We start from the raw sequence: 72,089 nt of genomic DNA, 5'->3' as shown, positions 1-72,089 counted from the left end.
GTATTTTCTTCAGTTGCATTTGTAGCTTCTTTAGTATTATTACATTTAGGTGTTTTACATCTTTTATTGAGTGGCCTCTGCCACCACAATTATAGCACCTTTGTTCATTTGTTCTTTCTTCCCTATATCTATCTTCCTAGTTTTAGAACTAGACTTGCTCCTGCTTCTGCTTCTACTCTTGCTCTTATTATGTCTTGTGAATTTATAGTCAGAATTTTTGTTTTTAGTTCTTCCCCTAACATAGTTAACTTCATTTTGATTTTGACTGGGTATATTAGTTTTTAGATCCATTTCCGTACTTTTAAGACCATTGACTACGGTATCAAAAGACTTATATTATCTCTACCATATTTTATTGCGGCTTTAACATCACCATAAGGCTTAGAAATAACATTTACAAAACTATAGGAGAATAATCATCTATATTTTTATCACCAGTTAATTTTATACCTTGAACTAATTTTGTAAAATCATCCAAGTTTTCTTCAATATTTTTAGATAAATCAAGTTTATATCTAAAAATTTTTCAAGTAAAAACAATTTGCTGGGTAAAGAGGCTTCAGTATAAAGTTCTTCCAGTTTATTCCAAAGATCTTTTGCAGAATTTTATTTTTCAACTTTTCTTAAAACTGTATCAGATAGATTTAGAATAATAGAAGAGTAGGTATATTCATCATTTTCAAGTTTTTTATCATTAGAGACATTATCAACATATTTACCATCATTAGCTTTGAAAACTTTATGTTGAATGAAAAAACCTTTCATCTTTTGTTGCCATATAAAAAAAAATCAGATTTACCATCAAAAGGTTGTAGATTATAACCAGACATGATAACAAAAATATTTGTGATGCAGAAAAAATATTAATTAAGGCAGGAAGAAACACAGAATATAGAATACCACTAAACACAGAGTATAGAATTTCTCGAATGGATTATTATCAAATTTTAATATCAACAGAGAACAAAAATATCAGATTAAGAGGGAACCTTGGCTTAACCTCAACCATATACCCGGCAGCCTCAAGGGCTCGGCCAGGTGAGAGATTAGCAAGGAGTTTTGGTCGTTGTTTGGAGAAATAATCAATAAACAGTGAATAAAATAGAAAAATTATAGCACTAAGTAATAATATTCCAGCAGATAAGGAAGTAGAAAGGTTTAGATCTTACCAGAGATGCCACTGGAAAAGAAAATCATTCTCTGATACCACTGTTAGGTGTAAAACCCTTTAGTAGTAAGCCCAAAACAACAAAATCCTAACTCAACTAATACAGAGAATTAATAGGTTTGAAAAAACATTATACAATTATCAAATAATATAAAGAATAAAGATAATTAAAGATCTATACAAATACAAACAGATGTATACTGTAAATAATATAGCAGTTAAAGGAATAAGAAAAGATAGAAGATCTTAGGCTCAAAAAACCATATTCGAAGACTGTAAACCCAAACACCACAAAGGCCTACAACCCAACTCACGGTTGCTTAAAATACAGAGCCACAAAGGCACAGATTAAACCAAAGCCACTTAGGCACAAATCCACTCAGTATCACTTAGCTATCACAAAGGTTAGTTCACTAAGAACTTTTAATTGGAAACACAGAGAGGGAAACGTTAGAGTATAAGATTTTAGGATCTATTTGAACCAGAATGGAACAAGATATTTATAGAGACAAGCCATTAATAGTCGGAGGGATGATCGAGAAAAGAGGCGGTGAAGAAGCAACAAGAAACGACAAAAGAGAAACCAAGACCACAGACAAAAGGAGAGAGAATATAGAGAATCCGGGCTTTGGGAATTAGGGTTAGGGTTGAGAGAGAGAGAGAAAGAGATCATATTTAAAGAGGTGGGAATCGAGTCGGACTGATGGACCGAGTAACGGAAGTGGGCTTGGATAGTTGATATGGGCTGAGAGGCTAACTGGATCGAGATGTTTTAGCCATCCTGTGCGATGGGCTTTGGGCTTTAGGCGAATTTGGGCTAGATAATTTTTATATTTTCGATAAAATGAATAATTATACACTTATCTAAATCATAATATAAAACAAATTATCAATAAATATCACACTAATATTTAGGATTCAGATAAACAATCATAAATTTATATGAAACTGAATTAACAAAATGATTGCTTATGTGTCAAAAGAAAATTGCACAGCGCCATCTAAATATGCACGTACATGATGCTTACTTGAATGTTGTTGATATATCTATCATATCATATATAGATAATACTATGTTTTATTTGCTAAAGTTTTTTTACTTTTTATCATTGGAAAATAAAAAATAATAAAAAAATGCTACTAACTTTATAGAAACGTCCTTTAGGTATATTGCACTTACACCACATCAAGACGTGTACTTATAATTTTATAAAGGATAATGAATATTTGTATAATTAAGACTAATTTCAAGAAATATCGATATAATTTACCCAAAACTTTAATATATTTTTAACATCAATACTATTAGAATTATACAAAATTTTGAATTTTTGGAAAAAGGTTAAGTATACTTGAGGTAACATTTACCTCCCTAAATTAATAAATATAACACTTACCCTTTCTTTAAACTAAATATTTGATAATATTGCCCTTATTGTATATATACTATTATATATGGTATGTGCATAATAATGTATATATTTTTAAAAAATATATAAAATTTTGAATAATATATATTAATTAATGGAATAAATAAATACTAAAAGAATATGCAAAATTATTGAAAAATATAAAGAAAAGAAAAAAGAATGTGGAAGTTTTTTTAATAAAAAAATTAGGAATTTGGAAGTTGAGAATAGTAAAAATGAGAAGTTGAGGAGAGAAAGAGGTTAGTAAAATAATTAAAATAAATTGATTGTTTAAATAATTGAAAATACAAAAAAAGTGCTCTTTATATATAAAAGTAGATATATATACATATACATATTTGTAGTTCAAAAGATATTTATTAAGAAAAATAGTTTAATATATTTTATTATATCTTTTAAAGAAGATATATTTAAAAATTGATATGTAATTACTCATTTTAATTTAAAGAACTAAATAATTAACAATTTAAATTTATTATAAAATTAATAAAAAAAATTTGCATGAAAGTTTTTGTGTAATTATTATACTCTTTCATTGCTTAATTTTGAGTCTTTAATACTATTTAACTTACTAAATGTATTTTACTTTGCTGTAATTAAAATATATTATTTTAATTGCATTTAGAATACAAAATGTTTAAAAAAAAATCCTTTGAACTACAAATATGTATATTTATAATATAAAGATAATATTATCAAATACTTTATTTTAGGATTAATTATTACATTTGTAAATTTAGAGAGGTAAATATTAGGGATAATTGCACTGTCCTCCCCTAAAGTTTGGTATAATTGCACATAGATCTCCTATAATTTGAAAAATTACATTTAGCACTCATGAGATTTGCTTATGTCTAACAAATAAATCCCTCCGTTAGTCAAAATTCACCGAATTTGTTGATGTTAATAATAACAAAAAAACAACTGAATGAAAATTGATATTTACCATACATTGAATGATTACTCACTTATTGGATGTCAAACAATTTTTTTCTGACTAAACTATCCTTATAACGACGAAAATATGCTTATTCACATGTATATCACATGTGAAGACGTATGAAGGTAACATAATCATAAAAAGATTTATTTGACCCACAATAAATCAGTAATAAGTCAATTGGGGGTTAATATAAATTTAATTTTTTTTAATTGATATCAACAAATTCGATGAATTCTAAAAAATAAACTAATTTATTAGACAGAAATAAATTTATAATTCAGCAAAGTAAAGTGTATTAACCATTTTTTTTAACCCTGAAATCAAAAGGGGGGTATTGGGAGGAGTGAGGGTATAAATATGCAACATGGCTGATTGGCTGACCCCTCAACGGTCATTTTCAGTTTTCAAAAGCAATCGTTTTCTCCCACTACCAGCATTGGATCACATCCCCCCCATTAAATAAACTCACAACAAATTAATCGTACGGCTCTGATTATTTGTGATTTCATCTCATTTTATTAAAAACAAATAAATTGATGGAATGAATTTGGACCGGACGAGATATAAACATAACCTAAAAGACATTTCTAACCTTCTTCGAAAGATATAAAGTGGTAAAAATACGATAAAAGAAGAGGAAAAGAACACCGATCGGATTTTCTATTTCAAATTTTATTAAATTTTTTTGGTTCTATTTAACATATACACGTCATGTGTACGCAGATAACATCATATATTTTATTCAAAAATTTTATACATGCATATATGAATAGTGTGAATATATTAAATAAATAAGTACAGTACACTTGTCATGCGATTGGCGTACAATTCAAAAAAAGTGACAAGTTATATAATAAGTATGTCGCACTTATTTTGTAATTGACTTGATTCGATCAAATTTGATATGAATAAAAATTTATAATTAAATAAAAAAATATAATAGTATTTAAAATAGAAAATTCAATCCGAAGCTACCAATGATGTGCCGCCATAAATAAAGGAACAAATTTCAATTTCTAGTGGCATTTTCGTAGTATATAACAAAGCATTCGCCTCAATTATTACCACTCTCTTTTTCTGTTTCTCTTTTCTTTTTTTTTTTCTTTCTTGTTGTTTTCCCACATATAAAATGCAGCAATCGGCCCCTTTTCTCCACTTGCTTTTGCTGTTTCTTTCTCTCCTCCCAACCCCAAAGACCAAGAATCTAGAGAGAGAAAACAAACCCAGTTGCTAAAAACTCCAATAACAAGAAGAATTTCACCGAAATCAGTGCGGACAAATTGATCGACACCTTTCGGGAATGGCAGGCGCCTGGAAAACGCTACTGACACTACTCTGCATAATCGGATCGCTTTTCCTCTCCCAGGTGTCGGCAGGAGGCGACCACGACGCCGCTTCCGTTGCCTGGCTGATGCCGTCGGTGAGATCCGGGTGCAGGGGCACCGTCGCCGAGTGCCTCGACAACGAAGACCAGGAGTTCGAGCTCGATTCGGAGTCTAACCGCCGCATCTTAGCCACCGCCCGCCGCTACATCAGCTACGGAGCCCTGCAGCGGAACAGCGTCCCCTGCTCCCGCCGCGGCGCATCGTACTACAACTGCCGCCCCGGTGCTCAGGCCAATCCCTACCGCCGCGGCTGCAGCGCCATCACCCGTTGCCGGAGCTGAACAACCGCAACCATCATTTCTCCAGTAATGCTTTTCTAAATTCTACTCCGAAATTATTATTATTATTATTATTAATTTTTTTTTTCTTTTTCTTGGGAGAGGAGGTGTTTGGTATACGCGAAATTAAGGAAGAAGATATTGGTGTTTGTGTTACTTATGTTTGTGCTGTATTATGTACACAACTTTTACTCTTTTTTTTTTTTTTAATTTTTTTTCCTTTTGTGAATAATAATTCACACTCATATTTCCTCTAATTGCTTCATAATTTTTATTTCATGTTTGGAATTTAATTCAATCTAATAATCGTAGATGGACAAATATGCGACTATAGAGCTTTTGGATTATGGTGCTTGTGGTATTGATTAGCGATTTTATCAATAATCCTCTTTTTTTTTTTTTTTCGTTTTCCTTTCTTTGGATGTGGTATGGAGAATTCGCATATTGTGGGATTTGTGGTAGATATGGACAAAATTTACTTGTGATGATGAGTTCTATGAAAGAAAAAAAATGTAAGTTATATTGTAAACGAGTAAATTATTTATTTATAAAAAAATATATAATAATTTATTTTTTTTATATTTTTTAAAATGTAGCAATTTATCCTCTGTATGTTTTAAAATAAAATAATTTATTGCTTCATATTAGAAAATATTGCGGGATAAAGTACTATTTTTTTTTTAGAAAATTTGTTTGTTTATAATATCACGTATTCTTGAAAAGATTTAAAGAATTTGGATGTTTTTGTTACAAATCTTGTTGCATTTTATGTTCCAATTAAGTAATGTAGAAATATTAGTGTCATTTATTTTACTTAAAAAAGATCGTACATACGAAATGTACATATGATAAATAAAATATACAATGCAATATATAGTATATAAAAATAAATAATAATTCAAATCTAAATGCAAATTACCTTTATTGTGAAAATACTAAAAATAGAATTAATAATATGACCAATGTTTTTTTTGTGAAGCGGCAATGCCACCGATCTATGGATAGGTTGCAATGAGCTTCTTTTTTAAAAATTTAGCAGATACGTCGGTCGTCATTCTTTTTCCTTAATAATGACGGGAAATTTTTGTATTATTAATATTCTTTGAGGGGTAAACATGCAATTAAATCGAACTAATAATAATGATTTATAATTCTTGAGGAGCTAAAAAAAAAGATGTAAAATTATATTTAGTTTTATTTGGATGAATATTAGAGTAAAAAATTGTCTTTTTTTGTGGGGTAGGAGTCTAGAAAAAGAATTATTGCATTTTATTTATAAATGAGTGGTATTGCAATTATTTTCCAACTTGTTTATATTCCGAATGAGAAGTAGACAAGAAGATTTGGAAGTGATGAGGAGACAGCCAGATACCACCTAAACAACAGCTGGAATTGGTGGGTGCTAAACTGCTAACTACTTGTCATCCATATGCCATTCCACACTACATATCCATATAAAAAAGACATACATACTTCCATTGTATTCTTTATTTATTCAGGGATAATTACACCGTTCTTTTTTAAGATTTGGTGCAATTGTATATAAAATTCCTATAATTTAAAAAATTATGTTTGGTGCTCGTCTGATAAATAAATTTCTTTATTTGTCAAAATTTATCGAATTTCATACTGCTCTAGATTGATGTATTGTACGTTAACTAAATCTTTTATGACCAAACTATTGTTACAAGTATGCAGATATATTTTTGTTTCCTCACATGCGCTAGCGTGTGAGTATGTATGCGGTAGTTTGGTCAGAAAAAGATATTGTTTAACATGAAATAAATCAATTGGGGGAAGTATGGATTTTTCATTCAAGTTTTTTGCTAATATCAATAAATTTTGGTGGATTTTGAATGACGAAAGGATCTATTTGTTAGACGGCAACAAACATTAGGGATACTAAATGTAATTTTTCAAACTCTAGGGGGTACATCTATATTATCCCTATTTTTATTTAGAATTCTTAGTTATACTTTAATTATTTTTAAACAGTTTAGAGTAAATTACAATGAGTTTTCCTGGGGTTTGACATAATTACATTCAGTACCCCTCGATATTTGATAAAATTATGTAATCATTGAATGAAAATTTAAAATTGTCGACTTTGCTCTTGCTATACTTTTCTTTTTTTAAAAAAAAAAAACAAAAATTATAAAAGAATCGGATGAAGTGGATGGAAAAGTTTGAATAGTTGTAGAAACAAATCATCACCTAGTCTACGAAAAAAAAAAAAAACTAATCATTTTTCTACAATAAGTAAATTACAATTCATAGTCCATAAGGGCATTTCAGTCAATTCATTATAAAAATTGACAAAAATTTAACAAAGACTAACGAATTGGCCTAATTTTTAAAATAAAAGAAAGGGATGAAAAAAGAATTATTTATACTTTTTTAAATAACGAGAAAGAGGATAATTATGTCAAATCTTAATGTAACTGATTGTTGCTTATCCAATATTTTTGACATATTAAATAATGTCTCTAATTCTGTCTCTAAAAGGGTAGAGGAATAGATTCTTTCCTTTGCTTGGGCTTTTGGTTTGTAAATTTGGTCCCACCATTTTTGCAAAGGAAAAGTTGTGGAAGGGAGAAAGAAACAAGAAAGGGATGGGAAACTTTGGGTAGATTTTATTTGGAGTTAAGTAAAGTTCTTGGAAGGATTTTATTTGATTCATTTTTATTTTATTTTATAGTGAGATGCCAAATTATATAATGAATATAAACTAATTAAGGGGTAAATAATCTTCAATATAAAGTAGCACGACACCGACCAAGTGTCCGCAAATGCCTTACCCAAAACTTGATTCAAAATGCGAGACTTTGATCTGTGGACCGACTACTTTCGATATATAAACAACATGGTTCAAGAATGACGACATCAATATTATACTTGTTACTAAATTTTCTTGTGCCATCTCTTGCATACTTGCTTTTTGTCCGCTAGTCATAATTGAACGTTTTGTCCTAAATTGATTATTTGAGTTTGAAATCTCTTCAAAATCATAAAAGCAATGACAAATGAGTTTTTGCAGGCCTAACCACATCCACTCTGGCAATAAAATTCCTCAACTTTCCCGAGACATATCCCTATTATTGATGTAGCCGTTAATCATCAGAACTCCTTAGTAGGTCTTCTTCAGTATGGAAGTCTAAAAATGTGTTCAAACATCAACACTATGTTTGTTTTCATTTTCAAGTTATTTTCGAGACAAGTCAAAACATACCTAATGTTTGCCATCATTCAGAAACACCTTATTTAGATGTTTTTAACTGTTTTAGTATAAATACACACATATACATAAATATAGATAAAAAACACATGATTTGACAATGAATAATAATTTTTGTCTTCCAAAATACAATATTAAATATATAATACTTATTTTAAATTATCTCCAAAAATAAATCCAAACATACATATTATTTCTAACACACACTTATTTATCTTTGTTTTTCTCTCTCTATCTCTACAAAATACTCAGAAAACGAATCCAAACATTATGCAAATTTTGTGCAGTGAGTTGGACAAGAAGACTAAACCAAGTGTGGATATTTTACCTTTAACAATTTGGCTGTTGTGTTTTTCCCCTATTTACGGAATCATTAGGATCATCTTTAGTCATTTCTAACACATAATTTGTCATATAGGTTCTTCTGATATATCTGTTTTTTTTTTTTTCAACAATGTTACTACGAGCATAAAAAAATATTCATTCACATATTTTATCAAGAACTACAAAATGATAATTCTGATCTTAAATACTATATATATAGGCTTAAATATATTTTTTGTCTGATAATGTTGACACTTCGACATTTTTTTTAATCTTTCTAAGATTGTAAAAGAGTCCTGTAACTTTTTTTTATTTCATAATTTTAGTCTTTTCGCTGCCAATTTCACAAAAGTCGTTTGAATAAATTATATGGACCACACGTGATTCATTTAAATTGGGGATTTTTTGTTATGATTGGTTCACTTTTGCCAAAATAGATAATTTTTTTTTGTAAAAAAAGTATCACATAATTTATTCTGCAATTTTTGCAAAAAACCAGCACAAGAATGACAAAAATCTTCAAATATAAAAAAGTTACAGGACTCTTTTGCAACTCCTAGAAAGATAAAGGATAAAAATACGAAAGTCGCGAGACACGCGATTTATTTTGACAACTTTTGCAAAATTCAATACTGAAATGATCAAAATTGCGAAATGTCAAAAAGTTGGAGGATTATTTAACAACGCTATAAAAATATAGGATAAAGGTATCTAAATTGCCAAAATTATATGAGTACAAATATATTATATGTGTACATGTATATATATATATATATATATATATGCACACAATAATTCGGTCACTCGGACATGCATCATAAACGTTAAAAACTAGTTCAATAATCATTATCACATTATTTTTTATTTTGAACATATGAATGAAAATTCATCACTCAGACATGAATTAAAAAAGTTGATCATACGCACTAATATCTGTAAACAAACAAAGAAAACCAACAAAAATACGTCTTATTTAAGTTATGTGAATTTTGCATTTACAAAAAAAAATTTCAATATTCGCAAAGGTTGTCTTAATAGTGTTGATGGCTAAACTATTACTAGTCAATTGTTACACACATAAATCCACAACTTTTACAATTAATCCCAAAGATCGTTGCAAAATTTATGATAACCAATTGGTACACACATAAATCTTGTAATAGAGTCCAAGTTCCACTACAAAAAAGGTCGCATTTGGGGCGGGTTTAGAAACAATTTTTTTTTTTTTCCCTTGAGAAAGTTTCAAATTAATTGAATTAATTTGAACCGAATTTTGAAACTGTTCACCTTCCATCCATATAAACAACGTTACAAATATTTAGAAATAGTTGGTGAAGGACAGTTCTAATTTGGAACTATCACTATAACACATTCTGGTGACCGATCCAAATATTGATTTTCTATAAAAAAAATATTATTTGGAATAGTTATATTATTTATTTTGAGTTATTTTTGGAATGGTCTTTGTAATACTCATGCCTGAAGGAATTATATTTATTCGTATTAGTGATATATTTAGGAACGATCATTAGAATGACTTGTTTGTCAATTTTTGCAAATTGTATTAAGCATGGTCAAATTTTTATTTGAAGCAGTCTCTTGTAACTATTTTAGGAACGGTCAATTTTATTTAGAAATATATTTTAAAATCTATATTAGTAACGGTATTAGAAATGATCAATCTTATTTAGGAACACGTGTTCAAAACTGTTTTAGCAATGGTATTAGGAACGGTCAATCTTATTTAGGACAACGTTTTTAGAGATATTTTAGCAATTATATTAGGAACGATTATTTGTTTAGATTTGTACCATTTTCTTTACAATTACTAAAATCGTTTCTAATTTTTTATTTAATCATGTTTTTTATATAAATTATTTTTTTTATATATTTAATAAAGTTTAATAAATAATTTAATTTATATATTTTTTAAAAATTATAATAAATAATTAAATTAATTAATGAAATTTTAATTAATTATATTTATGAATTTAATTGATTGAATAAATATGAAATAATAGAATGTAATAAACATTATCAAACATGAATATTAAAAAAAATATTATTATAATATAACTATTGTTCAACTATATAATTGAAAAAAAAATGAACACCTAATGTAAGTCTTCCTCATCAGACTCGTCCATATCGTTATCATTCGGCGATCGACTATGACGGCGGCGTAGTGGAGGAGCTGGCGCGCATTTCCTACATCATGGCCATCATCATCTCCAGCCTGTTCATGGGCACCTCCATGGCTGAATTTGGTTGTGGCGGTGTCCGTGGGGTGGCGATGGTGATGTGAAGGTCCGGCTGAAAACGTGGGCTTAGAACCAAGGCCGAATACTCGATCCTTGTTCTTGCCCCTGGCTACAGCTAACCATATCTAATGCTCGGTCATCGCCACCGAAATCACTGATTTGGCTGGCCAGATATCCTGATCTTTGGCTGTGGGTTGTGTCTGATGATCCTCCATCAATTTGTGGAACGTCTCCTGCAAAACAAACAAAATTATTAGAACTTAATTTACCCCAAATAATTTTTAAAAAAAAATAGCTAATTTAACTTACCGCCACCTTAGCTGCCCTATGCTCGATCCAACCGCCGTCCGCTTTCTTCTTGTAGCATCTGGCAAGAAGTTCCATCTGCTTGGGTAACCGACCAAGCTCTGCCTCCTGTAGAAAAATTAAACAATTAGCATAATATTTATAAAATAATAATAAAACTTAAAAAAAATAATTTACTTGCCATCTTTTTTATGTGCATACTGACAGAGGAGGATCCCCCGCGGTACACACTAGAGGACTACTCCTGGAAGTCCTCGCTGGCCTAGTACGCCTGGAGCTAGAGATAGATCTCGTTGGTCAACCAAAGTGGCTTGACCAGGCTCGCCTGGACGATGGCGAACTTCTTCCAGATGTATTTGCTGGCCCACATATGGAAGAACCAGAACATAGACTCATCGTCACGTCCCACCAGTAGATCATCTAGAGAAATAAAATGAAAGAAAACATTAGTCAAATTCATTAAACAATTTCGATTAACATATAATACCAAATTGAGATTAAGGTACATTACTTTCATAGACTCAAACCAGAAATGTTGGTCCTCTGCCGGCACCTGCCTGAAACATGCCCCTAGGTGGGGATAGTGTCCTTGCACCACCACATTGATACGTTTGTGGAAGCGGCTGTCAGACCTGAAAGAATATTTAATTAGTGATTTTCAAGATAAAATAATACTAAAAAATATTCATAAACAAATTTACCTTGTGTCATCGAGGCTGATATACTGGCGCACTGATGGTTGGGTGATTGTTGGTGGTGGAGTAGCGCATGGATGGCAGGATAAGTAGTTGGTGTGGCAGACGGCTGTCCGACCTCCTCAACTGCCAATGCCACATCAGATGGTCCAGCATCATCTAGCGTCTGGTGGTAGGGGCAGTCGAAAGACTGCTTCTCTAGTCCGGAAAGCAGCAGACTATACGCATGGAAGTGGCGGGCCACGACCGCGACCACATCGTACAGGAAGCATACCACTGCACATAATCTATACAAATTATTGGAAGTATTAATTTTTGTAATTTTTGAAAAATTACCCTAATTCAATAATTATTAAAAAGATATATACTAATTCTTACACATTAGAAATATTATCATGAAGTTATGATTACTGTACTCATTAAATATTTAAAAATGTATAGTTCTTTTGTGCACATATACAAACCGATCAAGCATTTCTTTAAACTTCTTTAGCCTATCACTTGAACCTTTTGTTATAGTACTACTTAAGTTTATCCATTTTTTTCTATCAATATTTTCTTTTGTTGAAGATGAAAATGGATAAACCTAACTAGTTCTATCGGCAAAAATTCAATTAATGGGCTAAAGAAACCTAAAGGCATGCGTGATCCTTTTCTACATGATTACAAAGAAAGTATACATTTTTAATAATTAATAATTATTGAAAATATTATCCCCATTTTGTGGTCATTGTAATGATTATGTAATTGTATTTTAATTTAAAATATTACATTGTTATTGTTGACATTATTGGCAATATTAGCATGTGATTATTGATATAGTTATGTAAGTAATATTATTATTGAAAATATTAATTAGCCTAAGGTTGTGATTATTGACATTATTATGTAGATAATAATATTATTGAAAATATTAATTAGTCTTAGAATATGATATTGTTATTTAAATAATATTATATTGGAAATTTAATTAGTCTAAGGTTCTTATTATTGATATTGTTATGTAAATAATATTATACGGAATCATTAACCTCGTTTGATGATTATTGACATTGTTACATAATAATATTATTATTTATAATATTTATCTAATTTTGTAATTATTGATATTATTATGTAAATAATATTATTATTGTTCTTATTAGCCTCATTTTTATGATTATTGTAATTGTTATGTTATTGATATCCATTATGTTCAAATGTGTACTAAATTCATTAATTTCCTAAATAATACAATAATTGCTAAAATAACACAATTACACAATAATTACAAACATTACACAATATTTTCAAAAATTACACAACTACGCAGTTATTACCAATAATTGCAGACATTAGACAATTATTACAATAATTAAACAAAAATTACACAATAATTGCTTAAAATTTATGAAAAATATATTTTAATTATTAAAAAATAACTTAATTTCATAAAAAAATATTTTAATATTAGGAAAGATCAAATTTTAATTTCTAAATTTTTTTAAATTTGTTAAAAATTACAGAAAAAAGATTTTGTAAGGATTTACTGAAAACAAATTACATAAAAAAAATTTTAATAATTTCATAACCTCTTTTTGAAAATATTTTTCAGAAAGAGTTTCAGAAATGGGGGGAAAAAAATAAAAAAAGACCACTAACCTTGAGAGAGGGCGGGACGGGAAGGCGAATAGGAGAGAGAGAGAGAGAGAGAGAGAGAGAGAGAGAGAGAGAGAGAGAGAGAGAGAGAGAGAGAGAGAGAGAGAGAGAGAGAGAGAGAGAGAGAGAGAGAGAGAGAGAGAGAGAGAGAGAGAGAGAGAGAGAGAGAGAGAGAGAGAGAGAGAGAGAGAGAGAGAGAGAGAGAGAGAGAATTTGTTAAGTGTTGTATATATATTGAAATTTTGGAACGAGCAACTTTTGAGAGAGAGAGAGAGAGAGAGAGAGAGAGAGAGAATTTGTTAAGTGTTGTATATATATTGAAATTTTGGAACGAGCAACTTTTGAAAAACACGTTCTAAATGCCGTTCTAAAAATCCAAAATGACGTCGTTTCAGTTGATGCGTATTGGTCAAGTGTTCGTGATTTATTTAGGCACGGTTGGTCTTGGTGTTCCTAAATCCATTCCTAACTACAAAAACGATGTCGTTTCATTAAAAAACGATGCCGTTTCATTAAAAACGACGTCGTATTCAAAGGATATTTAGATGACCGTTCCTATTTTTCAAAATTCATTCCTAATATCGTGCCAAAATTATTTTTCCTTTTAAATAAAAAAATAAAGAAAAACCGTCCCAAACATGTTAACAAAAGTAGACCATAAATTAGTTAAGGCCATTAAAAACATAGAATTTCTTGAATTAAATTGATACATATTCGGAGAATCAAGTATATTTGTATATATAAGATTGTTAGTCTTACATAGTTATAAGCAACAAGGACAAATCGTTAAAACTTTAATCAAACTGTTGGATATGATTAAATCGACAAACTACTACATTCATGAAGTTTTGGACATTTTTGTTATACAGATACTAAGATATCGTATCTGATACACAATCAACAAAGTTAAAAATGATGCAACTGTCCATCCGACCATGTGATTTTACATCATACCGCTAGATATGTTCACATATGTAAAGTATTGTTACACGTTCAGATTTGGAATTGATCAGGGTCACGGATGTTGAGATATCGTAATCGAGAAGTGAACTAGGAATCTTTTATTATATTTAGGAACGATTTTGGAACTCCTTTAGGAACGGACAATTTATACATTTAGGCACGATTTTCTTTAAATTCATCTTAGGAATGGTCAAATATTTAAAAACCATTTCTATATTTGATTTTTCCTCCACTTTTCATTTGGCGCGAAATTAAATTTATTTGGAATTGATTTAGGAACGGTCAATGTATCTTGACCAATCCTATATTTTAAATTTTTCTCATTTTTTCTGTAGGATATTGTAATGTATTTAGGCATGGTTGTTATGTTTTTATTACCGTTTCTATTTTAAATTTACTATTATTCATAAATAATAAGGAACGGTTGGATTTAGGCACGGTTTTAGTTAAGTCCCATAAACGGCCGCATATTTGTTTACCATTTGCCTGAGAGAAAATGAGTCGTTAAGAGATTACGTTCAAAGGTTTGTGGAGGCAGTGTACGAGGTGCCGCATGTCAATCACGAGTTGTTGGTCAACATAATTCAACAAAATTTGCTACCAGGAAGATTCAAATAATCTATATCTGGAATACCCCCTAGCTCTCTAGAAGACTTGCTCATGCAATCACAAAAATATATTAGAATCGAGGAGCTCAATGTTTCGGACACTTCCTTTGGAGTCAAGAGGAAAGGTCAAGAAGAGAAAAAAGAATCGAGAAAGAAGGAGGAGCACAAACATTTACCTCCGATGGGGTTCGCGCACTACACGCCCTTGAATGCATCTGAGGGGGGAGAGGCAACATCTGACGAAAATAAGTCATGAGAGAACAAAATGAGCATCAATAAGTCGACAAAATAAGTCATGGGACGCAACAATATGAGCATCCTCCCAGCACTTGAGGACTCGAGCCTTAGGCTCGAGTTGGACAGGAGCTGGGTGCGAGGGAGCCTTGAGCCCAGCACCGCCAGCTCGAGCTGGACTCGAGATACCAGCCTCGAGGGACATCTCCTCCAACCCAGCCTTGACCTGGGCACCTCAAGTCGAGCCTCGAGCTCAAGCCCACCAGGCGCGGACTTGAGCACCCCAACTGTCGCGGTTCACCACCACCCTTTCCCCACTGTCCGGCCCAACAGCTTGGGCTACCTTCAATAATAATATTAGGCTTGGGTCATAAATATTGGGTTTATTAACTAGTTAAATATTGAGACAAATAATTATTCAAACTAAGTGAAGGCTCTAAACATTTATTGCGTCTTCTTACTCTCGGACAAAATATTTAATGGGGGGCTATATGATGTATATATTGTATAATGCACATTCAGTTACAAGGGCGAAAAAGTAATTTTTATATATATAACTTATACAATAAATACATACACCCTACTATACTACATAAATTCCACCACTATAAATACCAAAATATAATTTTTTAGAGGCATCTACTATTCATTGATTTTGATATCCCACACAAATCAGAAATCCTCTATGTGTGTTTTCACCTGGTGCGCAATCGTGTCGTAGGTAAAACTTCCATTTCACCTTTTCGTTAAAATCACAACCACATCAGATTTGGACTATTTTAAAGTTGAAATCAAATATAGAAAACTAAATAAAAGATAATTACATTTTGTTATCCGAACTATGTTGATTTTTTTATTTTTTAATCCGAATTTTCCTTTTGTATGAACTTACTATTTCAACTTTATGAAATTTACATTTTGCCATATATACCTTTGATTTATTAGTTTATCAGAAAAAACATTTCATGCATTGCACATATGATATTTAAAGGCAATTAATGTATGGTTAAAATATCACATGTGCCACTTGGGATTTTTTTTCCCAGCAGAATAATTAACCAAAACATGAAATTATATATAGCAAAGTGCAAATTTTACAAAGTTGAAATGATAAGTTTATCAAAAATAAAAAAATAACAAAGTATTAATATAGACAGTTCGAATCGCAAAATATAATTTATCCTCTAATAAATTTTACCCTAGCTAGCAAAGATCAAATGAATTAACTTCCGATTGATAATCTATTACATGTAAATTGAGATTCTTAGAGAATCGCGTGGCACTCACCGCACACATCATGAGATTGATTGAAAGATTCCACAACTAATAGCTAATTATAACCAACATATGGGTTCAAAATCCTGAAATGTAGTTTCTAAGATAATTTAGATGAATTTATCTTTAAAAAATAAGATAATTTAGATAAATTTGATCAAGATCTTTGCATATATTTATCTTTCAAAAATAAAATCATAAAAAAAATCTTTCAACATTATTTTATATACAATTGATTATTATAAATAAAATTATACATTTCATTACAAATATTCATACGAAATGGAATCATATAAAAAACTTTCTGATTATAGAATTTAATACACAACAACAAAATATAATATTAACAACAAATCAAGTGATAATTTTGTAGTTGTCACTAAAAATATATTTAAGTTACAATAATTTTAATTTTGTCAAAACATAACTACTAGTGATCAAAAAAATTGTGTATAAAATTCTCGCTACAGATAATTAGTGATCCGTTTATATAGTGAAAATAAATAATTATTGTCACTAGGTTGTCGTCACTATATAAGTATCAGTGTCACTACTTGCTTTTACTAACTGTTTTATGCTCAATTTTTGTCGCTAATTCTTACTAATGGTAGTTTTCATAAAATAATTAAAATTATAAAAATTATAAAAAATTAATTATTATGACAAAATAATTTTTTTTTATCACTAAACATTTACAATTAGTGAAAATATTAAAATCGCCACTTTATTTATTATTATTATTATTTTTGACTAATCTTCTTTCATTTTGAAGTGATATGCTTCATTACCAACAACATATAAGATATATTGTTCTTGGAGGTAAGATGGCACTTTTCGTCCCACAATTTCAAGTCTTTTTTACTTTTGATTTTATTAATTATAAAATTTTCACTTTTGGTCCTGTAATTTTTAAAAAATAGTATTTTTTGGTCATACGGCACCTTTTCGTTAAATATGTTAATGAAAAACCATGTGTTTAGCACGTGACTATTAGGGTTTTTATCTTTTGGTCCTATTAGTTATATAATTTTATTACTTTTCTCCTACAATTTTCAAAAAATAGCACAATACAATTGAAGGTATAGTGAGAACAAAGTGTTACTTTTTGAAAGCTACAAAACTAAAAGCGAGAATCATGTAACCAAGAGGACCAAAATGCCATTTTTTGAAATTTATAGAACTAAAAATAAAAATTACATAACCAATAAAAGTGAAAAAATTCTAAGTTGCGGCCCAAAAAAAATGCTATTTTCCTATTCTTGGATGTAATAAATAGCTCATCTCAAAAATTTTATATATCCTCCCCCTCCCCCCCCCCCCCAAAAAAAAAACTTAATTTCTATAAGTTTTCTAATTATATTACCATTATATGTTGCATTTAATTTGCAATTATTATTTTACAACTTTAAAACCCACTACAACGAAATATAATTTTAGTAACAAAATATAAATGACAAGTTTAAAATTTGTCGCTAGAAAAGATAACAAGATTGATATTGTCATTACGTAATCATTAGTTAAAGAATTAAGCATGAAGTTATCACTATAGTTAATTAGTGATGCATCTATACTGACAACTAAATAATAATAAAATATAATATCATAAATTATTGGGATAAACAAAACTTTAGTCCTTTATCTTTGTCACAGATTAATTTAGGTCTTCTAACTTTGTCAATATTAGATTTAGTCCTTTATCTTTCAATTTGGCGTAAATTTGGTCCTTCAGCCGATTTTATGACCATTTTACCCTTTCAAAGGAAATAGCTTAATAATCCATATTTATGCTCTTAAAAAGGCCCAACATGCTTTCGAAATAAATTAAGACCCCATAAATTTATACCTTGCTTTGACCGCTCTGTTTCCGGGTATTTCAAGTCCTTGATTTTATGGACATCTTCCAACCACACTACCACAGCAGATGGTTCGCAGGAACTTGGCTCCTTCAGTAACAAAACAGCACAACCCTATTTCATTTCCTACCTTAGGGCGTAAAAGGGACTCCAATACAGGAACTTAATAGAATTTTGGATAAACAAGCTGAACAGAAGCCTACCTTTTATTGAAGAAATATCGAGAGTATTACATAGATATTATTCCTCCATTGGAGGAGACAACTGTTTACCCTCTCATGGTGTAGAGGACTTGACTTGTTGGGGAAACCCCCATAAACTGAAAATTTAAAATACTACAAAAGATTGAAAAATACTTATAATTCTAATGCTTTGAAGAGTAGGTGAAGTTTTCTGATGATCCCCTCATGCTTCAATTGCATCTTTATTTATAGGCGTCTGCGGACTTCAAACTTGGACTCCAACTTGATTTTTTGATGATGTAATTGCTTCCGTCATCATTTTGTCTTTTTCGAATGACGTCACTGCGTTCATCGTTGCCTCTTCCAGCTATTGGTCATTATGGTTTGTCGGCCATGTGACTTCTAGTTGTCTTTCCTGTTTTGCTGACTGTTGGCTTTTGTCATTTATTACCGACAGTCTTATCCTCTCGATTTTTTTACATCGTTTAATTTTTACTTCTTTTAGTAAAAATTTTTCTCTTTTTTTGTCTTGGTCCGGTTTGGGTTTGTTTCTCATGACCCGAATCTTTGTCCCGAACAGGGGCTTTTTTTATTTTTCGCAACAAGGGCACAAATGGTTGTGCCATTGCCCAACATGCAACATGTTGCACGTCTTCATTCTTGTGGCTTCGGTTGCTGGCAGCTTATTTTTCCAAATTAACATCCTCTTTTTTTCGAATAAGCTTTCAGCGAACTCAGTGTTTTTTCCTGTCATGAAATTTAACAGGAACGATCCATTCACTTTGTTTGAGAAAATCTTAAATGGATACTTGACTTTGTCCATCTTTATGAGACAGACCCATAATCTCCAAGCTCTTCCTGTGGAGATACTGTCTTCAGTAATGGCCGATACCAGGGGATCTTCGCTTTAGGTGGCTTTGATCTTGTTGAAAGCCACCATACCTGGCCTCTGCAATTTCATGAAATGAAATGCTGGATGAGACCCCTTTCCTGCCGTTTCTGGAGCAACTGATATGAACTTTATCTCCAAAACATCATCTCTCTTTAGGTGGGGATTATTTTGTCACGAATCAAAAACTGCCCCACTAATCCACTCTGGAAGTTTTTAGAGTTCCCAAAAATTTGGTGACATAGTATGAACTGAAACAAGAGCTCGAAAATCATAACATTCCGAACATCTTCTGGTTTGACCCTTCTAGCATCCAGACCTTATTATATTTTCTGGATGTTTCGATGATGGTCTTACTTGGGTTTACTCCTTTGCGGGAAATTAGTTTTCCCACATACACTGGTAGTCCTACCAAGTAGGAGAAGATATTAACTCGTTATTATTAACCTTAGAAGCGTCTGTCATTGGCCTAAGGCTAATCCCTCCCTCCTTAACCCCGGAGGTGCTGGGTTGATTTAAATCAACAGGAGTTTGCACTTCCTGTGACTTAATTGTTGTCGTTTCATCAGAGTCTGGTGATGGCCTTGTGCAATCTATACTTGAATCCGACGCTATAGGTCTAAAGCCTTGTACTCTAAAGGCATGTTTTGGGCCATGCTCCCTCAACTCGTGAGTCATCCCCGAAAGTGATGCCTTTCGAATTGATTCTCCTAAGTTGTTCCATAGCGAGGTGGATGCTAATAAGTAACTCCTTATTGCGATCTGGACAGTGTCCATATTGACTTTTTGAATTTGTCCGGCAACTTAGGCATTAACCGCTAGCTGTCCGAACATTCTGTCAAGCTCCTCGAGGTTTTCCTCGAGATGCCTGAGTCCAATATGATGGAGTTTGCTTCAGATGCCTCCATCTCTCATCAGGAAATCTGCAAGAATATTTTCGTGAGATTTTATAACGATAATATTATAACAATAATATTGGCATTCAGTTTGCCATCTAATAATACGAGCTTTCTCTATTTTTGATTCTAATATATTCTTTAAGAAAGCTTTGACATTAGTATTATCTACTTTTAAAGTAAATTCTTTAGCAAGTAAAAATAAAGGCCATTTTTTAAAAGCCTTCCAAACCGCAAAGAATTCTTTCTCGTTGATGTGTCAAACTTTGGCTTGTTGTTCAGAGAACAACCCTCCTGTATATTTACACGGTTCTTCCCCTATAGTTGTCTTCTTCATGAGCACTGCTGCCCATCTGTAATCATTGACATCTGTATAAACTACCAATTCATCCTCGTCTTGTGGTATAGCAAGCTTTGGCAGGCTATTGCAAACCTGTTTCAGCTCACGAACCCTTCTTGTGGGGGATTCTTCCCATTTTCACTTTGAACTCTCTGTTTCTTTCAAGAGTGGTCGGAAATCCTTTCTGTATTTTGCAAGATCCTTAATGAAGATACCTGTAAAATTAACAACTCCCAAGAAGCTCTGCAAATGCTTCTTGTCTTTGAGAATGTCTGAAAAATAGCGGATTTTCTCCACAATATGATCTGTAACTCAATCCCTCTTTCGCCAATAAGAATTCCTAGAAATTCAATTTTATTGACAGCTAGAGCGCTTTCTTTTCAGAAAGTACTAAACCTTCTTTCATGCATCGGAAAATATTTCAAGATGTTTCATATGTTCTTTCATATTTTTGGATGCAATAAGTATGTCGTCAATATAGACAAACATGAACTCAAAATAATCTTTAAAAAGATTATCCATTTTTTTTTAAATATTTGCGATGCATTAGCTAAAACCATTGGAAGCACATTTCAGATATATTGTCCCTGTGGTGTGGAGAATGTAGTAAATTTCTTTGATTACTCTCCATTTTAATCTGATAGAAATCAGATTTGCAATTGAATTCAGAAAACACTTTTGCTCCTTTAATACAATCAATTAAGTGTTCTCTACTAGGAATGTAATAACCATCAAATTCTAATATCTTATTAATGCCTTGATAGTTAATTACCAACCTGGGTTTACCTCTCTTAATCTCGCCATGGTTTCTTACCAGAAACCCAGGGCTGCTATAGGCAAAGATTCCAGGTTCGATAAGTCCAAGACCGATATGCTCTTTGATAATCATCTGCATATCTTTCTTATCTTTTATGTTCATCTGGATAGGTCTGTATCGAACGTACTACTACTTGCACCCTTCTTTGAGTTTTAGAGTAGCTTCGATCTTATTCCTATCTCACCATGCTAGAGGGTGTTCACTAAAGTTCCTCTACATGAGCCTCTTGACATTCTCAAGAGAAAGCCTGCTTTCCTCACTGGTTTCTAGCGACTTCATTTCCAATAGTGCTTCTTTAAGGTTCATAATTTCCTCTTCGGATTCCTTATAGAAGCTATCGCTGTTTATGAGTCTTTGTTGCCTGAAAGACAAAAGAACCTTACGAAATTTTCTCTTATCCTGCATTTTTGGATGAGTTCATCTGGCATCAAAATCACTACGTTTGCTGCGAAAATTTATTGGCATTATCTTATTAAATGCCTTTTCTCTTTGCAACACCTGTATATCACTACCACAGTTAGTAGTAAAGATTAACAAATTCCTCTGATTATCCTGCATATATCTTGCAAATGTTTGAATGAAATTATTACCTAGCAAGATATCAGCACATGTATCATGAAAGTAAATAGGAGGTATTTTTACCCTGAACCAGGGTGATCCAAATGCTCCTCCAATCATGATCTTGGCTTCTCGTATTCCCTTATTAAGTATCAGGATTTTTTTTGAAAAATCCCTTCCTGTAATAACGGATAAGGTTTCCCTTGCTTCCTTAGGGAAAACTCCAGGTTTTGCCATGCAAATCCCTGATCCTAAATCAATATAAGCTGCAAAATATTCTGTTTTATATTGATCATACAACATACCAACAGATATGTATATAGAAAAGGGACTCGTCATTTAATCCTTGTGGTAACACCATCAAGACTGAATTCCATTCCGTTACCTTTTCTTCCCCATGGTTTATGATCTTTGAGAAAACTTAACCCCAAAGTCATACTCCCGTTTTCTCGTCCTGCAACACCTGTGACTAAAATTTCATAGCCTGCTATTTCTAACATGCCTTCATATTTTCCAACAATAGGTTGTTGCAGATGGTATAAGTCATCACAAGGGAAAAAAATTCTTTCTTAGTGATGTCAAATATAACTTGTATTTCTTTCCATCCTTCAGGGCATCTAAGTCTTACATTATCTACCCTAATCTCTTGAGGAGTTAAAGTTTTTAATAACTCTTTCTTCTTACCTTTGTAGCCTATAATCCTATCTTCCGAAGGACATCCGACTACTAAACTCAGTTCTAGAGCTAAGTGTTCTATCTAAAACTGGGTGATCTTTTATGATGATATCGACACCACCTATTCTAGGTTTCCTAATAGGATCTAGTGTCATTTTACCTTGGCGAATTCCTTGAAAACTTTAGGAATCTCAATATACTCTTTCCTAATGAATCAATCTGAATGATGCGTATTAGAAAGGGCATAAGCTATTCTGTAAGTTATAGAATATGGTTTGTTACCTTCTTTCATTAGATCTTTTCTCTTAAAGTCTTGATGAAGGGTTAAGACTCTACTGAAATCTTGGTTTGCTAGGTTGTATGAAATCCTAGGATGAATGTCAAACATCAATTTTTCTGCATATAAATTACCTATCATTGCCCAAGACAGCCATCTCTTAAGTTATTGATTCTTTTATCCATTATCCATAAATGTATTTTTGAATCAATTCCTTCCTTAAAAGTTGCTTTTATTACTACTTCAATAGTTCCTATGTGGATCCATTTCATAGCAACAACTACTTCTTCTCTAAGCTTACTTAATTCTTCAAGAATTTCTTTTTTAGGAATTAATTGCATCTCCATCACATTACCAGTAAGTTCTATAGGTATAGCAAACTCACTTTATAGATTATGTGATGCTTTTTTTGGTTTAGTCCTATTTGGTTTAGGACTTTCCCGATTCCTCCGATCCTAAATCCATCATATGGCCTAAGGTTGGAATCTTGTCGTATGATTCTTTCCATAGTTTTGTTTGACACCGTCATCCTGGAAAAGAATCCTGATAGGTTTTCAGAAGTTTGAAGCCTATCCCGTTCGTTGTAATTATTCTAACTCGGTTGAAGATCCATCCGAATCAGTCTCTATTTCCTCCTCATAGATGCTTTCATCTAAAGAAAAATCTTTGAATTAGTAGATGGGTACCAAATTACCATAGTAAACTGCATCTAGAATATCATCCATAGCTTTAAATTTTCTCAATTCACCAGATTTCTACTGGTAGTCAGGAGATATATGTCCTTTTGCTTCGTAAGTCCAGCAATTGCAGTCTTTGAAACTTTCATTGGCTCGGGTATGGGCTCTTCTGAAAGTTCTTCTTGTAGGGGTTCGTCTTGTAGATCTTGCATCTGTTCGTCTAGATCCTTGGGATGAAGCCCTTGTTGGTCCTGTTCTCTGTCCAGATTTGTATTTTCTAGCTTTGGACTTGGACCACCATGATCTCCACCGGAAAAAGGTTCTACTGGAACTCCTGGGGGAGTCACTATTTTGCTTCCTCCTTTTTCTTGGCTCGCTTGATTCTCCTATAATAGTTGGAGAATCGTTGTTATCACAATAGAGAGGAGTATGTTTGATTTTACCTCTCAGTCTTTTCATGTTTTTCTGGATGGATGCTTGATAAGTCCTTTAGTTTGTCTTTAAGGAAAGACATTCTTCGCGTAACTGAATCTAGTTGTCCTTCAGGTACTTTGTATGACTGGATCAATATTTTCCTCCATGGACTGCATATCTTTGCGAAGAACATTGGAGCTGCTACTTCTGTTGCTACTCTACTCTGAAAGAGATACTTGCAGAACCAATAGATATATTCATCTACTTCAAAAATACTTCTTAATTCAAGGTTGAAGAGAGCTTGTGCATATTCTCTAGCCTTTTCTGTTGTACTTTCTTCAAAGTATAGATCTCCGATTAAGTGTATCTTGATAAGCCTTCCTAGCCAGTCTGCTATCTCACCTTTCAAGTCTGCGGCAAGGATACTGGCTTTAGTATCTTCTGGGGTATTATCCCATCCGATCTTCACAGATCCCTCCAAGCTCAACTCCACAAGCTTTATGAAGTTTTTCTTGTCGAGCTCTAGGGTAGTTGCTGCTATCTTGATGACTGCAACCTATTCGTCTATCAATTTCTCGGTATTTCGAAAATCGATGATATCTAGGTTCAGTATAGCGCTATATGGAAGTAACGGCTGGAGCATGGTCCTTGTCCAAGGTGTATTTTCAGGCACTCTCTTTGGATTTCTTCTTGGATTTTCCTTTAACTTGGTTCCCACAAACATTAGAGTGGCATTAGTATGGAAATTCGCACTTTCTCTCATCGATTGATCCTGTGGAGGATTATTAGAGCATGTACTTCCCTTCGGCTGTGGTAGTGCTGGAGTCATTTTATGGTTTGGATATTGATTAAATCCACAATCCCAAGTTGGGAAAAGGATTCTGCCAATTCTTGTACATCTGATAGATCCACTCTTGTTACCTCCATTATTTTCTAAATTTGATAGTTTCAATAATCAGATCTTCTCTAGACTTCGACTTTGGAATCTCTGTGGCCTTCCCCTTCTGGTGTAGAAGAGGTATTGTTCCAAAGGCGTTCCTGATTCAGTCCTGTCTGGATCTAGATGTCTTAGGGTTCTCCATTTGGTTTCTCCTTAGATCCGTAATTTCTGCCCTCAGATTTGTAAGATCCTTGTGTAGATCGGGAAGGATCTTTAGGATCTCGTCCACCTTTGGACTCAAGGATTCTATTTTAATAGGTATATGGATTAACCTATGTCCATAGTCTTGAACTGTCTTTTGGATCTCTCTTAGATCTTGAGAGATCTTTCATGTATCCGGCTGGAGTTCTTTCCAATCAGTCATAATTTTTAGAACTGAAATTATGTAGGAATTTACTCGTTCCATTTCTCCTGGTTGGGATTCTACCATGGATTTCAGTGGAGTGTAAACACCTCCCTGCATTTCCTGGTAGTATTGTCGAACTTCAAAATTTTTCAACCATTCTTGCTCTTCTTCTGGCGTGAGAAGTCTCGGATCAATCCTCTTGGGACCGTGAAAACACTTGTCAAGAATTTCCATGAGAAGTTCTCTTCTTTGTATTTCCACAATCTGGAAATATTTCGTGCTTTGAAAGTAACTCGAACTTTCATTCGGTTCAATTTTTCTCTCAAAGAGTCTCCTCCATTAGTGGATAAATAATATCAAAATATAATATAATCATATATTTCTTCAATAAACCTAGGCTCTTATACCATTCTGGCGAGCATGGATGAAAAACTAAAATTTTAGTGTAAATGGACTAAAATAGCTCTTTAAAAACTGTTCGAGGGTAAAAATATCCGAAAATCCATCTGTGGTCCCGATTTAAGCCATTTTAAAATTACTGGATTAAATTGAAAATGCACAAACTTAAAGGACTAAAATTAATCGTATGAAAACTTAAAGCACCGAATTGATCTTTCTCCCTAAATTATTTATTGTCACTAAGTCGTCGTTATATATGTGTCTAATTATCGATAATGACAAGTTTATGCACCATTTTTTGTTATTAATTTTTACTAATAACAAACAAATTCTAAAAAACAATAATCATTATTTATAGTCATTGACGATATAAAAATTATCACTCAATTTTTTGTGTCATTAAATTTTGTTTTACTTTTTGCTTTTTTTGTGCTAACTTTTGACGAATTTAATATTTTATTAAATAATTAACTAATTAAATTATGATAGGACTAAACTGTTTTTCCGACTTGACCACTGATTCCAAGCATAGTGAAGAAGTTTTGCTATTGGGCCACTCATTTATTGAGAGGGTTTCCTTGTCTTGAGGAAGACATGATATGTAGCATTGATATTGCACATACTATGATATACCCATCAATATTTATAGATGAGAATCCATTATGTTGAGACGCCTCATTTATTACACTCCATTTGTTGAATACATCAGATGTTACATAATTTTTCAAAATGACTAATTAATACGTGGATATCATCCATGCATCCAATATATAAAATACCGAAAGTAGCAAGAATCGAACCGTAGATGCCGTACATACTATAGGTATAATGACTTATAGATCATATTAAATGTACGTAGTTGAATTATAAGAACAAAAATGTCAAATAATTATAATTGTAAGACCAAGAATGCAATTAGGCTGGATTCACAAACTTGTATAAGTGGTATTAATGATTAGAGCACTACAAACATCATCAATATCTTTATACTTGCATGAATCCTCTCTCTCTCTCTCTCTCTCTATATATATATATATATATATAAGCTCAAACGAGTTTCATTTGAATATTGGATGCCGGTTGAGTGTGAATAATCTGATATTTTTAAGTATATTTTATTATTTTTTAGTGATCGAGTCAAGCTCTAATTGAGCTTAAAAACTTATCGAACAAACATATAAGTTTGAGTTTAATTTCTTAAATTAATAAATCGAGTTTGAACGAGTTTTTACTTATTGCTTTCAGATCGAATATCAAGTGGTTTGATTAATTTTTTAGCCCTTCTATTCTTAATCTTTTAACATTTAAAATTCTTTTTGATTAAAAAAATTATTTACAACTGCCATCTCTTTTGAAACAGTAAATACTAGGAGTGGCAGAATGAGTTAAACTCATGGGTTCAACCCAACCTAACTAGTTTTGGGTCGGGCCAGGTTGGTTATATTTTAAAATAAGTTGATATGGGTTGGAGTTAAATAAAATTATATTTTATATGGATCGATAATGAACTTAATATGAATCTTAATGGGTTCAACTCATAAATTAAAATGACAAAAATTTAAAAGAACCGACTGTTTCATCTTTATTCATATACACACATTCTCTCACATCTCTCTCTCTCACACACACAAATTCGGTCACAACTCCTCTTGTACACACACAAACAGTCTCACAGTTCTCTCTCTCTCTCTCTCTCTCACACACACACACACACAAATTCGGTCACAACTCCTCTTGTACACACACAAACAGTCTCACAGTTTTCTCTCTCTCTCTCTCACACACACATATATCGCTCTTTCTGCACACACGCACATTTTATGCCAATCAAAATAATCTATTTTTGTACAGTATAATTATATAGTTAGAGTTATTATTTAATGTAATTGCTATTGAAGCTAAATAATCTAGTATTTATATTTTAACTATTTGTTATAAAATATCTTTATTACACTAATATATGTACATATAACATTACTAATTTAGCGCAATATAAACCAATTATTATTAAATGACATATTTTACGTGCAACGCAAGAATTTATATATTTGCAGCAAAAAGTACGAAATAAATATTTTACTAAAAAATCAAGAAAAATAAAAGTTTCCTAATATACTCAAGAACTTCGTAGAAATATTATGTTTGTGAAGGAAACTTGATAAACTCAAAACTACCATTTATTTTTATTTTTATACCATGGAAATTTAAAACTTTTTCATAATTTCAATGAAAATATATGAAAATTTTAAACCATAACTGAAAAAAGTAACGAAATTTGTGGCCCTCCGACATCTGAAACATATATGTGTTGGATCCAAAGTCTGCGTCATCTGCATAATTGACATAGATATTATTAGTCATCGCCATCACCGACAGCCCCGTTGCTCATCCAAAATTGTTTTCTATAGGGGTAATTTCACTTATTTGGTCTCTGAAAATATAAAATGAAAAAGTATTATTTTAGTTCTCTAAGTATGTCTAATTTTAATTTTAGTCTGATAACTATATTCATTTTTGTTTAGGTCCAGTAACTTATGAAATTACTTACTTTTAGTCATCTGGCAGATTTTCGGACAATTTTATCCCTATGCAACTTTTGAAAGGCAGTTTTAGTCCATATGCACTCATAGGGGTAAAATTGTCCGAAATTTGCCAGAGAACTAAAAATAAGCAATTCGTAAGTTATTGGACCTAAATAAAAATAGACGTAGTTATCGAACTAAAATTAAAATTAGACATACTTAACGGACTAAAATAATACTTTTCCCAATACAAAATTATACTTTTTATTTTAAAAGAGTTTTGAAATTATATTTACACTTTTATTAAAATTTATTATTTATATTTAACCTCTTTTATTAGGATTTAAATGAGAAATGATTATGTTATAAGAACGAATTGTATAACATTTTAAGTTTACACCTCATTAGATGTTTTTCTTTAATAAGATTTTACTTACAAAGAAAAAAAAGTATAATAATGTTAACTTCAGTTTGTATATTATATTACATTTATATATTGATAAATATAAAAATATACATGAAAATATTAAATGAGGGGTAAAGTTTAAAATTTATGTAATTTTTTTGCTTATACTAATATTTTTCATCCAAACACTAATGAAAGGGGATAAGATGTAAATCTAGAATTTTCAAAGGGGGTGTAAGTGTAATTTCAAAAATATTTTGAGAGAAAGTATTTAGCATTTTTAGAGGGGATCTAAGTGTAATTAACCCTATTCTATAATACATGTTTCTAAAGTAAATTTAAAAGGGTTAAATTCAATTCTGTTATATGAAAAATGAACAAAAAAGTCCTTATGAAAAAAATTAGCAAATTATTTCCTGTGGTTTTAAAAATAAAATAAATTACTCCCTATCTAAATCGTTGTTAGGGAAATAATTTGATTCAATTCCCAAAATACATGGGAGTAATTAACAATGATGAAGTCTAAGCTGGCTAAATTGCATTTTTGGTCCCACAAGTCCTATGATTTATGGGATTTACTTTTTGGTCCCAAAGTATTAAAAATTATTGCATTGTTAGTCCCAGTTGCATTTTTTCGTTAGTCCCAGTTGCATTGTAGTGATGGTGAAAAAAATGATGAGGGGACTGAAACAGGAGATAAGGATAATAACAAATCTGAATATGATGTTGATGTGCTTAACAGTGGGGATGAACTTGATTCTGATTTGGAGTTTGATGGGAAAGGGAAGAACAAATCTCCTGCTTTCAATGCTGCTAATATAATGGATCCTGTCTTTAAATTAGGGATGTTGTTCCGTAACAAGACATGACTTAGAGAGGCTATACACTCACATGCTATAAAAACAAAAAAAAAAAAAAAATTGAAGATTACCAAAAATGACAACAGAACAGTGTATGCAAGATGTGTTGAAGAAGGTTGTGAGTAGAGGATTAATGCACTGAAATTGGGGAAGGACTGCACATTTCAAACCAAAGAAAACATTTTAGAACACAAATGTAGCATGACTCACAAAGTAAAAAACTTCACATCAAGATGGTTGTCTAATAAATTTGAGGATATATTAAAAAAAGATCCTAAAAAAATGTGAAAAGATTCAAACATGATGTATGCAAAAATCTAACATTTACAATTTTCAAGCATCAGGCGTATAGGACTAAGAAAAAAGCTTTAAAAAAAATACAGAGGTCTGATGAAGAACAATATGCACAATTATAGGATTATGCTGAAGAGCTAAGGAGAAGTAATCAAGGGTCCTCAATTCTAATGTCAATGCAAGATAGTGCAGATGGTATTGCAGCTAGAAAGTTTGATAAGTTTTATGTTTGGTTCGGTGCATTAAAAAAAGGTTTTAAAGCAGGTTATAAATTGTTATAGGAGTGGATGATGGGTGTCATTTGAAAGGGCCTTTTGGGGGAGTACTACTGACATTTGTTGATGTGGACCCAAATAATAATTTATTTCCTATTACATATGCTACTGTGAGCGGGAAACAAGGGCTTCTTTGGAGTGGTTTCTTAAGCTTATTAAATTTGATTTGGACATTATCAAAGATAATGTTTATACATTCATCTCTGATAAACAAAAAGGCTTCGTGCCAATCTTTGAAAGTGTATTCCCAAACGTTGATAATCAATTCTGTGTGAGGAACTTGCATGGGAACTTCAAAATAGCAGGTTTCAGAGGACAAACCTACAAAACGGACTTGTGGAATGCAACTAGAACAACTACAGTTCAGGATTGGCAGTGGAGGATGCAGAAAATGGCTTCTTGTGAAAGGATGCATATGAGTGGTTTAGTGACAAGTCTGCAAGTCAATGGGGCATATGAGTGGTTTATCTATTTTTCCAAAGTGTGATTTGCTTTTAAATAATATATGTGAAACATTTAACTATTGCATTTCGGATGCAAGGGAAAAACCAGTGGTTTTAATGTTGGAGTGGATTAAAACATGGTTAATGACAAGGATGCAGGAAAATAGGGATAAAGCAAGGTCAAAGTGGAAAGGAAAGTTGTGCCCACGAATCAAGAAGATATTAGAAAGAAACAAGGACAGAAGTTCAAACTGTATCCCAATTAAATCAAATGATTTACATTATGAGGTTGCATACTATGATGGAGCACGGTTTGTGGTTGATTTGCAGAAGCATACCTGTTCATGTACGAAGTGGGATTTTAGTGGAATCCCTTGCAATCATGCATGTTGTGCCATTGCTTCTCAACATCTGGACCATGAAGATTTTGCGCACCAGTATTATGCGGTTGAGACCTTTCTGAAGGTGTATAATCCTGCAATAGCACCCATAAATGGACCTCAATTATGAAAAAAAGTTGGGTATATTGCTCCAGCCTTACCAAGTTATAGAAGAAAAGCCTGCTAGAGTAAGGGGATTAGAGCCTGATGAAGTGCCCAACAAAAATGGAACGGAGTCAGGGGTCCAAAAAAATAGACAAGAATGAAGAGGGGTTATTACAACATCAAATGCAAGTTCTGTGGTGGTGTTGGCCACAATAGAAAAGACTGTGAAATTAGAAAACAAGCAGAGAAATTTGTAGTCTCCTTGGATTATGAATAAGAAACAAATGTAAGTAATTTTTCTATTCTTAATTTCAAGATTTTGTGTGACGTCCGTAGAATTTTTCACATAATTGGGAGATTATTGATAATTAATTAAAAATTTAAATTTAATTAGTAAATAAATTATACATTAAAATTGAAATATAATAAAACTTGAACCGAATAAATTGGAGTTCGTTATAATATTTGAAAGCAAATTATATTAACTAAGAAAATTAGGAGGGACGTGAAAGGTCTTTTAAAAAAGTTTAAACCAAATATATTATAATAATAATAATAATAATATATAAATATATGTACATAAGATATAAAAGAGGGGGGAGTTGGCACCGCCTCACCCCCCCTCTTAAAAAAATATGTATATATATATGCTTGGGAAGTGGAATACTCACATTCACACACCATTTACAACACACATGTACACATACACAGCCGTAATATTTCAGGTATGAAATCTTAATTTTAATTTTAATTTATATTAATTTATATAATTATATTATTTAATTAATTTATTTATTAAATATTGTTTTTATTGAGCGATATACTATTTAATCGAAATATTTTACGAGTTCGACTATTTAAATTACTGTCGAATTAAATATCACATTTGATATAAAAATGATATAGTTGGTTAATTAAAATATTAGATTTGTTAGATTTAATTATTATTATAGTCAATTTACACAGTTCCATCGGAATGATTAACCAAATATGTAATTCTATGTATTGTTGTTTAATTAAATTATATAGTAGCGATAAATTGATAGAAAATTCATAAAATATTTCTAAAATTATATTTAAGAAATATTATGTTATTAAAGAGGAAAAATGAGGTTCTAATGGTAACATAATTTACGGATGTCATTAAAAATAATAGTTATAAATATATAAGGTGTATGATTAAATGAATTCTTATGATAAGTAAATATATGTTTGTGAAGCTTAGAAAGTGTAGTTATGTAAAATAAAAGGGAATAGAAGTTGAACTTCAATATAAATGGAATATTAAAGGATTGGTGGAAATGTATGAACATTATATAATATTTTATTTAGAGTTTATAAAATATATTGATTAAACGTATAATATTCTATTATAGGGCGTGACGACAAAGTAGAAGGTTGAGAAATCTCTCGTGAAATCAAAGCATTTTGGGATTTAAGGTAAGTATAGTTAATTGGACTTATATATATATATATTGATGTATTTAGTATTATATATTATATATATTAGTTTCTTATATTTGATCATGAACTTGGATTTGTATTTATACACGTGGGTTTTGTATATTGGTTATTTATATATTTAGTTGTGGACTATTTGTTAGATTACCTTAATATCGGTGGAATTGCTACTATGTGTCATATGTGTTTGTAATGAATGGACGTGAGAGTGGTATGATTATTTGATTGTATAATTAATTGTTGCATAAAATCGAATTGATAAGTTATTACTGAGTGAGTAGTTATTATAGAGAATATAATGATGAAGTAGGGATATTGCCGTTGTAACTTGAAATAAAAGATGATGCTTACTTAGTTGGAAACACAGTCAATGGTTTATGATAATGTGATGGTTGATGTGATATGAAAAATAAATGAATTAAGCTAGGTACCATGGCGCATAGGGTACTGGGGTATTCCGGATAGCGGAAAATATCCTGTGCTGTTAGCTACACACTGGGGTGGTGTGGGGATACCATGTTTGTTGTGATGTCCTGTGCTGATATTGCTACACACTAGAGTAGAGAGTATGGGGATATCACATAGAAAGGGTATCCTGTGCTGTATATGATATGATGTTGACTGAGATGATGATTGTCGGCAAAACCATTGACTGGTGTACTCCAACTAGAGTAAGTAGTACCCTTAGTTAATAAATAATAACGTCAAATATTATGCCGTGGGTTGATTTACAGTTGTGGGTATGTATTATTCCTTATATCTGATGTCGCTATGTGACGAATGACTGTTCGTCGATGTGACTGCTTGTACGTGAATTGTTGCCTGTGTATATATATATATAAACTAATTAGCTATACTTATTGAGTAGGCAACTCATTCCTTACCACGTACTTTTCAGGGAATAGGTCACATTGACTAGCCACATCGGACTTCGAGCCGTGCTGTGGTCTTTATTAGGTGAATTAGCCATGACATCTGAAGCCGGAGTTTTGACTGTTTGATTGTTAAATATTCTAGCCTTTTATCTGGTTTGTATTTGAAATTGTGGTACTACTTTCCTTGAGATTATGTACATGAGGACATTTAGTGAGGGTAAATATAAACTTTTGGTGGTATCTATTATCTTCTGTAATATATATATTATATTGATAAATTAGAATTTATTTTACGGGTTGAAAAAGAATTACTTATAGAATGAATTCTAATTAAGGAAAGGATAAAATAGTGATAATTATATATAGTGAGTAGGGGATGCTACATTTTTTATGTTAATTCTGTACTTATTTATGTTCTTTGCATGTTTTTGCAAGCTGAAGTTCCCAATGACGTGCAAGTTGAAGTTTCTAATGAAGTGCAAGAGGGTGTGTCCAATAAAGTGCAGACACAAGCTCAAGTTTCAAAATTGACTGTAGGTATGCTCAGCTTTATGTATATTATACTACAAGTGTTAACATTTAATTATTTGTATAGACAAGAACAAGAATGAGGGCTGCAATTGAAACCACAACTGCAGTTGTGAGCAATAAAAGGGCATCATTAAAAGGAAAAGTTGGAAAAGTAAGTATTACTAACTATAAATGACAATTTAGTGCCTATGACTTGTTTATTTATTCGTTTACATACCTTCAGGCTACATTGGCACCATCCCCACTTTCCAACAATCATGTGTTGTCAAATTGTGTTAGTACATAAGGTAGTGGATCCGAATTGCCTTTGTTGGTTAAGGATGGACAACAACTTGTCACACTTAACAACTTGAAAACAGTTATAAGGCCACTTCAAGAAAAGAAGTCATCGAAAACCACGCATATGCTGCAGAATTTGAAGGTTTTTGCAAGCGAGGAATGATGTTATGATGCAGAATTTGAAGGTTTTGTGAAGTATATAGTTGGTTTTTTTGAAGTCTATATATTGTTTTTGATATGAGGTGGTCAATACCCAAATCTCAATTGTATGTTCACGTGACTGTGCTACTGTTTATTTCTTTTTTAGCAGTCCCGGTTGCTTTGTGTATTGAGCATGTTGCTCTATTTTGTGGATGCTATTGAAAATAAAAAATAATCTTTTTTTGCACTAGTTCTGTACTTTTGTTTCATTTTGTAACATATGGTTCATTTTATTATAAGCAAAACAGGTTGATTGAAATATTCCTATTTCCATATGTTACAAAATATTATCAAAAAACACAAAAACAAAAGGAAGTACACGATTTTGTTCCTTCGACATAGCTTGGGATCCTCTTCTTTCACTCTGTTTATTCGACGAAGTAGCCCAGGGATAATTAGACGTGCCCTTGCACAAAGTGGACTATCCTCCCAAGCAAAGAACCCACAACCGTTTCTTCTTGCACATGCATGGAATCACCTACTCGGATTTTCGTTCGTCCAAGAGGTACGCATCCTTGCAACCTGTCCACAGAACCAATTGATACAGCTAACTTTGGACATTTTCACCATCTTGACAACAATAGAGAAGGAGCAATAGAGAAGCAAATTTTGGAAGAAGCAAGTACGTGTCTATGGATAAAAAGCAAGCCACTCTTTATGGAGAGAGAGCACCCAATTTGGTGGAAAAATTCCCTCCTAAACATCCCTCACGTGCAGTAACAACAAAAAATGAGGTAGGTGAGTCGCCTAACAGTTTTGCCTCTTTCTGTTAAGTATCAATGAAAAAATGCAACTGGGACTAACGATGCAACAATTTTTAATATTTTGGGACTAAATTATTGGACTTGACAATATTAAACCTCAAACTGATACTTTTTTTATACTTTTGGTCCTTACCGTTAGATTTGGCATTTGATACCCACTAAAAATATTAGACCGAACCCATAAACAAAATAGGTCAGCCTAGCTGGCTCCGAGCCCAATCGGCATACCAATAGGGAAGCAAAACCCACAAGCAAGATACATCAGCTCACACCCAGCTGGCTCATCAATAGGGAGGAAAAATCCACAGGCTTATATGCCACTTACTGAATTCGTAGGCCCAAGAAATAAGCCCATACCAGCCGGACACGTGATAAAACTTTCCAACACATTAAGACACATCATCCTAAAAAATGTCCAGGTGGTTCTGAGTAAATCAATGGCAAATGAACTGGGATCAACAAGTAACCAATTTTGGATTTTTAGGCAGATATGTCAAGACTCTGTCCACCTGATGTATCTCAGTCAATATTTATCCATATCTTGCTCTGGATGATAGCCAACTCGAAGGGCTTCCCAACATCGTACAACACTCTGCAACAACCCCCATATCCTGCTCTGTACATACCTATGAATAGAGATTTTTTGCAGTCATTTGGTAACATTCTTCCACACTCTCAAACTTTCACTTATTCTCAGTCTTTTCTCTCTATTCTTAGGCTTTTTTTAGCTTATATTTTGCGCTCCACACGGATATATACATCTTATCACCATTTTATACCATTATTCTCATTTTGATTCGAGTTTTCTTTTTATTTCTTCTTTAATCCGTTACTGACTTAGGCATTAGAGTGCTAATTTCTGTTTTGCAGGGTCAGTTACGGATAATCTTAAGATTTCACGGAAGATCCTTCGACCCTTGTGGTATGGCTGAATTTCTGGTACACACCAGCGTTAGAATTGACAGAAAAATGTCATTTGATGTGCATGTGAGGCAAAAATGACATGAAAAAATAGGGAGAATTGTTGTTTTGGTTCCTAAGGCTAACCATTTATTCAGTTTTGATTCTGAAACTATTGGGCTTGACAATATTAGTTCTCAATCTAACAATTTTTTTATAATTTGTGCTTCATTCTCTCATTTTTTTTCGAGCTCCCATTCTTTCCCACAAAAACCCTTGTTCAATTTCCACTCGTTTTTCTCAAATTCACTGATAATTTTCTATTATTCACTAAATTAACCAATTTTTCTCATTTTTCTTCAAAACCCATTTGAAATTTTTTAGCTCCCAAATCCCTAAATATAGAACCCTTAAACCCTAATCATGATATGGACAAGCATGAATTTTTCTACCCAGAATGAAGGAGTCCATGATGTTAAAAATGAAAATTTAAATCCACAATTGCAAAAGAATGGAAACTAGGCTTCTAAGGAGTTTTGAGAATGAGATTCCCCTCCCCCCCCCATTTATCTCTCAAGTGAACCTTCAAGAAAATTGTGGAAGAGACTAAGACATTTTTTACTTGTTTTCTGTGCATTTATGACTTGTTTTGAGTATTTTTTTTTATTTTCATCTCTCTAAAAAATTTAAATATACTTATTTAATAATAAAAATATATCATATAAAAGTTTTAATATTTAATAATTTAAATTAAATAATTGAATTACAATCATAATATAAAATTTGAATATCTTAACAAATGTGAATATTAATGAAATATAAAAAATTTATACATTATCAACTAATTTAAATATTAAATAAATTATATTTAAATTTATTACATTAAAAAATTATACCTTACTATTTTTTATTTCAATTTTCTTTGAAAATACCAAAAAGATAAATATATTTTCTTATACATATTTATATACATTATTTTTTTATTTCAAAATTCTTAAAAATATATTTATATTAAAAATAAACTACCAAAAAATAAAAAAAAATTAAATTATAAAAAATAATAAACTAAATTTTATTTTTTAATTTTAGATATGTACATGAATGTAAATCTTAAACAATTAGCCTTTAGATAATTATACATACACCCACCAAATGTCAATGTCACTTACACAAAATACCGCTTACTTTTTTGAAAAATTACAAATATGCTTCTAAAATATTAGCATCATTACACAAACTACCCCTATTTTTTGGCTGTTAGGAGTGGTTTCTGTAATTATGCAGGAATAGGGATGGTACATGTAAATAGATTATAAGTTTGGGGGTGTAAATATAATAAGTATCCTAAATTTTTATCATTAACACTTATATTATAATAAAATTAAAATTATTATCATTTGATATATATTTCTAATCACAATTTTAATTGTTCACTAATTTTTATTTTTATTTTTTGCCATATTGTCTGATTATATCTTTTAGGGTGATTTTTTATACATTTCACGTGAAAATACAAACAAGAGATGCTTACATCGGATTATTAGCAAATTTTTTAGACTGTGCTGCTGATGAAACCAAATAAAGGACACGGAAGAAATCTTGATATGAACTAAGGGAAAAGTGAAAACCAAAGAGTTACAATAGGAGCAAATATATAAAAGGGTAAATTACATGTTGGAAAATGATGATTGATAAATTAAAAAATAAATTTATTTTTATCAGATTATATAGTAATAAGTGATTGATTACGACATGTGATACATAACAAGTTTGTCATACGTGGATGATGGTTGATGGTGCTCAATTATTTTTTCCTTAGGGATAATTATACTCTCATTTCCCGAGGTTTGGTGTAATTACACTTAGACCTCCTGTGATTTGAAAAATTACATCTAGCAACCATGAGATTTGCTTCCGTCTAACAAATAAGTTTCTTCGTTAGTAAAAATTCACCAAATTTGTCAATATTAACAAAAACATTGAAAGAAAATCTTTATTTATTATTTACCCCGATTCATTAATTACAGATTTATTGCGGGTTAAATAAATCTTTTTATGACTAAATTACCCTCATACGTCTTCACGCTTTAATGCACTTGAGGAGGTGTATTTTCACTGTTATAAGAGTAGTCTAGTCAAAAAAAAAAAAAAATTCTGCAATATCTGCATATATGGTGAATTTTAATTAACAAAGGGACTTATTTGTTAGACGGAAGCAAACTTCAGGAATGCTAGATATATTTTCTCAAACTATAGAAAATTTAGGTATAGTTACACCAAATTCTAAAAAATGGAAGTGTAATTATCTCTTTTTTTTTTTTTAAGTAGTAAAGTGTATTTAAACTTTTTTTTAAAAAAAAATTATCCACAACCAAACATGATCTACATAGCCGGATGAAATGAGGCGGAGAAGATTATTTTATTCCATGTTCGAAAAACTCTAGTTCAAATTATATTTTGTCGAATCAAATTAATTACAACGCAGATGTAATACACTTACTATATAATTGGTCATTTTTCTTTAATTGTACACCAATCACACAATAAATATATTATACTTATTATATAATTAATTTAAATTTGATCGAATCAGATCTGAACTAAAATTTTCCTTCCATACTGGTGTCTTGTGAATCTCTCCGTCTACATGGACTTTTAGCACCGCAATTTGTTGTGTCCATTCTTAATTTATGTGGAACCAATCCCTCAATCTCATTACCTATTTTTCCCCAACAAATGATTCATATTTCTAAATTTGATATAATTACGAACACCTTTTATTTTAAAAATCAAATACGGCGGCACGCACTATCTGTGCATATAATTTTTTAGTAATGTTTTTATTTCATTGAAGCTCATAATTATTCCTTTATATTAAACTTTGTTATTGTCTTACAACCTCACATACAAAAATTATTTGAAACTTTTTTTAATGCAGTAATTATAAATATATTTTTACTCAAATTAAATTAAAAATTGATACTTTGTTATTGTATTGATAATGATGATTATATATACATGCAAAATAAATACTAATATGTTATTTTAATTTCTTTTAACAATAAAATTAAATAAAATGGGAATAAATTTAATTTTTGAGTACATATAATTACGTGGAATTAATTTTCTAAAGGAACTTGATTGAGCAGGAAAGTTTAAAGGATATTTTTGGTATTATAATAATTTGATGTAGTGGTATAAAAATTACCATTTGAATCTAAAAATTCTCTTTTTTTTTTTTTTATAATAGTATAGATTACAAATGCGTTCCTTATGTTACCGCTCGTCTAACAATGAGCTCAACCATTAACCTCGGTTAGATTTTCTTTCAATTTTTGTGAATCAATCACATATATGTCCTTTTAGATGATGATTTATAATTTTAGTATATTTTTAAAAAATTTCTAAAATATTTTTGATGGACTACTATGTGCTATGAATTATTTAATTTACTCATTCTCAAGCTTCTTTTTTTTTATATATTTTTTAAAACCATTTTTAAAAAGAATGATAGCGATAAATCAATAATTTCTACCTCATCGCATAGAGGCTACAAGATAAATATGTTAAATCTCAGAAAATATAGTGTTTTACTCTATAATTAATCAGCCACCGTAACACACAAAACTTGCATGCATATAATTTGATAGATACAACACAAAAAATTTAAAAATAAAAATTTATATATAATTAAAAGCGGAATAAGTGATGAACATGAGCTAAAGTGAAGAATAAATATAATTGTATATTGACTGTTAAAAGATGGCTTTGATAATTTTAAATAAATAAATAATTATATCAGGACAAATACGTAAGGATATAACTCATATTTTAAAATTTAACGTTGTTGTGTTATAAACCTCCGACTGTGGGAGAGAAGTAGTTTTTGTTTTTATATTAGTATAGATATAGACGAATGGAGGGCGAAAAAGTTTCTTATGATTTGTTTGCTTTTAGATGATGGATTGTATATACTCGATCCGTTATGGTATTGAATTTGGTAGTAAAATTTGATTTGAGAATGGTCCATCAAACAGGTCTTCGGCCGTCAAAGAAAAGTTTGGGCTCAGCTAAATTGGAATGGGCCACTCAGGCCCAGTATATGATCTAAATCATAACGAAAGGTGGGTTCAGTGATGGGCCAGCAATAGGCCCATTGAGGAACTTAAATAACAAAGTTGGGCTGCTCGTTCGCTCAATAGGCCCTGTGAATAATTAAAGGAAGAAAAAAAACAATTCAGGTATTTTTACAAGTTAGATGGTGTTTAACTAAATTTATTAAAAAACTCAAACACTGCAAGAATTTATTTTTAAAATTAAGATTTTTGACACCTTTATTCTTTTTTAAAGCATCTTGATGAGGATTTAATTATTAAAAGATGAAAAAGTCCTTCATTAAGGGTATAAAAGTCATTTCGCCAATCCGCGCATGAGGTCGCAGGTTGGATCGCAGGGACCCGCCCTGCAGTTTGACCCGGACTCAAAGAATGAATAAGCACCGTGTGATTAAAGGGAAACTTGGATCAGGACACGTGGATAGATCTACAGTGTCAATCTGGACCCTATAAATACTTCATATCTGACTAAATCGAGATAACTGACATTTATTGCATTAATCCTTTAACTTCATATCGCATATTTTCATCTCGATCACCAGCCTAGCCTAACGTAATTGTTTTATCCTCAGGCCCCATATCACAGACCTGGAGAGGTGACGTGGTGTCACAGGCGTGCTCTTCTTTCTCGCAGTGGAATGTAATTCTCATATATTTTTCGCTTGTGCGGCGTCTAAGGTTACGCCTAACCTTCAACCAGCCTTCGCACATATCAGAGTATAGCGACAGTCCGTCGCGTGTCCTCGACACTGAAACTCGCTAACGCAACATCTGAATGCCTCCCTGCGGGGCACCGCGTGCCCTTGCGCTCGCCTATCCAGAATGCCCATAGTCGTTGAGGCTCTCGGCACTCGTGCCTTGGCGTCTCGCACACAATCTCGGAACCTGCCGACGCATTGCTCAATGAGCATTCTCGCTCCACCTCAGCATTACGGCGCTACGTATGCGCCCGCAATGCCCATCTCATGCCCAATACTCACTCGGTACATCCTAGGCGCTCGCCCTCGCCATGGCCGCCTTCTATGCCTCACCCGAGTAGGACCGCATCATAAGTCCAAGGCCCAATCGATGTGCCGACATCTTGTCGTTATCTCACATGGCATGCCCGACATGCCTTCTTGCCTTTCGGCTTGGCTTCACAATATGCCCACAAGCGGCGTCGTCCCACGACCGCTCATCTCTAACCAACGGAGCCCCATGGACGGCTAGAACTCGATAGCGCATTCCATAAGTTGGATCACGAGGTCTTGGAATGCTTGCCTCGATCACCCATTCGCACGAGAGGCGTTGCCCCTGATATCACGCAGCCTGCGGGACAACCTTGCACGTCACATGGAGCCTCTCGGCCGAATTGGCGCCCAACGTAGGCATCCTGGCCCTACGCCGCCCGTCAAGTTTTCAAGTCCTTCGGGGACTCTAGAGCTCCTCTTTGAGCTGCCTAGAGCCGGCTCTTGAAGGCCCCCATCATGCCCCCAAGAGATGTTCATTTAGTGCAGACGTCTTCTCAATCTTCTGTCGTCATGCACGGGGAGGGCGGGGAGGGCTGGCTGGAGCTCACCACTGCATGCCCCCCTTGTAATAGGCCTAAGAAAATAATCTCTTGTTCTAAGAGTAGAACACTTAAAGGACCGAGGAGTGCACTTTTTCAGTATCTCCTTCGACCGACCTCCAAATCATGTCCCGCTTGAACCGTAGCATAGCCTACGGCTTGCACATCATAACGATAGAGTTTCAGCCTCATCCGATCATCCATGGCTGAGGAATTGTCTTCACAATACTTTGAAACTACAGTCTCGCCTCTACACTGGCAGACTCTAAACATCGTCGTCGTTTCCTACTGGAACGGAACCTTTTACCTCTAAAACATCTTGGAGGTGCTCCCAATACTCCAAGGATCTCGCCAATGAATCAGTATTGTAAATCTCCAAGAATAAAGCACTCTGCTTCACACATATCTCTCCTGCTCACGCACAGGGTGGCGCTTGATCATCGCCCTTATATCTCTGTGGCCAAAGGTCCTCAGAATGACTTCATACTTGGCGGACAGCATCCCCACACGTCAAGGAAGTTCCCATACAAACAGTATTGCGATCCCCAATCGGTAAGAGTCTCTGCTCGAAGACCGTATGTGCCCTTGCGTGATGGTCGGCATCCCCTATCCGCCCGCACGTCCTCCACAAGTCACTGCCAACCGTCTAGCCCAAGGTGCGGCCAGTGTCACTTGGCCGGGTCAAACTCGTTGATCGAGGTCGTACATTCCAGCAGGATCACATCTTATAAATATATGAGCATTTAAGATCTTTTAAAAAAATTAGCCAATAATCTCCTATTATAGATAAATATTAATATTTGAAAAGTTTGGAAAGAATGTTAACATTTATTTCCAAAAAATAAAAAGGGCGGGATTGTTCCTTATGCAATATTAAAAGAAAGACATTTATGTAATTCTTTAACACAAAAGCATAGAATAAGAAACTTTATAATTTCAATTGTCAAAAAAGTATAATCAATAATTTTACTAATTTCAGAAAAAGTATAATAGTGATTAGAAAAATATCAATTTTAGTGCAAGATCCTTATAATTAATGGTAACATACATCTTTTAGCGGCAAAATTGTGATATTGATCCCATAAGAATGGGCCATTTCAATTTTGATCCTGCCATTTTATAAGATTTTATTTTTTGACCCCAGACCTATTAAATTTTATACGATTAGTCCAAAAATATTCCACTCATCATTAGATACGTAATAACTACACAACTCATCATAATGTTTGGATTAGTTTTCTGAGTGTTTTGTGGAAATAGAGAGAGAAAAACAAAGATAAATAAGTGTGTGTTAGAGATAGTATGTATGTTTGGATTTGTTTTTGGAGATAATTTAAAATAAGTATTATATATTTAATGTTGTGTTTTGGGAGACAAAAATTACTATTCATTGTCAAATCATGTCTTTGGAGATAATTTAAAATAAGTATTATATGTTTAATGTTGTATTTTGGGAGACAAAAATTACTATTTATTGTCAAATCATGCTTTTTTTATATATATTTATGTATATATGTGTGTATATATATATGTATGTTTTTATGCTAAAACAGTTAAAAACACCTAAATAAGGTGTTTTTGAATGATGGCAAACATTGGGTATGTTTTGACTTATCTCGAAAATAAATTGAAAATGAAAACAAACATAATGCATGTAATCCGCACGTGGCTATTAATTGATGATTTTTTTTAGAAAAGAAATACGAAATGATCCTCGTGTGTATGTAATAAAAACAAAATTACCAGTCAGAACAATGAAAACAACCCCTCAACCCTAAACCATTTGTTAGTCTTTTCGAAAACCTGTAGAAATAAGCCCAATTTTTTTATTTTTTATTTTTATTTTTTTTTTGTGTAGAACACTCGAAACACTTGAAAGACGGAGATTTGGAGGAATTTTGAGAGAATATGTAGATAATTAATGACTTAAGGAATTCTTTTTCCTACTATGACAGTTGATATATATATATAGGAAAAAATGCAAGCAATTTCTTTATGATATCGCAAATGAACAAATTACCTCCTTATGAAAAAATAAATAACGATTTACCTCCCTGTGTTTTTTAAAGTACAACAATTTACCCTCTTATAATTTTTAAAATGAAGCAATTTCAGTTTAAAAAATATAAGAGGGTAAATTACTGTATTTTTTTTATAGAGGGGTAATGTGCTCATTTTTAATATTACAGTGGGGTAAATTGCTATTCACCCTATATATATAACTTTTTACTGCATGCACATAATTAAGGATCATAAGATGATTTTCTCTCTAAAATATCACTAGCTAACAACCACATGAAGATTACTTTGACTGTGTCATTAATTTTTAATAACATTGTGAAAAAGAAAAGACTAAATATCTATATTTTTGGACTAACAATTCAAATTTTAACGTAATATACAGTAAAAAATATAATCGTATAAAGTATGAGACTAAAATTAAAATGACTGGGACCAATAGAAAATTATGGACTAACAGTTCAAATTTTTAACGTAATCTACGATAAAAAATAAAATCTCATAAAATACTACATTAAAATTAGGTTTAAATATATTCTATATTCTGTAATTTTAATATTTGACAATTTTATTTTTGATCTTTCTAGAATTTTAAAAGTGTGCTGTAACTTTTGACACTTCTCAATTTTAGTCCTTTTGATACCAATTTTTGAAAAAATTACCGAAATAAATCATTTACGCCTCACGTGGTTCATTCAAATTGGAGCTTTTGTTCTGATTGGGTCATTTTTGTCAATATGAACGAAAAATTAAAAAAAATAACATGGCACATTATTTATCCGGCCACTTTTGCAAAATTCGACACTGAAAGAATCAAAATTATAAAATTTGAAAAATTATACTATTTGTTTACAACTTTTAGAAAGACAAAGTATAAAAATTTTAAAATTGCAAAGAACACATTATTTATTCTGACAATTTTTTCAAAATCCGATATTAAGATAACCAAAATCGCTAAATATCAAAATGTTAGAGAATTATTTTATAATTTTAAAAAAAATAGAGAATAAAAATACCAAACTATAAACATTACATGACCAATATATATATATATATATATAAGCCTTAAAATTGAAATTCCCCAATATTATGGGACCAATATTGCAATTTTGGCATCCTTAGTGACGGTGCATGGAACCTCACGTGCCGTAACTTAGTCCCGAAACAAAAGAAGTCGGACTCCGCATTCTAGAACACGAATGACGTTTCCTTAGCCTCTAAGCAGTCAACACTTTGCTCCACGCGCTTCCGCCCCTCTCTATATATACTCACAGGCAACAACAAAAAGAAACATTCCTACATTAGCATTTCATACGCCTTACATTCTCTTTTCTCCTTCACCCCAAACGAGCTTCTACTCTCGATCGAGGAAATAGAGGAAAGCATTTGTTGTTCATTGTTGATTGATCGTATGGCGGATGCTGCTGACTGCAATCCTCAACAACCCTTACTCGTACGAAAATTAATCCCTCCACTAGTTTTTTCTGTTCTTGTTTTGTGAATCTAGGACTTTTGTTGATTTTCGTTTGGATTGATTTGTTTTGATGTGAAGGCGGAGAGCGAGGAGGAGCAGAGGCTCAAGTACTTTGAATTTGTTCAGGTTATGGCCCTCCATGCGTTGATGTGCGCCGCGAAACTCTACAGTTACGCCAAGGAGAATTCGGGCCCTCTGAAGCCCGGCGTCGACACCGTTGAGGGCACCGTTAAAACCGTCGTCGGCCCGGTCTACGACAAATATCACGGCTTCCCTATTGAAGTTCTGAAATTCATCGATCGGAAGGTACATGTTTTCGTTTGTATTCGTCTTGGAGGAATTGAAATTGCATACTTTTTTGATCGGATTGATTGTTGTTGCTTTCCGGGATATGATTACTTGGACGTTCGGTTTATGGATTTGAAGATGTTGAGGGTTTTTAATCAAGGATTGGTCTAACTGTTTTTACGGATTAATATATTGGTTAACGAAGTTCTTGACTGGAAAATGATATATCAGTTTTCATCTATGACTTGGGGAGTTTTTTGTTTTGAATTATTGACAAGCCGTTGCTCTTGTATACATCAATAATCATTTCTACTTATGGGCTTCAGCTTTTACGATTGGATTAAGTCTTTACAACATCATGAGCTAGAATTCTTAACATCATGAGCTAGAATTTTATGATTGGATTAACTCTAAACATCATGAGAAGAATTATTGTCAATCCATTTTTCACTAATTGCGTTTTCCACCATTTGTCGGTCAAACTTGGTTGATGGGCTGGAATTCTTCTCAACCTTTTGGTTGATGGGTTGAAGAATAGTCCTTATGACGTTCTAGTGATCAACTCCTTTCCCCGACTATTTGATATGTGATCTATTCAATCGGGAAAATCTCTGTATATAGAGCAAGATGAAGTTCAATTGGATTGCAGTCCCCCGCGTGTAATCATTTTGTCTGTGTAATCATCCCGAGATTTCTTGCAATTAAGAAATGCAACAAACTTGAGATCAATATTGCAGGTTGATGAGTCCGTGAACAAAGTACAGAGTCGAGTTCCGCCGACTCTGAAGGAGGTATCCACCCAAGCCTTTGAGACAGCCCAGAAAGCTCCTGCTGCTGCTCGGTCTGTGGTGACAGAAGTTAAGAACACTGGCGTTGTGGGCACTGCCTCAGGACTTGCAAAGACAGTGTACGCCAAGTACGAGCCTGCAGCCAAGGATCTTTACACCAAGTATGAACCTGTGGCTGAGCAGTACGTAACATCAGCCTGGCGCCAGCTGAATCAGCTCCCACTCTTCCCCCGAGTGGCGCAGGCCGTTGGTCCAACAGCCAGCTATTGCTCAGAGATGTACAACCAAACTGTTCAACAGGCTGCTGAGAAAGGATATAAGGTCGCAGCACATCTTCCTTTGGTACCGACCGAAAGGATTGCTAGGGTGCTGAGCACATAGAAGTCAAGCATGCGGCTGTTTTCAGAGGCGCCATTGCAGCCAAATTTGTGAATTGTGGTAGTTGAACCTTCTCTTTCGTCTGTCGTTTCATGCTGTTTTTCTCGGACAGTTTCTTGTATTGAAAGATTAATGATATCATCTTGATGAATATTAGTTGCTTCAGATTTTGTGAGTATTATGGTTCCTATCTCGATCATTTCCATATTCATTAACAGGGCACGATTCTTCTATTGCGAGTTTAGCTGCTTTTAATAGGACGTGAAGCAGTTGGATTCAGGTTCTGCATAATTTTGTCAGTTGTTTTTATGCCTTTGTATCCCTTTCCTTGTAGAAAGACGGAATGATCGACTGAAAAAGCTACTATACCGCTAGAAATGTCAAAGTGCCATCAGCACCATCATCTTTTGGTTTGTAGGAAATGCCAAGATTGATGTGCGTTAGGAATTTGTAGGTGGTTCTGAATTTTCGTTTGTTTTATTTTTCTTGTAGGTAGTTCCAAATTTCTTTTGTTAAATTTTTCTAGCATCTTTTGAATTTTTTGTATGGTCCTTTATTAGGATATTAAAGAATTTACCGCCAATTCTAACGCGACGAAGACGGGGACAACGGGGTTGGGGAAGTTATTTTTTATATATATAATAACAATATATTTTTTTAATTTTAAAATTATTTATATTATAATAATTTATTGGATCTAAATCTTTTATTTTTTCAAAATTCAACGGTTGAAATTAATTGATTAGATCTAACGAACGGCCATTAAAATAAAAAATAACATGTATTAAGTAAGGGTACAACGGTTATTTTCTATAAAAATTAACTCTGTTAGTTAGAATTAACAGAGAGGGGGTAATTGAGTTATGTCTAATAGACACGGGGAGGGGGGGGGGTTAGTCTATTTTTAAAACATAAATGGATTTTTAACCGATTTTTTAAAACTCTGGGGGGCATTTTGTCCTCAATGTTATTCTAAATTTTAAACTAAAAAAATAAAAGAAAATGTGCGTGTAATTCACAAAACGCGTGGGGGGAGGTAAATTGCTTTATTACTGATAATACAGGAGGATAAATTGTTATTTTATTTTTCACACGTGGTAAATTGCTCATTTCTATTAGCACATGAGATAAATCACATTTAACCCTATCAATATTGGTTGTTATCTAATTATTTTATTTCCTAATTCCTTGGAGAAATTATCTTGACAAACCTAAAGAATACTTTTTTTTTTGGGTAAACGTAAGTTTCATTAAGTAAAAGGTACAATAGTACAATACAACAACGTTCAACGATTGATTTATCCCTCGATAGGCCAAAGGGATATGCCATAGTCTGTGTAAAGCACATGAGCTAATCGAAAATGATAAGTTTGTACTAAGGATCCTCTGTTTAACGTCTTTAATGATGACGGCAACAAGAATAGATGGAGGCCGCCTAGTCTGCTCCAACCATCTCTCCGTTCTCTCCAGATATGATAAATACAAGCAGCCAGTAGAGTTCGATAGGCCGCGTTAACGATGTGTTTTTCTCTTGATTTTCGTGCAGCCCAGTTGACATCCCGTGGCCAATCTCGATTAGGCCAGGCGAAGCGCACAACCCTTCTAATAGTTATGAGACATTGTCGTGCATAACGACATCGAAAAATAGGTGATTATGAGTCTCAATCACCCCATCCTCACATAAAACACCGTCACCGAGAGATAACCACGATCGGTTAGTCGTAGAAAGCTTCCCCAAAATAGACAGCCAAAGTATGAAACAATGCCTTGGAATCTTCAGGGAACCTCAAAGTAGAGAAGCCCAGCCTACCTTATGTTCCCAACAGTTCCAAGAATCTATAAAGTGCCTGGGCTGTAGGTCGCCCCTGATCAAAGCGCCAAATGATGCAGTCATTTCCTCCATGGATCTGAGGCAATGTCTCTGTAATCGCCAAGCACTCAATGTCAATGATGATGGGTCATTGGCCCTTCCCTTATAATACTGTTAAGCTTCGTTGACATCGGAAGTTCAAGAAAATTTGGCCCTTTTGGGAATCTATCAATAAGAGGGCTAACGTGGTGCCACGGGTCCTTCCATAGACAAAATCTATTCCCATCACCAATTTCAGTAATCAACCATCAGTCTCAGGATCATATGCAAACATAAGAGTTTTCTCCACCCCCACGAACCCCCACGATCATAAACCATCCAAACTGATGTTTCTCGTAATTGGTCGTGGTATAACCATTCCACCCAGATGGACGTTCTATAACAGCGAATGACATCGCATAATTTATTGCATAATAAAGCCCGATTCAAGTTGGCGAAGTCCTGTAAGCCCTGTCCTCCCTTCGATAAAGGCTTACAGACGTCTTTCTATGCCACTTTTGCAAAACCACTATTCCCTGAGCCTTTCCAAAGGAAAGCTTGAAAGCGTATCTCAATAGCCCTTATAACTCCTTTAGGTAATAGCAAGACTGAACACCAGTAGATGCTAAAAGCCATAAGAACCGATTTAATAATTTGGATCTGTCCCGCATACGATAACCCCATACCCTTCCAACCAGCAATGCGTTGATCAATCTTCCTCAATAAAGGCTGACAATTTGTGATTGATAATCTCGATGAAATTAAAGGAAGGCCCAGGTACCTCATTGGTAGATGGCTCTTTTGCACATTAAGACGAAGTCCAGATAAGTACGCAAACTGGTCAAGCCCTTGTTTGAACATCCCAATGGACGCCATATCAGCTTTACAGAACAACAAGTCATCTACGGATCTAAGCTGAAATAATCTAGAAGCGTCACACTTCTAGTGAAAGGAGAATCCCATATCATGTTCAATCCGCTATAGGAATAGTAAGTGAAGCACCTCCATCACGAGTACGAAGAGGTAGGGTGAAAGAGGGTCACCTTGTTGTAGACCCCTAATACCCACAAATAAGCCATGCGGTTTTCCATTCAGCCCAACTGAGTACGATGGTGATGTGACACATTCCTCCATCCATCTAGTAAATTGTGCCGGGAACCCAAAAAGTTGCATAACTGCAAGAAGGAAGTCCCATTCCACTGTGTCGTATGCTTTCGGAATGTCCACTTTAAGTGCACACGTGGGGGTAGACGGGCCTGATTATATCCTATAAACAGTTCCTGTGCAAGCATAATATTGTCTCCAATACTACGCCCAGGTATAAAAGTAGACTGATAAGGACTGATTAATTTTTCCAAAACAAGACTCAGCTTCTGAACCAGGATTTTCGCAATAATTTTATAAAGGACATTACAACATGAGATAGGGCGAAAATCCGTGACCATCACAGGGGAGTTTACCTTAGGGATTAGTGCTAGAAACGTGGTGTTAATTTGCTTTAGCAGCTTCCCTATTGCAAAGAAATCCAATATAGCTTTTGTAACTTCCGCTCCCACAATCGACCATGCCGCTTTATAATAGCCGGAAGAATATCTATCAAGTCCCGGTGCCTTGTCCTCAATGATGTCGAAAACTACCTCCTTAACATCAATTGCCGTAACTGGTTTGAGGAGGAGTTGGGCGTCTTCTTCATTCAGCACATGTCTCGTCCATGGTCTTAGATACCGTATATCAATCACCAGTTGCCGTTGTTCCCCGCCTAATAGGACCTGATAAAAGGAGACAAACTCATGAATTACAGCTCCTGCCTTTGTGTAGGTATTCCCTTGCTCGTCATTAATCTGCAAGATCCTCCTGGCAGTTCTTCTTTGGGCTATCTTGCGAAAGAAGACTTTGGAGCATTGGTCTCTACTTTTCATCCAATGCATCTTAGCCCCTTGTTGTAGCATGATTTGCTCAAACTTCACGGTCTTAGCATAAATCATCTTACAACAGTGTTCAAGCAATAGAAAGAGCTCATCCAGTCGGTCCATACTCAGTAATGTCTGGGCTGTCTCAAGAAATCCTTTGGCTAACTGGACATTAAGTGATAGATCACCCTTATTTCTCCTCTGCTCTTGAAAGACAAGTTTGAGAGCTTTAAGATTCCGTGTTACCGCATATATAGGTACGCCCACAACAACATGTCGTCAGACATTCTACACACTCGGGAGAAAATCCGAAGAGAGAGTAAGGTAATTGTCAAATCTAAACATACCTCCAAGTTGCATTTGTCTGTCCCCATTCAATATAAGGACCGAGTGATCCGAGTCCGGGGCAAGAGACTAGAATAACACTATGTGGGGAATCGTGAGAGCCATGTATCATTAATGAGCATCTGGTTTAGCCTCTTCCATAAGCTTCGCGAGCTCGAACTACAATTATGCCACGTATGCCATTCACCCTGCGTGGGAAGTGGGTGTAAAGCAGATGTCTGAATACATGCATTAAACTCATCCATGGCCAGCCTAATGTCTCCGGAGGTTCCACAGACCTCACTGAGGTCACGAACCGCATTAAAGTTCCCCCTACTAACCATGACTCATCCATCATCTGGGTACCTAGCAAATTTAGGGATTCCCATAATTGTCTACATTCAATAACTTCATTAGCACCATAAATAATCGTAATAAGCATCGACATGCACGTATAACCACACAGCAATGAATAAACTGAGCCCCCAAGTCGAGCACATTTACATCAATAAAATCATCGTTTCATGTTATCCAAATACGATTACCAGTAGTATCATTGTCAACAAACCATTTCCACTGGGCTAAAATGATAGATCATATGCGAGATATATTATTCATACGTACACGGGTTTTAAATAGGCCAAGAAAGTGTAACCTGAACTCAGCTACAAGGTCTGTTAAAGCTAGCTAATGGTCCCTCTTGTTTAGGCTGCGAACATTCCAGATTGCAGCGTTCAATATGGTCACCACTAGTGGGGTTGCTGATGTTAGGACCCCTCGTGGATGTTTCTGCATTATCAGTGAAGTTTAGTACATCAAAGAAATTGAAGATGACGGCTTCTTTACCCTTATTCCATCCATAGACACTCATCAGCTCATTGGGAGGTTCACGAGCGACGGGCCGCTGCGTGATAACTGTGTCCGTATCACCCGTGGGCTGGGATATAGAAGGACCAACCATGGGGATAGAACCCGCGCCAGGCTGCTACGTAGGACTAGCCTCTTTATCATTAGAGGCACTAACTTTAGGAACGTGAACCGCTACAGGTGGTTTCATTGGTTTGGGACCTTTGATCAACGAGCATTCCTTAGACGAATGCCTTAGACTCATGCACACATTACATTTTGGGGGAAGCCATTCATATTCCACGTTCACCTTGCATAGCGATTCCCCGCCATCCTCATCCGGTGTCATAATGATTATGTGTTTAGGCAATTTCGAACTAATATCGAGCATAACACATACACGAGTGAAATTCAGTCTTGTGCATGCTCTCGTAATAGCATCTGGATATAATGGCTTTCCAACTCCACTAGCTATTGTGCTTAAGCCCTCTGTTGTCCATAGCTCAATCAGTAGGTGAAGCAATCTGATCCACATTGGGTTTTGGGTATGCTTGAGTTTACGCATCGCCATTCCTGGTTGCCATTTCTAAAGCACTATTGGTTGGCCCTGATACAGCCACGACCCTCATTCTATTACATCTTCCATGTCCATAACCGTTTTAAACTGGAAGAGAAAGAAACCATTTATCGTGCCAGTAACGTCCCGCAATGTAGGCCAAATAGGAGTAACATACTCTTTTAAGTGATGGAAATATGGCCGTTTTCCTAGAAAATATCCCATCGTTGTTGCTTTCCACCTACGAGAGGCATCACGAATCGGTTCCAACATCGGACGAACTATGACTTCACCATTTTGCATCACTGGTTCAACATAAGACAATGTTATTTGGGAGGAATTATGAAAAGCAGAAGCAATTTTATCATCAAAAATAGGAATTTGAGGACTGGTACGTTGTGGAACATTTCCAACAAACAAACCCGTATTAACGGACGTTGCCTTCGCCACATTCAGAGTACCCACGTGCACCTCCAATGATCGACCTTTTTTTGGTGCCGGCATGTCAACAGTCACCTGAGCAGTATCTCCCACCATAGAAAGAACAGGCCAGCCATTCTACAGCAGTTGCGATGCTGCATCAGAAAAATCAGCGCTGTCCGTTGCTGGCCAAACTGCCGTTGTCGCCGGCTGCTCGTGACCCATCTCCTTCTCCACCGCCAACGACTTTCCAAATGGCAGAGAAAGCCCCATCTCACCCACCTATTCCATCACCGGCTCAGTAAGAGCAGAACGCACGCCAAACGTCTGCTGCGCCGAAACCATCAAGGGTGTGCGATTAATGCGGCACCACCCTGGTTTTCTCTATATCCGCAGCTGCTTCCTTATTCGCCGGCGATATTAAATGTCTGCATGCCTTGCACAGCCCTCTACTGAAAGAAATCATGCCCATCGCCGATAAAGCTATCATTTTTTTCCAACGCCCAAACTTCGACTCCCATTGAAATTTCAGGCGTTCAAGGGTAGCCTTTGAAGCCTCGTCGCTGGTGTCTAGCACCTTGTGTGCAAGTTGTAGGAATTCCTCCATGTTAAATTGTGATGCCCATGTCCAGCTGCTATGGCAACCAAGTTCTTCATCCATGGTAGCGCCCCCCAGACCCAAGGGGATTTTCAGTAGCAGCTTGGCCCATAGCCGCCAACAACGACAGAACCAGTTTCCACCTCCACTGATCCATTCCCCACGCAGCAATTGAAGTCATTCGAAGGTGCGCCGCCAAACCCTAGTTGAAGGCGGCGCACCCCATCTTCCTCGTCTACGGCCAAGATTGTGTCTTTTTTTGTCGGCATGTCATTTCCAGCCTCTGCAATGCTTTGGAAGGTCCTCTGTCGCCGCCAAATCGCCCTTTTTCGCCGGCAACTCTTCACCTTCCGCCGGTGGCTCTTCGTATTCCGCATGAAAAAACAGCGGTTTGCCTTGAAAATCGCCATGGCCGACCTCCTCACGACGGCCACCATCATCCTCAACGTCCCCCTCGTCGGTTGGAGCTTCCCCACCGTCGCCGGCTGATTGCATGGAAGTAAAGGCATGAGTGTGTATGTTTTGTAGTGTGCTAGTGTGTGTGAGAGAAGAAAGAGAATTTGGAGAGTCCATTCTTTACTGTAGTTGCATTTGGACGGGAGAGTTTGAGATTGTGGAATTTAAATTTAATTTTATTTGGATAAATTTAAATTTTGAAGGTTTTTAAATTCTTTCGTTCTAGTTTTAAGTTATGTTTTGTTGAATATTGATAAATTTTAAATTTTAAATAAAGTCATTTGAAATTATTTGTCCATATCATTATTCAAATTCATATCCATCAATTCAAATGCATTCTAATGTGATATTGTGATAGAAAATTATAATTTTAGTCCTGTAATTTAGGTCGGGTGGCGAATTGATTTTTGCAATTTAGTTCAATAACTTTAATTTCGGCACATGCATTTCTGGCTAAATTGGTTAGTAAAGGATGAACAGTACCAATTTTTTTTTTAAGTTACAGGACTAAATTGTGAAAATAAATTTGGATAGGAACAAAAATTTCACCCCCCATAAGTTACAGGACAAAAAATGCACTTTTCCTATCTGAATTGATGGATCTTAGAGGATTTTGAAAAAGAATTTCAAATGACGTCACATTAGAGGAACTTGAAATTTATCAATGATCAATGAAATGTAGTTTGTATCTAGAGTTGAGGAGAAATTGCACTTTTGCTCTCATACGATAATGACTATTGCTTTTTTTGTCCCATAATTAACAGGTTTAGCACATTTGATTTTACAGGCTAAAAAATTATAGCATTTGGGATCAAAGATGCCTCAATCTTTTATCCCATGTAATCAAATGTGCCATAGTTTATCCTAAGAGACCAAAAATATTATAACCTTTTATCTTATGGGATCAAATGTAATAAGCTCGTAAACTGTATAATCAAAAGTGTAATACACTCTATCGTGTTGGGACCAAAAGTAGAATTTTTTCTAGAGTTGAAGGGACTAAAATTATTATAAATATCCAAATAAATTCAAATAATTTGTTTCAAAAATTTAAAATTCATTAACTCAAATATAGTTTAAAAAATTTGGAAAAAGTTTATAGTCAGTAAAAACAAACTAAGCATGAAAAATTCTCTCTCTCTCTCTCTCTTTCTCTATGAGAGTTCTTTCCTCTTTGGCGAGGTTTCCTTTCCTAAGGTTAGGGTCTACTACGGTTGTTAGCTCCCCTTTCTAGTGCGTGTTGAAGGTTTTCCTTCAGTAATTGGAGAATCTTAATTCTGCATTAGTTCTTCAACATATGTGTGGTGACTTTGTAAGTATGGCTGAATAGATAATTGGTTAGGAGGGTATCCATACAAGGCTTCAAAAGGAGTAGCCTTCAATCCTGAGTGAAAGGTGGTATTAAACCAGAACTCAGCAAGAGAAATTCACTATGACCATCTTTTAGGATGCTGATGACACATACATCTGATGTAGGTTTCCAAGCACTGATTGACCCTCTCCGTTTGGCCGTCTGTTTGGGGGTGATAAGCAGATGACATGTCCAACGAGACTCCAGTTAAGCTTAAATAATTCCTTCCAAAAATGACTGGTAAAAAATCTTATCCCTATCAGTCACAATACTGACAGGTAAGCTATTCAATTTGTAGATGTGATCAAAGAAAATCCTTGCAATGCTAATTGCTGTGTAAGGATGTTTAAGGGCAATGAAGTGGGAGTATTTAGTCAATCTATCCACAATAACCAAGATGGCTTCCTTACCATCAGACTTAGGTAATCCTTCTATGAAGTCCATAGAAATGCAAGACCAAACTTGCTCAGGTATTGGCAATGATTGTAGCAAACCAGGGTAAACTTTGTTCTCTCTTTTTGCTCGTTGACAAACCTCACATTCCTTAACCCTAGTGTGGACTTCTTCCTTAGTAGTTGGACAAAAGAACAACAGTTTTAACCTTTGTAAAGTACCTGTAATTCCAGAGTGACTGCCTAATGCAAAATCATGCATTGTCTTGATAATCTTCTTCCTTAACTCTCCATGGTTGCCAACACATATTTTTTTCCCCTTCTTCAGAATTTCAGAGTGATACTTGTACTCAAGATGTGACTGAGCATCTAAGACCTTAGCTTGTATGGTGGGCTGAAACAAGACATCTCCTTCATAAGTTAGCTACAACTCGTGCGTCCACAGTGGCAGTTGTGTTGAAATAGCATAACTCTTTCCTTCCACTGAATCATGCTTCACCCTGGAGAGGGCATCAGTTGCCCTATTCTCATTTCCTTTTTTATATTAGACTTCATAGCTCAATCCTAACAATTTAGTTACCCACCTTTGTTGAAGAACTAAATCCACTCTTTGGTCAAGTATGTGCTTGAGACTCTTTTGATCAGTCCTAATATTGAAGTGATGCCCTTGGAGATAATGCTTCCATTTAGTAACAACTACACACAAAACCAAAAAATCCTTTTCATATGTGGATAGTCCAAGGTTTCTGAGTGCCAAGGCCTTGCTTAAGTATGCTATAGGTCTCCTTTCTTGCATGAGCACTGCACCAATTCCCTTTCAACTGGAATCTGTTTCCACTATAAAAGGTTTGGTGAAGTCAGGTAATGCCAACACAGGAGCAGTGGAAATTGCATCCTTTAAGTGTCTGGATGCATCTTCAGCTTCTTGGTTCCATAGAAATGCATCCTTCTTCAATAGTGAAGTTAAGGGTTTACTTAGAAGACCATAACCCTTTATAAATTTTCTATAGTATCCTGTCAAGCCCAAGAAGCCTTTAAATGCCTTGAGTGTGGTTGGGACAGGCCATTCTCTCATACATTACACCTTCTATAGATCAGCGACAACCCCTTTTTCTGAAATGATATAGCCCAAGTACTCTATCTGTGGTTGTGCAAAGGAACATTTACTCTTATTGGCATAGAGTTTATGTGCTCTCAATAGCTCTAATATACCTTCCTCAAGTGCAACAAGTGATCATTCCAGCCTTTACTATAGATCAAAATGTCATCAAAGAAAACTAGCACAAATTTTCTAAGAAATGGCTCAAGTACCTGATTCATCAATGCTTGAGATGTGGTTGGAGCATTGCACAATCCAAATGGCATGACTAGAAACTCATAATGGCCACTATGAGTGATGAAACTGGTCTTAGAGATGTCTTCTTGCCTCATCCTGATTTGGAAATACCCAGATCTCAAGTCTATCTTAGTGAAGTACCTTGCACCATGTAATCCATCCAACAACTCATCTATCACAGGTATAACAAACTTATGTTTGATGGTGAGTTTATTAAGGTATCTATAATCCACACACAACCTCCAGCCTCCATATTTTTTCTTAACAAGTAAGACAGGTGAAACAAATGAACTCTAACTTGCCCTAATAATTTCCACTTTTCAGCATGTCTTGTACAATGTGTTCAATTTCTGTTTTCTGACCATAAGCATACCTATAAGGTGGTTGTGTCCTTGGAATGGCATCAGGTATGAGATCAATTTTGTGCTCTATGGACCTCTCAGGTGGAAGGGATTGAGGTTCTTAGAATACATCTTCAAACCTTTGTAGCAATCCCAAAATTAGTGAATTTTCCATTTTCTAGCTGGCATTGCTTTGAGTAGAAAACAGCTCACTTGCCAAGCTGTAAGTTCTCCTCCCTAGCAGTTCACTCAGTGGTTCTGCAATTGAAGCCCTTAATTCATCCTTCTTTGTCAGGGCCTTTAGAACAATATCCTTCCCTTTGTGAGTTACAGTAATTGTTAATTCATGAAAATCCAATTTAACTGGGTTATGAGCCTCTAACCAATCACAACCCAACACAAAATCACAGCCTCCTAGCTTGAGTGTTCTAATAGGGTAAGAGAACTGAGATCCTTGCATCTCCCACTGAAGCATAGGGCAAAGAGTTTTACTCACCAACTTGTATCCATCAGGCACACACACCCTCATTGGAGTAGTCTCTTCAGTTTTCAGGTTTAGAGCCTTCACTACCTTCTCATCTATGAAGCTATGAGTACTCCCACTGTCAATAAGTATGTGGATTTCCCTTCCATTTACTTGCCCCTTGATTCTTAATGTCCCACTGCCTAAGCTTCCACATAATGCATTTAGTGAAATAGTGACATCTTCGTCCTCCACTTCTTCTGTCTGTCCTTCCAATTGACCTGTGTCCTCTTCATAAGCCTTGACTTCTTCTTCATTCATCAAAACGTATGAATACCTTACCTTGCACTTATGCCCAAGTACAAAGACCTCCATAATTATAGCATAAGTTTCTTTCCCTTCTTGATCTCATTGAAGCTTCAATGACTAACCTTTTAAGTTGATTGTTTTCATTCCTGATTTTGTAAGCAAGTATGTAGGAGGGTTTGTAGGCAGGCACCTTACTTATAGGCCTGTAAAGCAGCTAAGTTGAAGTCATATACCCGGATAAGTCCTATCTCCGAATTCCGGTAATGAAGAAACGATTCGGATCACTCCGTTGTTTCCTTTTCCTTCCGCACCTTTTCCTCGAAATGAGAAAGAAGATGGTACACTTGAATTGTATTATTTAAGTGCTTATTGCTTTCAAAAAATCCTACTTCTACAATTAGTGGACATTCTTCAGAGGGTTGTTCTTCAATGGTTGTTGTGTCTTTTTGATGATAGCATCCACAAGTGATTCTTGTTTCCTTGCAAGCATGATAGCTTGGTTGAGGGTACAGGTTTCAGAGTAGCTGCATACCCTTTTATCTCTTCCTTCAAGCCACTAATGAACTTCATCATGAAGAACTCTTCACCTAATTGTTTGTTATAAATCAACATTTGTGCTTCAAGCTCCTCAAATCTCTCTAAATAGACATTTACAGTTGTTTCTTGATGAAGTTTGTTAAATTCTGTCACCACTCTTTCATAGTCTAAGTCTTCGAATCTTTCTAAAACATTTACAATGAGTTCTTGCCATGTGGGTTCTCCTCTTTTCTCCACATGGCCCTGGTACCACAACTCTACCCTATCTTGCATATGAATTGAAGCTAAGGCTGCCTTTTGATTTTCAGGGATAGGTATCATCTGAAAGCAACGTGTACATTAAAGAGTGGGAATTCCATCTTGTGAATGGAGTTGTATCCTACCTCAGTTAGATTGGTGTCCCCCCCCCCCCCCCCCCCCGTAGTTTGTTGTGGAGCTATGCGTGAGGATGATCCCTTTTCCATGGTTGTAGTTAGTCCTTCCCCAAGGATGGACTTGTTTCTGTTGTAGTTTTGTAGTTGTTCAACTACACTCTGAAGTTGTTGCTGGACAGTGACTAGGGTGTGTTCAATGTTCATCACAGCTGAGTGTAACCCCGCTGAGTGTAACCCCTTCTGCGCCTCTATTAGTTGATCTAAACGAGCGTGAGTTTATTCTTCAGCCACCTGCCTTTTTGCTCTTTCATCAACCAACATAATGTCCATTTTTTTTCTGAGCTTCTTGTAGCTCCTTCAACCTAGTGCCATCTGCCATTATTGTCCAAGGATCGACTGGCTCTGAGGCCAAATTGTCACAATTTTCGCAGAAAAGAGATGAGAAACAGAGAAGAAAAGAGAGATGGAATAGCAGGAAACTTCATAAAAATTTCATTAAAAATCTTCAAAATGACCTTGCCCAGTACATATAGAACCAACGGGATCCTTCATAAATGAAATTACAATTCTAAAAAATTTATTCCAAGAATTGTAAAAACAAAAGCTCGCGTCCCAAGTCTGGTTCTTTCCTATTGTAGTAATCTTAGCTCTAGCTGCTCAGATTTTGCCACCCACGCCTGCTTCAGCAGTTGCCACGTGTCCATCCTTCAGGCTCTCAGTCATTTTCAAAACGACGTCGCTTTCGGGCTCAATCCCAAATCATCTGCTTGCCTTAATCCTGCGGAAACGCTGTCGTCTGTAACTTCAATTCCTAATCCCTCTTTTAATTTTGATTGGCCCTTGATACAGTTCTTGTTCTTATTCTTCATCCAACGTCCTTCAAGAGAAGTTGCACTTCCAGCTAAAGTCGTTATATTTTTTTTCATTTGTGATTACTGAACTAAAATAATTTATCAAATTTATTCTAGCGTAACATTTTCATTTTCATTTTTATATATATTTTTTATTTTTTACGACGAAGAATGTGCTTCCATGATTCAGATTGTTCTAGAATTGGTATCATGTCGTCACGTACATAATACACGCAAATTATGTATTCACTTGAGCTTTGCCACGTGGAATGATGGCCCACAAAGATATTTCAGGAAACTACAAAATCCTTTATCCATTTTGCTACCAAACCATTGCCCCCGACAACCCCCCGGCGCACACTAGACCCGTTTTTCCAAACCTGAAACAGCGAAACCCCTAAACGCCCTTCTTCCCGTCTCTCTCTCTCTCTCTCTCTCTCTCACTACACTCGCGCCTTGCAGCGCATCTCTCTCCCTCTGCATAATCCTTGGATCTATAAACATTTACATCTGACATTTCATTTCTACCGCTTATTTTAGCAGACTTACAATATAGAAATATCGAGTTTGATCGTCGTTTTTTGTGGGCGTGAAGTTGAAGAAGATGGTGATGGGCCGGTGGATAGAATGCAGAGGCGATTTGTTGGCGGAGGGGGCTAAATCGCTGCAGCTTCGGCTGAGGGATCGTTTTAGAGTGGTAACGGTGAACTATCACCGCCGCCGGAATTTGAGAATCGCCGGCGGAGGCGGCGGCTACTTCTCGTCCACTGTCCAGCGGTGGCTCGATCGGTTCTCCGACTTTCGTCGCGATTCTCTGCCTTCCTCCTCCACCTTTTACCGCAAAAGAGGTGTGTCCTTGTTTTCTCCTACTTGTTAGTTTGCCAACGTTTTAGTATTTTATGGCAAAATTTTATTGTAGTAGTCTCGTATGTTTTCAATTTTATGTGAAAGAAGAATTTTTCTTAGTTTCACATAAATGTAAAAATGTTGAACTGTTCTTTCACATCTACCAAAAGTTTGATCTAGAGAATAATTTTGTATGTTTTCTCACATGCATTTGCATTTACTCCAGAAGATGCTTTTTATGAAGTGAGAGGCATTCTTAGATTTAGTGTAGAAAATATTTTTGTAGGTAGGGTCGCATATCTTTAAATTTAACTTAAAAAATGTCTGAATATGCTGTTTCATGGAAATCTTGGACAATTTACAATATGCATGTGCAAGTACTGAGAGTAGCCGACATTGCATGGACAACCAACTTTTGCAGCTTCCTGAAAGAATTGTGACTGATAATTTGACATGAGTATAGATGAAACTGCTGTTGGTCTGATAGTTTTAAATGCATATGAAACATAAGTTGTCAATTGAAGAAGAATAGCATAGTGAGTAATGTAGAATATGACCACCGTTACTGCAATAAAACGAGTGTTTTTATGCCCGTTATTCTGGTTCCTACTCTGTGATGTTATATGGATAGAGTTGCTAGATAGTAAATATGATTCCTTTGATTGATATCACAAATTACATATCCTTCCCCTGTCATATATTCATTAGAACCTCTATCTGGCATCATCTTTCTTCTGTCGGTAATTTGCTGCTGTTGTTGGAAAATGATAATCAAGCAAATGGTGATTCACAAAACATGTAGGTGGTGGTCTGCGTTGCTTCATGACTTTAAAGGTTATTTGAGAATGAAAGGGTACTTTTTCTTCATTTTTTAACTGCAGGATTTTTCCCCTGCTAGTTACGATACTTATGTTTGCACGAAATGTGTCTGTTGTGAAGCGTAATTGGTAAATGTTGACTTTGGTTCAGAAGGCATATTATGAAAGTTGATGAGTTCTTAGACTTAGATTGTATATTCGGGAATTCTGAACTTTCTTGGATGGCAAATGCATAGGCAGATAGGGTTCATATATGGAAGTCTGAAGATACCTCTTGTGGAACAACAATGTAGGAAATAATGCTGAATAAAATTAGGAATAAGTGCTTTACTTATTGCTATGTTCCTTTGATGTGCGATAGCAATAGCTCAGCCTTTGAAGGTACCCCTGCTAACTTCTTACAGCAGGTATTAGTACTAAGCAGTTGGAGTAGTTAAGCCATATTCCCTCCACGATTGGCTTTAAATGTAAATGTGGTTTTGGAGTGTGCATTGTGTTCAGCACACCTCTGTTTGATCCAGATTTATCCACATCTGATTGCATGAAAAATGACTAGGTCCTGCAATGGTGACAGGAAGGAGAATCACTAATTTAATAGCTGAGGGAGCTCAAGTGTTGATATCCCCAGCATAGCTGTAACATTTCAACATAAATAACTAAATATCATATTCAGTTATTGGCGATAGATATGAACTAACCCACACTGCTTGCGCTTACCTGTGAAGTATGCATGGAGAGGCAAATTCTCCGTTCTGTAAGATCGGAGCGATAAAACTTGCATTTAGGATTTTGTTCTTTGGGCTGCTCAATCCTAGGCTCCTAGCGTAATCGCTTATGATGGTGCTGAACTTCACAACTTGGGCTTAAGAATGTTGCTATCGCTGTAAGGCCAAAAAGCTTAGCTATAACCATTGTTTCTATGATTAGAAATGGCAGTTCAAATGTGATGATGTTCTTTATTCTTGGTCATAGTACTCAGACATCTGAACTTAATTTATCTTAAATGTTTAATCCATCTGTAAAGTTCTGAAGATTTTCTGCATTGCCGGCAAGCTGTAGCATCCTTGTTTTATGAATCTGAACCACCCGTGTCTGTGCTCTTTTAATAAGTTTGAGGGCCTTCTAGTTTAAATGTGATAGTTAAATATAGATGTACTAAAATAACCTTCCCTCTCTGTCTCTCTCTCTCTCTCTTCTTAAGAATCACATAGAAAATTTAAAAAGTAAGATCTATACTCTTTTATTGTGTTAGGACCTTAGAGTTTAAGTTATTTATTAAAGAATCACATGGAAATTTAAAAAGTAAATTTATACTGACAAGTAGTCTTATCCATCTCCATCCAAATTGTCCTTAACTTTTTGAGTAACTTCCGATTTCAGTTCATCCAAAACTTGCATGCAACTGCAAAACTCAAATTTGCTTGACTTTTCTTGAGACCAGAAAGAAGCCTCCCTACCAGCATGCTTTAATTTTCATCAACAAATGTATACAGCATGACAATGAAATTGATAAGGTTACCACTTTGTTTGGAGCAAAAATGTGCCTTGGTTAAAATGCCAGTAAGTGATGTCCCTACTGTTAACAGTTAACTCTTTTTGCCTTTTACATATATAACTACATTTGATACACATTTTCTTTTTTCTTTTCTTTTCTTTTTATCCGAGTGCACATGATATTAAAATTATTATATTAAAAAGTCAGCTTTGTTTATAGAATGTGTAGAATTAAGCACACACATCGAGTGTGCCTTTATTGCTAGTGCAAGAAGTAATTCTTTGTGGAAGACTCTTAGAAGTGTGTATGTCCTGTACGCTTCAGAATTGCCACTAGTTTATAGGATACAAATCAGAATATAACTCATTCGGTCGAAGCAGAGCTGTGAAATGCCTTGGGGAGAGAGGACGAAGGGAGTAGGGTTTTTGGGTGGTTTGAAAGATGTTAAAATAAAATTTCTATCTTGGTGAAACTTGGAAGGTTTTGGTTTAGGTAATTTCTTGACAAATGGTGGTCCTGTGTCTTAGGCTTGACAGTTGCAAGTTTCAACTATTATGCCTCTGTTCACTTAGTCTTTGGTTTAATCAAGAACTTAAGTAGCTTGTTTAGATCCCTAATTGTTCACTTTTATATTTCAGTGAGCAAGGATATTGATGCAGAAGATGATTCAGTCTTGACCCGGATGCTTCAGGCTGTCGCTGTTCCTGTGATTGGAAATGTTTGCCATGTTTTCATGCATGGGCTCAATCGTATTCAGGTAACCTAAATCCCTTCACTTTTTAATCATATTCTTCTCTTTGTGTATGCATTTAGGAAAGATGACTTGACTGGTCTTGTTTTCTAGATATTTGGTGCAGAAAAATTGCAACATGCGGTGCTGAATAGGCCTGAGAACAAGTCTCTTATTACGGTATGTCACATTCCTGGGTTCATTATGATGTGATGATCAATTTCTTGCACTATCAACACATACTTTGTTAGAGGCTAAGGTGCCGGATGGCAAAAAGAGCCTTGGCCCTCTGGTACTGAGATAAGTGCGCGGTGTGTTAAGTGAGATGCGTAATTGCATCCTTTTCACTTTACATTCTATAAATAGCTTTCCACAATGTAGTGCACAAATAAATTAATATGAAGATAATGGAGAAGAGAAATTAACTAGCAGTACTTCTTCTGCCTTCTTTGGTATCTGAGGAGATTATCTTGAACTTTTGCTGTCACTGTCACTTCAAAGTGATGGTTAAGTATTCCAATGTTGTAGGTTAGTAATCATGTTGCGGCTATGGATGACCCTTTGGTTATTGCTTCCTTACTCCCTCCTGGTATGCTGTTAGATGCAAATGGTTTGAGGTGGACACTTTGCGCATCTGATCGATGTTTCAAAAATCCAGTGACTTCAGCATTTTTCAAGTATGCGAAAGTGCTGCCAGTTTCCCGTGGGGATGGGATATATCAGAAGGTATTTGTTTTGTCTATTACTGTGTAGTTCTTCCTTTAGAAAGTTGCAGATGTTTTCATAGTTTTATTTTGCTCATAAGTATAGAATTTCATGAATGTTTGTTGTTCTATATCAGTAAATTGGTTGGACTTTGAGTTTCATTTTTCGATTCTCCCGTCATACTCATTCTTTAAAAGAAGAGCAAGAGTTGGTTGCATGTCTTTATAAGGATTCTTAATTTTGATAAGTTGTTGGAAAGTTCTTTATACTGTTCATGAAAGCAGTGATGTCTTTTCATGATTATTGTTTGTTGAATTTTAAGTTTATGCTTCCCTCTCGATATTTTAGTTACGTAATAATAAAGAAATATGATCCAAACTGGTTTTGCTTTCAAAACTATTTCTTTAATGCCAACAAGATAAAGCTAGCTCTCATTTCATTTCTCTGCTGCAGGGAATGGACTTGGCTATTTCCAAACTGAACCGTGGTGGGTGGGTTCACATATTTCCAGAAGGGAGTCGCTCTCGGGATGGTGGAAAGACCATGGGATCTGCCAAAAGAGGCATTGGAAGGTATGCTTCACTGTCTATTTAGTACTTGTTAGAGATTTTGCCTCCAGGCTTGCATCTCCTCCCACCTTAAATTGCCCCTTCTCTCTGCTGAACTGTTCCAACTTTGACTGAATTTTTTGCAAGTTTAAACATCATAGGACCTGACCAGAAATTTCCCTCTCCTACCATGCTTCTAGTCGTCCCGACACCCTACCCACCCAGCCAACACAAATACACATGTATGATGAACAGGGTTGAGCCTTACGTGTTGGTCAGTGCAGTGCTGGAGAGAGCTATTTCTTTCCTTTTCTTAATATTAATGGCATATCAATTTGCTGATATTGATTATTGATTGGCTTGTCTTTGAAGCACAAGACCCATGTTAGTGCTCGTTGATGTCTTGATGAAAAATGTGAAACTGCTAGATGAACCTATTGTTGTGTTGGGACCTAACAAGGCAATTCTCATCCCCAGCTTTGGGGCTTGGGGGGCACAAAATTACCTTCGAGGTTTAGTCATATTACCATCTGTCGCAATGGTTTTAGAAAACGATTCGCAGATACTCTATTTGATTACAAATTTCTCCTACCTCCTTCTCTCACCCAGAAGATGATGTTAAGAAAAGGTGTTGGTATTCCAAAAAATGCCCACTTGACCTGCCCTTGTTTTTTGACCTAATTATGCCGACAGAAAAGCCTTGGTCATGTTTGCGTGCGCTGCCCATCCTTATGGGTTTAGTAATTTCTAATTAGCACAACGGATGTAAATGTGATGTTCTACACGCAAAAACTTCAAAACTCATTGAAAATCTTGATAAGCTTAGTATTCTTAATGGCATTTATTAAAAGAATTCTGTAAAGTTGTTTTAGTCCTTACTTGATTGATTAATTAGTAACTTAGCAAATAATTAAATGTACTAATATACATCTGATCAAGAGATGCAATTAAAAATATATTACAACCTATATCATGATTTTTGGTTGACTAATAATTAATTAGTCATTTAATGACTCCAGTGGAATTAAATATATAGTTAATCTAGTGAACAATTAAATGTATAATTCCATTTTCTTTGTCACTTTTGCAAATAAATAAATAAAATTTTTCGCCCTTTTGCTTTTGTTTCTTCTTCCCATTGTTTCTTTTTTGTTTTCCTTCTGTATTTCCCTCACCAATCCACCCTGCACCTCCCACTCCGAGTCCCCTTGGCCTTGCCCAACCCATTGCAGGACTGCGCCCCCCATCTCCCAGGTGCCCCTTATGTGTGTGGTGTCTGTATATATTCTCTGTTGGAAGTGTGTATATGCATGTCTGTCTGTGTATATCTGTCTCTATTTGTAAGCGAAAAGGATATTTTGCTATTTCTGCCACTTCCTTGACAGCAGGTATGGAGTTTTCTATAATTTTCAGAACCTACAAGGCTGGTTGTAGTCTGTCAAACCTTTAACTTGTTTGATTATATATATTTGCTTACAAGTTCTTCACTGGTTGATTTCACATGCTGACATCTTTTAAATCCATTGATATTTTTTCTTTGATCTTTTCTCTCTTCTGTAACATATATTCATTTAAAATTTTAGGAAATGATACAAGTTACTAGGGGTTTAATTTCGTATATCGTCCCACTCCCATTCCATTTAAGTGCAATGCTTGTCGAACTTATTATTTTTTTATCGAAAGGATGTGTTTCCATGTGATCTATTGTACTGCCACCTAAATATCTACCATTTGGTTATGTCACGGTACTCGTGAAATGCATCTCATATGTCAAGTGACATCTAACCACTTTTAAGAACAATTATTTGGAGTTTCTTTTTTAGGCAAAAAATCGCACATTTGATCCCATTAGATAAGGCCGTTATCACTTTTAGTTCCTTGCTTTACGGGTTTAACGCATCTAGTCCCTAAACCCTAGAAAATGGGCACTTTTGGTCCTATGCCGTTGTATTACTAGAAAAGTCACGTGTTGATCAAGTGACGTTAGTCAACGGTTAAGGAAGGTCAAGATTTGGGACTATATATGTCCAACCTATAAACCACAGTACCAAAAGTGGGCACCCCCTATCTAGTGGGACCAAAATTGTAATCTCGCCACTTTAGTTATATGAAGTAAATTTTGCACTTTTTCATATTTTTTCTGTTAGATATGTATTTATACATATATTTTAAAAAATACTAAGACATTTCATAATACATAAAAATACTTACTCGTTAATTAAAATAATTATATAGAATAGATTATTCTCTTCATTAATATTATATAAAGTCATATAGTTTGATAGTTTTAATATTTCAAATTCTAAAAGATGACATATAAATTTATTAAAAGATAGTTTATTTGCTAATATTTTAAAATTAAAATCAGGTAAAAATAAAATGGGTCCAACCCACTGAATCTCGGGTCTTCTGTTAGCAGGTCCTCAATCCAAAAAATTCTTTATGGGTCAAAACTTGAGTTTTGATAGACTCACTTAAAAGCTGTCCCTTTACCATTCCTAATTGGAAGAGGCAGCGTCAAAGTCTAAAGTGGTAATGGCTTTGACTTGGGGAAGGTTATAACAGTTGGACAATCAACAAGTTGCAATGGTGAGGAACAAACAAGTAGGGATAAGGGAATCAAATCATAACTTTCTATAATTTTTTCGAAGTTTGAGAAAAATTAAACTATAGTTTTTTGTTCTCCAATCATTTTATCACAAATCATTATGTAGTAGTTGTATGTCATGCATAAGTTTTGAGTAACAATCATTGAACTGTAGAAATAAGTTGCAAGTGAGTCTTGATCGAGCGCTCTCTACTAACTACTATTGCTTTAAGTTTTAACACTTCTTGTGTAAATGGTGATATGGACTCATTCGATTAAGTTCCTAGACTGGACTACCAATTGTGATTGAAAATTTTCAATTAAATATAATAATATGGACGTATCAACTAATTTCCACCTTAAACAGTCGTTCACGCAGTAGATATGAAATCTTATAAATTTAAGAACAAGAAATCCAGTGATTTTAGAAATGGATCTCATAAAACGTTATACAAAATAAAATTTCAATTTAGTATTTTAAAAATAATAGATTGTAATAAAATAAAAAGATACTTAAGTACAATCTGTAATAGTAACAATTAATATTACTTGTTAAACCTGTAAAGTATGGGATTCAAAGTGAGAACGGCCTATATTTAACGGAACCAAAAAAAGTGCGATTTTGCCTTCTTTTTTTACAATTGGCCTTATTAGATAAGACCAAAATTTAAGGGTAATATTTTGGTCTGCTTTACTGAAATTGGAGGTCATATTTGAACTGGCTTTCCAATTGTGTTTTCATGCCAGATTCTTAATGGGTTTCTTTTGCCAAGTTTCTTTTCACTGAAGGACTTCAAATGCCAAAATTAACTGTAGATACAAACTACAGGTTGTAGATAGAACAAGTCACCAATTTCTTTAATTGAATTCTGGGTTCCGGGAGAATAAATATATTTGCTTACATTTTTCATAGGTTGGTCCTGGATGCTGACAATATACCCATGGTTGTTCCTTTTGTGCACACTGGAATGCAGGATGTCATGCCTGTTGGAGCTAAGTTTCCTAGGATTGGCAAAACGGTACGTATTGTCTTTTTGCCAGTTCATCAACTTTGCATTGTTATTATTTCCCGATAACTCTATTGTCAGTTATATCAATCTACAACCAGCATTTTTTTCAGGACAATCACCATAATTTTCCTGATAGATTAAGTTGGTCTATTTGGTAAATTGTCAGGTGACTATACTTGTAGGCGACCCCATTAGTTTTGACGATTTAATAAATGAAGGAGCAAATAAAAATATTTCGAGAGGTAAACTCTATGATGCTGTCTCTGCTAGAATTGGTGATCGACTCCAAAAGCTGAAGCTGCAAGTTGAAGGCTTGGCCATTGAGCAAGCATTACAATTGCAAACATATCCTTCACATGTCACTGAACGAGCCGCTGGTCTTCTGCAAAACGTCGACTGGGAATCACTCGGGATGGAAAACTACATAGGTATTGATGATAACTCGCCGAGGCAAGAACCGTTGCTTGGGCCCAACGTAGCTCAACTCTATCCACAAGAAAGCAGTCATGACGAGCGGTGCTCTAGAGTCGGTGCCTCCGGTGAATGTGGATTTGTTTCGAGGATAAGAGGTTATATGGACTCAACAGAATTTATGGTTTTTGCAGCCAGAGGTTTATTTACTAATCATAGAACAAATGAATATTTTGCTAATCTGCATGGAGTTAGTCCTTTGAAGGCATGGAATAAATTCTGGAAGTCCGTGTCTGGAAATCATCACTTTCCAGCTAACTCAGTTTTCACTGAGGCAATGCAATGTTGAAAAAGTGCACGTTGGAAAGAATAAATTTTGTTTCTGTTCATCTATTTTATTCTAATATTCTTGCCCAAGGGATTTCTCCTCCCCTCCTGTGGAAGATGGCTGGGTTCTCTAATTCACTTGGTTTACAGTATATTGAGTGCTTGAGTATTAATTTTATAATAGTCTATTCGGATTTGTATGATATTTGCAGTTTCATTCTCGGTTGTGCAAATATCCTTCTCTACGCATTCTGGGAAAAGGTTCATTTTTGTCCCTCAACTCTCCATGTTCTGTTGCGTAGTCCTTCAAGTGGCCCACTTTGTAGGCAGTCAATTCTCTTCATTAATTGTCTGTTAAAACGTAAGACTAATAACCGAATGATGCACTTGTTGCCATATTGCTGTATTTGATGGACAAAGGAATGAAAATTTGGTGGCTGCATAATTACTGTCGAACTTTTCTTTCCTTCTTCCCAAACCCTAACCTCCAACTTGGAGCCAATTGATTCAAATTAGACCAATTTCTTCAAACGCTTACCATATTTCGTAATCTTGAAGTTCCAATACATATTTCTTGACATCAAAATATTTTGGAGTAAATTATCAATTAAAGTTTAAATAAATTGGCTACTAATTGGATTCCAAAATAAACGTTCATAGTAAATTTAAGCTTTTCATATTTTCATGATGAATTCATGAGTCCATACTAAATTCGGGTCATATGCATTTTATGGGTTAATCCAAAATAAATATAAAAATTATTTTTTTTTATTTTGGATTGGCTTAGTTCGGTCGAATACATGTTCAACTATGTTCAACTAAAAATTGATCATCAATCAACTCCTCAAAATATATGAAGTTAAGAAAGAAGATTTGGTGCCCTTCTTCCGGTGGGCATCACACCTACTCAAAGGTTTCTAGAGTGTGACCTTGAATCATATCCCAAGGAAAGAAAACAGGATAGCTATGTATGAGCTAACCTAGTAACCACCTTAGCCCTATCCGAAGGAGGAACAACCAACATCTTTGTGTGCAATTGATGAGTACTTCCTTCACTAGATACATCCGATCATGAAGACTCTAACGCGATCATAGTTGCTAGCAATGATGAAAAAGATTGGAGAAAACCATTGATAGAGTAGTTGAAACAGGACAAGTTGCCAGATGATACTCGCCAAGAAATAGAGGTGCGATAAAGGTCATCCCATTTCATCCTGTACAAAGACATATTATATCGGCGATCTTTCGAAGGTACTTACCAGCATTGCTTGAGCAATGAAGCAATGACGAAAGCTCATTGGGAAATTTGTGGTGCACATCAATCTGGTCCGTAGCCTCTACATCTTACAATTGCCTCATGGCATGGTGACTTGATGTCGTGGGGCCTATCACTCCTAAGTCGTCTACTGGACACATCTACATACTTGTAGCCACTAACTACTTTTCGAAGTAGGCTGAAGCAGTTCCAATCAAGGAGATGAAGAAAAAAACCGTAGTGGATTTCATCAACGTCAACATCATCTTCCGATATGGTATTCCTTCGTATATCATCATCGACAATGGAAGACTTTTCTAAAACAAGTCGATAGATAAATTATGCGTACAATTGGGCTTCAAGCAACATTACTCTTCAATTTATAAATGCAACAGCGAATCATTTGGTGGAAGCATTCAATAAGATCCTTTGCAACCTCTTGAAAAAAGTAGTGTCAAAGACGAAGAAGAACTAGCAGGAGAAGATAGGCGAAGCATTATGGGCATATTGGACAATGCATTGGACTGCTACTCAAGCTACACCATATTCCTTAGTCTATGATGTTGAGGTTGTGTTTCCTTTGGAAAGTCAAATATCTTCGCTTCGCATTACGATACAAGAATGACTCATTGTCGAAGACAATGCCCATTTAATGTTAGAAGAACTAGAAGGGTTGGATGGGAAAAGACTTGATGCTCAACAACAACTCCAGTGCTATAAAGCCCGCATGAAAGACATTCAACAAGAAATCCAACCACTGTCATTCCAAGTTGGAGATCTGGTTTTAGCAGTTAGACGATCAACCATGCTTACACAACGAATGGAAAACAACTTCGTGTCAAAATGGGATGGTCCCTCATGGTGAAAGAAGCCTACACAAATGGTGCTTAGAAATTGGTTGACAAAGATGGCCTGCAGATTGGTCCCATAAATGACAAATTCTTGAAGCGTTACTACCCATGAAAGAAATGTTTCAAGATGCATGAGCCTAAATTGCATGTTACTCCTGAACCGCATGAGTATAAACTGTGCATAGCGCCCCTCTTGTAATTAAAAGAAATTAATTTTCTTTGAACTACGTTTTGACTTGATCTCTTCACGGGGTACGTAGGTAGCTTGGGTATATTCGCTCAAGTTCAGTCAGCTCTTCAAAAAAAAAGAAAAAAAGAAAAAGAAAGAGGCCCTATCTCTATTACGAATGAGAAAAGAACAGTGCAAGTGAGTCAATTTCACTGAGATTAAACAAGTCTTTGAGTTTTAGTTATTGTGCAATGTATAGCAATTATTCGCCGCTTAGACAACATAAACAAAAATAAGATGCTACAAAGGATACATAAAGGGATTCCATAGAAGAAAGCATTTTTATTGCATTAAGGAGATTCGTCTACATTGAGGGAAATGAAATAACGAGATAAAGATAAGCACTAAATCTAAAAGACTCATGCAAATAAACTAAAATTTGCCAAGTCTCAATTGGCTCGTCAGGAAGTACCTCCATCTTCTTCAAAGTTTCAACCTTGGTTTTGCAAAG

At 34.6% G+C, this 72,089-nt stretch overlaps 4 protein-coding genes across 4 annotated transcripts; 3 read left to right on the top strand and 1 right to left on the bottom strand.

Annotated features, from left to right (window-relative positions):
• Window positions 1-4,687: 4,687 nt before the first annotated feature.
• On the top strand, window positions 4,688-5,461 carry LOC105172383 (rapid alkalinization factor-like). Its single transcript, XM_011093780.3, has one exon. It carries the CDS (start codon window positions 4,842-4,844, stop codon window positions 5,205-5,207), a length of 366 nt encoding a protein of 121 aa, XP_011092082.1. The 5' UTR covers window positions 4,688-4,841; the 3' UTR covers window positions 5,208-5,461.
• Window positions 5,462-45,262: 39,801 nt separating this feature from the next.
• LOC105172384 (Rubber elongation factor protein (REF)) lies at window positions 45,263-47,091 on the top strand. The gene is made up of 3 exons (XM_011093781.3): window positions 45,263-45,438; window positions 45,538-45,765; window positions 46,485-47,091. Exons 1-3 carry the CDS (start codon window positions 45,397-45,399, stop codon window positions 46,914-46,916), a joined length of 702 nt encoding a protein of 233 aa, XP_011092083.1. The 5' UTR covers window positions 45,263-45,396; the 3' UTR covers window positions 46,917-47,091.
• An 8,345-nt stretch (window positions 47,092-55,436) lies between these two features.
• LOC148785203 (uncharacterized) lies at window positions 55,437-58,130 on the bottom strand. The gene is made up of 3 exons (XM_088885911.1): window positions 57,506-58,130; window positions 56,927-57,123; window positions 55,437-56,009 (listed from the first exon to the last, which is right to left on the bottom strand). Exons 1-3 carry the CDS (start codon window positions 58,128-58,130, stop codon window positions 55,437-55,439), a joined length of 1,395 nt encoding a protein of 464 aa, XP_088742037.1.
• A 2,017-nt stretch (window positions 58,131-60,147) lies between these two features.
• LOC105172385 (Phospholipid/glycerol acyltransferase family protein) lies at window positions 60,148-69,365 on the top strand. Its single transcript, XM_011093782.3, has 7 exons — window positions 60,148-60,674; window positions 63,624-63,742; window positions 63,830-63,895; window positions 64,244-64,441; window positions 64,874-64,992; window positions 68,469-68,574; window positions 68,732-69,365. Exons 1-7 carry the CDS (start codon window positions 60,431-60,433, stop codon window positions 69,323-69,325), a joined length of 1,446 nt encoding a protein of 481 aa, XP_011092084.1. The 5' UTR covers window positions 60,148-60,430; the 3' UTR covers window positions 69,326-69,365.
• Window positions 69,366-72,089: the final 2,724 nt, after the last annotated feature.

The sequence above is a fragment of the Sesamum indicum genome, linkage group LG10 (genome assembly GCF_026168435.1).
Source record: "Sesamum indicum cultivar Baizhima isolate 11 linkage group LG10, ASM2616843v1, whole genome shotgun sequence".
Taxonomy (NCBI): domain Eukaryota; kingdom Viridiplantae; phylum Streptophyta; class Magnoliopsida; order Lamiales; family Pedaliaceae; genus Sesamum; species Sesamum indicum.
The sequence above is the reverse complement of the archived record's forward strand: the minus strand, read 5'-3'. Positions and strand labels throughout refer to the sequence as shown.

Excerpts from the sequence above, each read along its gene's own strand:
- LOC105172384 (XM_011093781.3), top strand. The coding sequence starts at position 45,397 with ATGGCGGATGCTGCTGACTGCAATCCTCAACAACCCTTACTC. Across the intron at positions 45,439-45,537 it reads ATCCTCAACAACCCTTACTC|GCGGAGAGCGAGGAGGAGCA; the intron begins GTACGAAAATTA and ends TTTGATGTGAAG. Across the intron at positions 45,766-46,484 it reads TGAAATTCATCGATCGGAAG|GTTGATGAGTCCGTGAACAA; the intron begins GTACATGTTTTC and ends TCAATATTGCAG.
- LOC148785203 (XM_088885911.1), bottom strand. The coding sequence starts at position 58,130 with ATGGAGGTCTTTGTACTTGGGCATAAGTGCAAGGTAAGGTATTCATAC. Across the intron at positions 57,124-57,505 it reads GAGAACTTACAGCTTGGCAA|ATGAGTTGTTGGATGGATTA; the intron begins GTGAGCTGTTTT and ends TACCTGTGATAG. Across the intron at positions 56,010-56,926 it reads CTCAAGCATTGATGAATCAG|CCCACCATACAAGCTAAGGT; the intron begins GTACTTGAGCCA and ends GTCTTGTTTCAG.
- LOC105172385 (XM_011093782.3), top strand. The coding sequence starts at position 60,431 with ATGGTGATGGGCCGGTGGATAGAATGCAGAGGCGATTTGTTGGCGGAG. Across the intron at positions 60,675-63,623 it reads CACCTTTTACCGCAAAAGAG|TGAGCAAGGATATTGATGCA; the intron begins GTGTGTCCTTGT and ends TTTATATTTCAG. Across the intron at positions 68,575-68,731 it reads TTCCTAGGATTGGCAAAACG|GTGACTATACTTGTAGGCGA; the intron begins GTACGTATTGTC and ends GTAAATTGTCAG.
- LOC105172383 (XM_011093780.3), top strand. The coding sequence starts at position 4,842 with ATGGCAGGCGCCTGGAAAACGCTACTGACACTACTCTGCATAATCGGA.